The sequence below is a fragment of the Pelodiscus sinensis genome, chromosome 1 (genome assembly GCF_049634645.1).
Source record: "Pelodiscus sinensis isolate JC-2024 chromosome 1, ASM4963464v1, whole genome shotgun sequence".
In the NCBI taxonomy this organism is placed as follows: Eukaryota; Metazoa; Chordata; order Testudines; family Trionychidae; genus Pelodiscus; species Pelodiscus sinensis.
In genome coordinates this window covers 335,186,196-335,256,923 of record NC_134711.1, presented here as the reverse complement: position 1 = coordinate 335,256,923, position 70,728 = coordinate 335,186,196, and the positions used below count along the sequence as shown (strand labels likewise).

The following is a 70,728-nucleotide window of genomic DNA, read 5'->3' as shown; positions in this document are numbered from 1 at the left end:
GACCTCTCGAGGGAGGGAAAGGGCCTGTTTGGAAGCAGACTGGCCCACCTCGTGAGGAGGGCTCTAAACTACGTTCGGCGAGGACAGGTGATGACAGCCCCCATGAAAGACAAAAACAAAGAGGCGGGAGAAGGGTGAGAAATTGGGAGGAGCATGGACTGTAATAGCAGAGATAAAGATGAGACAAGATAGAAGTGGGGGAGAGGGAGGGATCAAGCCAGGATCTTGGAGGTCTGGGTACAAATGGGAGACGTTGGATGAATACAGTTGAAGAACTGATATTGCTAGTAAATAAGTATTGTGCTCAGCGGTCACGAATGTGCTGTGCTAACGGGCATCTCGCCCTGTGCAATGATGATACCCATTTGGCTGCATACATGGGCTCCCCTGTGTACAATGTTCCCACTGAGGTGCGCACCTGCATGGCTGTGCGCAGAGTTTTCCCCCCGTCCACCACCTCAGGAGAACCGCTGGGGCAGAGGGTCAGGACCTGCCACAGACACATGCCACAGACAGATGGCCTCTTCTGATGGCCAGGGCTTCCACATGGTGCAGGTGGTGGGGAGGGCAAGGCCTGTTCTGGTGGCCGGGGCCAGGAACAGGACCTGCCGCATGCGGTGGGGGAGGGCATCTGCTCCGGTGGCCAGGAACTTGTGTGTGAATAAATTGGGTGCCATGGTGGCACCCATCCAAACCAGCACACGCAACCTCAATATTGGTGCACAAGCCAAAACTCACTCTGCTCACTGTTGGAAAACCTTAGCGGGAACCCTGCCTGTATATCGGGCTGGCTCTGCACAGGGAGCCAGCAAAATAGACTTCAAGAGAGCCCCCCAAGACCACAAAATCAGATAAGGATCAAAGGCACCAGGCCACCCATATTATCAAATGAAATACTGGAACTGTTGTCAGCAGACCCTAGCGACCCACTCCTCCTGAGTACTCCCTGCCATGGACACAATGCAGTCAATGGTAGATTCTTGGCCAAAGACAGCCTCTAAAAGAAACATCTTTTACTCCAATGCAAACATCGTACACATCACTCCTGGTGTCTCACGTTGCTACCCGATGACGTTGCCTCGATACCATCCATTTCAGTGCACTTGGTGGTTCAATCAAAACCATCGCCATCCGTCATGCTGCCATGTTACACCCTGTCCTGAACTTGGGCCCGTGTGTCCCTGTTTCTGTGCGGAGAGGGTTGGTACCAAGATGCTTCATAACGAAGGGTTGTTACCATCCCTCTGGGATGTGCGGGCAGCCTGTGCCTGGTACCAGTTAGAGTGTCTACAACATCTGCCCTGTCTGTGCCATGTTCTGTGAGCTGGGCCTGCCTCTTGCTCGCAGCTTGAATTGCTCTGCGTTTGCAAAGTCTTGACCGTTGATACATGGGCTTACATGTCAGGCCTCCGTCTTGCTACAAACACAACTGGGCTCCATCAAAGAGACTGGGTAGGAAAATACCCATAACTGGAATATTGGTCTTGCTTAGGAAGCAGAAGCAAGGACAAAAGGCAGGAGATGTTGCCTGTACAAATATACATTGTACAGAGGCTGAGATGAATGTATTACACAGACCTGCTGAGAATCTCTGGGAGAGGAAACCAGTGGTAAGAAACAAGGGTGATATCATGATAGAGGGTCTACAAGGGTATGTCTACACAGCAAAGTTATTTCGAAATAACTATCGTAGGGTATGTCTACACTACCACCCTAGTAGATGCCTCTTCCTGGAATGAGGTGTACAGGTAGTTCGGAATAGGAAGCCTCATCCGAACTACCTAGTCCGAACTAGCTGGCATTTAAAAATGGCGGCGCCCGGCAACACGCAAATGAAGCCCGGGAAATTCAAATCCCGGGCTTCATTTGCAACTCCAGTTGCCTACATTAACCACCCTAGTTCGAACCAGGGTGGTAGTGTAGACATACCCTTAGAGTCTACACAGCCATCCTGTTATTTCAAAATTAATTCGAAATGGCAGAGGGCTTATTTCAAAATTGGTAAACCTCATTCCACGAGGAATGGTGCCAATTTTGAAATTGCTATTTCGAAATAAGCACTGCGTACACACTTATTTCAAAACATGGGACCTCCAGCCCTGCTGGCCGCCCTGGCCACAAGGTACCTTCTGACTTGATGCCCTGCTGGAACTGGTTCCAACCAGCCTTAAATGTGATTCAACATCCTCTCAGTGTGGACACACTATTTTGAAATAGAAAAAGGCTATTTCGAAATGCATTTTGTGTATAGACACGTTATTTCAAAATAAGCTATGTTGAATTAGCTATTTCAAAATTAGATATTTTGAAATAACGCTGTAGTGTAGACATACCTTAACAGACCACCTCGCTAGTAAGAAGAAGTGGATGAGTCGAAATTAGCTTCAACTAGTCAGGAAATAGATCTTGGAATCAGCGTGGAGAGTTCTCTGAAGACGTCCACGCAGTGTGCAGCGGCAGTCAAAAAACCAAACAGGATGTAAGGAATCATTAAAAAAGAGACAGAGAATAAGACGGAGAATATCTTATTGCCTTTATATAATCCATGGGATGCCCACATCTGGAATACTGCGTACAGATGTGGTCTCCTTATCTCAGAAAAGATATACTGGCATTAGAAAAGGTTCAGAAAGAGCCATTCTTATGTTCTTATGTACTTCTGGCATCCCGGAAACATTCTGCAGTGTAGACATGCCTATGCTGCAGAGTTTTTCTGGTAAAAAGGCAATATACAAAAAAGGCAGAAAAACGATACTTATGTCCACACTGTAACTGCGTTCTTTCAATAGAAAGTCAAACGAATGCAGGGTTTATTTTCCAACAGCAGTAAACCACATTTTGAAAAAGTAGATCTTTTTTTCATTGTGCTTTTGCTGAGTCGACACTCTCTTTCTAAATACATTTTTCTAGCTGAAAGAAGCCTGCAGTCTAGACACAGCTCAGTGTCTTCTCTGCCTACCGTGGCCAATGCCAGTAGCCCCAGAGGAAGGGAACACAACATGTAATCCTCCCATGATCCTTCCCCTGTCACCTATCTCCAGACAAACAGAGGGTAGGCAGAAGCCCAGCAGCAGAGTGGGGGCTATCCTGTTTATTGTGTTGAGTGTAACACATATGATTACCTGCCCTGTAGGCAGTCTGCCCTGTAGGCAGGTGGCGTATGCGTGTACCTGGTGCAAGGAGCTCCTGACGCTGAGAGACCAAGTTCGGGCTATGGAGGCCAGGGTGGCTGAACTGGAGGAGCTGAGGGAGGCCGAGAGCTACGTAGATGAGGCTTTCCGGGACACTGTAGAATTGCCCCACCTCTGGTCAGACAGCCCCACAGCTGTTGAGGAGGATGAAAGACTCAGGAGAAGAGAGCAGTCAATGGGAGCAGAGGGAAACCATCCCGTAGTTGGAACCCTCCTTCCGACAGATGTTGTGGTATCCTCTCGCACTGAGGAGACCTCTCCAGGGGAGGGAACGCCAGTGGTTAGGAAGAGGCAGGTGTTAGTAATGGGTGCTTCGATCATTAGAAACATACAGAGCTTGGTTTGTGATGATTGTGAGAACCGTATGGTCACTTGCCTGCCTGGTGCGAAGGTTGCGGATCTCTTGAGTCATCTAGATAGACTTATGTGTAGTGCTGGGGAGGAGCCGGTGGTCGTGGTACATGTAGGTGCCAATGATGTAGGGAAGGGTAGGAGAGACGTCCTAGAGGCCAAATTTAGGCTGCTAGGAAAGAGACTGAAATCCAGGACCTCTACGGTGGCGTTCTCTGAAATACTTCCAGTTCCACGCGCAGGGCCAGGTAGGCAGGCGGAGCTTCAGAGTCTCAATGCGTGGATGAGACGATGGTGTAGGGAAGAGGGGTTTGGATTTATTAGGAACTGGGGACACTTTTGGGAGAGGGGGAGCCTATACAGGAAGGATGGGCTCCACCTAAACCAGGGTGGAACCAGACTGCTGGCACTAAACATTAAAAAGGCCTTAGAGCAGTTTTTAAACTAAGAGATGGGGGAAAGCCGATTGGTGCGGAGGAGCACGTGGATCGGATGGAGACATCTCTTAGAGGAGAATCCATTGATAGAGATTCTCTAGGTTTTAGTCAGAAAGAGAGGAAGGGAGATTATAAGGAACGGGCCAGATCAGACAAGAAATAGTCACATATACAAGAGTCTAACACATCAGGAAAGGAAAGACAAATAAACAGAGGCAATTTTAAATAGTGCTTCTACACAAATGCTAGAAGTCTAAATAATAAGATGGGTAAACTAGAGTACTTCGTATTAAAGGAGGAGATTGACATAATAGGGATCACAGAAACCTGGTGGAATGAGGACAATCAGAGGGACACAACCATACCGGGATATAAAATAAAAAAATAGACAGAATAGGACAGAATAGGCCATGTGGGTGGTGGAGTGGCACTGTATGTGAAAGATAACAGAATCAGATGAAGTAAAAATCTTAAATGAATCAACATGTTCAATAGAATCGCTATGGATAGTAATTTCATGCTCCAATAATAAGAATTTAGCCGTAGGGATATATTACCGACCACCTGACCAGAACAGTGACAGTGACATTGAAATGCTGAGGGAGATTAGAGAGGCTATCAAAATAAAAAACTCTATAATAATGGGGGATTTCAACTATCCCCATATTGACTGGATACACGTCACCTCAGGACTAGATGCAGAGATAAAAATTCTCGATGCCTTAAATGACTGCTTCTTGGAGCGGCTGGTGCAGGAACCCACAAGGGCAGAGGCAATTCTCAATTTAGTCCTGAGCGGAGCGCGGGATCAGGTCCAGGAGGTAACTATTACAGGACCGCTTGGAAATAGTGACCATAATATAATAACGTTTAACATTCCTGTGGTGGGAAGAACACCTCAGCAGTCCAGCACCCTGGCATTTAATTTCAAAAAGGGCAACTATGCAAAAATGAGGAGGCTAGTTAAACAGAATTTAAAAGGCACAGTGACTAGAGTAAAATCCCTGCAAGCTGCATGGAAACTTTTTAAAGACACCATAATAGAGGCCCAACTGAAATGTATACCCCAAATTAAAAAAAATAGCAAGAGACCTAAAAAAGAGTCACTGTGGTTAAGGAATGGTGCCCTGGTCTCTGTTTGTCAGCAGCTGGAGAGGGATGGCAGGAGACAAATCGCTTGATCATTGTCTTCGGTCCACCCTCTCTGGGGCACCTGGTGTTGGCCACTGTCGGCAGACAGGCTACTGAGCTAGACGGACCTTCGGTCTGACCCAGTACGGCCGTTCTTATGTTCTAGGGACACTGTTCCTACCCATCCTGGCTAGTAGCCATTGATGGACCTAACCTCCATGAATCTAGCTAGCTCTTTTTTGAACCCTGTTAAAGTCCTAAAATCTCCCTACAACAACGCACCTCAAAGTTCCAGAGGGAAAAGTCTGAACTGGGGAGAACTTCTGGTCCCAGGCAGGAATGACAGAAGCCTGCCTGAAAAAACCTAACCTGCTTGTACTTACTAACTAGGTGGGCCACTGCTTGAACGAAATCCTGACTAGTACATGAGGCTTAGACAATAGTTTTCTTTTATTTCTTATTGTTAATCTACTTAGATCTGTTTGCTATCGTCTATTGTCCTTTTAAACCTCTCTTTCTATTGCTTTCCTTTGTGGAAGTGGAGCCCGGGGTAACAAATGCATACTGGTTGTGTTTTCACCAGGACAGCACCGTGCAGCTCAGGGGTCTTTGGCTGGGCAGCTGGGAATATTTTGGCTGTAGCATCACTTTTGTGGGTCAATGAGCAGCTGGCCAAAGCATCCATGAAGACAGCTGGGTGTAGTCCCTCCCTGTGTTGGCGTGAGGCAAGCTTTGCAGCTTGTCACATCACGGTGCAAGTGGGAGCCAAGACTGGGGAGACCGAGGGCTCAGCTGTATCTCTGTTCCAGGTGATGCCCTGGGGAGGACCCATCACAGAGATGATCCACAAAATGAGGGGGGAAGGGGAGCAGTGAGCAACTGGCGTGGGGTTTGGAGGGATGATGTGGCTCGGGGCAGGGCCTGGGAGCAGGGGGTGGGTCTATAGGGTGGCAACCAGATGTGTCGTACACATACCTATTCCCTAGTGTGTCATGCTGAGTACCAGAGTCAGGTCACGACAGGAATTAATCTCTCTTTGATTGGCCAGCCTGTGATACAGGGAAGAAGGCCCAGCACCCTCTCGCCTGCCAGTGCTGCTCAGAGCTCAGTGGAAGAGCTAGAGCACCAGCAGAAAACCTTACTCTCTTTTTGAGCAAAGAGTCAGAAGAGCCTGTCTCGGATCTGCTTGGTCCTCACCCCATAGATGATGGGGTTCAGCATGGGGGGCACCAGGAGGTACACGTTGGCAAGGAGAACATGAAAAGAGAGGGGCAAATTGTGACCAAACCGCTGCGAGAGGGAGGAGAAGTAAGTTGGGATGTAGAAAGCTAAGATGGCACAGAGGTGGGAGACACAAGTGCCAAAAGTCTTGAGCCGGGCGTCCTTTGTGGGGAGGCGGAAGATGGCCCTGAGGATCTGGGTGTAGGACACAGCGATCAAAATCACATACAGACCATTTATACAGAGTAGCACCGAGAGGCCGTAGTAACTACTGATGCGGATGTCGGCACAGGCCAGTTTCACCACATCTATGTGCTCACAGTGCGTGTAGGGGATGATGTTGGTTCTGCAATATGGCCACTGCCTCGCCAGGAAGGGGTAGGGTAATGCAAGTACGCCACCACTCAGAAGCACGGCCAAACCGATTTTGGCCACCACAGGGTTTGTCAGGATGGTGGAATGTCTCAGGGGATTACAGATGGCCACGTAGCGATCTAAGGCCATGGCCACGAAGATCCCAGACTCAATCGCAGAGAAGCAGTGAACAAAGTACAGCTGGGTGAGGCAGGCACTGAAACCGATCTCCCTGTCATTGAACCAGAAGTTGCTCAGCATTGTGGGCAGGGTGGATGTGGACAGGACCAGGTCGGTGATGGCCAGCATGCAGAGGAAATAGTACATGGGCTCATGGAGGCTCGGCTCTGTCTTCACAATGTATAGGATGGTGAAATTTGCCAAGATGGTTATGACGTAAATGGCACAGAAGGGGATGGAGACCCAGATATGAGCTGCCTCCAGGCCAGGGATGCCCTGCAGGATGAAGGTGGAGGGGTTGGTGAAGATGGTTCTGTTGGAACTGGACATAGAGTAGCAGAGAAGGAGTCCAATACAGAGACCGAACAGTCTTTCCTGAATGTATTCTGTCTTCTCCCGACTTTGGGCATGTGCCCCGGGTCTCGCGTGATGTCACAGTACAAATGCCTGGAGGGAGAGACAATGTTAGTATGAGATGTGACATTCAGCGCTGGAGACTTCTCCTGGGTGAAGCAGACTGGTCGCTCTTCACACAAGTAATAACATTTTCCTTATGCAGAGAAATGAAATACAAAAACTGATCCTACACATTCAAATTCCTTATTTTATATTTTATATTTGTATATGTTTGTCTGGAGGTAGATGGCAGGGGAAGGATCATGTCAGGATTACCGGCTGTGGTCCCTCCCTCTGTGGTACCTGGCATTGGCCACTGTCAGCAGACAGGATACTGGGATAGATGGACCTTTAGTTTGACCCAGTCTGGCCATTTTTATGGTATGTTCTTGTGTTATGTAGAAATAGTTCTGTTCTGCAGTTGGAGAGAAGTAAGACAAAGCACTGCGCCTGCATTTGTGGGGAGGGATAGCTCAGTGGTTTGAGCATTAGCCTGCTAAACCCCGGGCGGTGAGTTCAATTCTTGCAGAGGCCATTTAGGAATTTCGGGCAAAAATTCATCAGGAATGATACTTGGTCCTGCTGTGAAGGCAGGGGACTGGACTCAATGACCTTTCAAGGTCCCTTCTAGTTCTAGGAGATAGGCAGTCTCTATTATTATTATTAGATGAGAAAGCACTTTGCAGTCCATCGGCAGTCAAGGAGGGTGACAAACACCCTCAACACTAGAATCGTAACTTTAGGATCACCAGAGTTAAGAACTGACTGATCAACCAGACAGCTGATTCAGAAACACATGTTTGCAGTCCACCAGCAGCAGAGCCAAAGAAAAACACAAACAAAAAAGGCAAATGCCAGAAAGTTCTCTGTTAAATGTCAACTATTAAAAATAAAGACAAGGTTTGAAAATATAGACATGACAGAGAATACAACATCAATCACCTGCACACACACAAAATGGATAATTCCTACCTACGGAGCAGTACCGCAGAAAGGGATTTGGGGCAGCTGAATAGGAGTGAAGAGAGGTGGAGAGGTAAGTCGATGAAGCCTTCCAGGACACCATAGAATAGTCCCCTCACCAATCAGACAGCCCCTGCACTGTTAAGGAGGATGAAAGGCTCAGGGAAGGAGAACAGTCAACTGGTGCAGAGGAAAATGAACCCGTAGTCGGGACTCTCCTTCCAGAGGATGTTGTGGGATCCTCTCGCACTGAGGCTACGTCTCCGGGGAAAGGAACTCCAGTCAATAGGAAAAGGCAGGTGTTAGTAGTGGGGGATTCGATCGTTAGAAACATAGATAGCTGGGTTTGTGATGACCGGGAGAATCGTATGGTCACTTGCCTGCCTGGTGCGAAGGTTGAGGATCTCTCAAGGCATCTAGACAGACTTATGTGTAGTACTGGGGAGGAGCAGGTGGCCGTGGTACATGTAGCTACCAGTGACATAGGGTAGGGTAGGAGAGATGTCTTAGAGGCCAAATTTAGGCTGCTAGGAAAGAGACTGAAATCCAGGACCTCTATGGTGGCGTTCTCTGAAATGCTTCCAGTTCCACGCACAGGGCCAGGTAGACAGGCAGAGCTTCAGAAGCTCAATGCGTGGATGAGATGATGGTGTAGGGAAGAGGGGTTTAGATTTACTAAGAACTGGGGACACTTTTGGGATAGAGGAAACCTACACAGGAAGGACGGGCTCCACCTAAACCAAAGTGGAACCAGACTGCTGGCACTGAACATTAAAAAGGTCGTAGAGCAGGTTTTAAACTAAGGGCTGGGGGAAAGCTGACGGGTGCAGAAGAGCACATGGATCGGACTCTTGGGGGAAGAGTCTTTTAATAGAGATTCTCTGTGTTCATAGTCATAGAGCTATGGCGGCCTCATACAAAAGAAGATCTCTTGGCATTCGTGAAGCTTCAGAAAAGGGCAACAAAAATGATGAGGAGTTTGGAATGGGACCAATATGAAGAGCGATTAAGAAAACTGGGACTTTCATCTTAGAAAAGAGGAGACTAAGGGGGGATATGAGAGAGGTCTATAAAATCATGACTGGTGTGGAGAAAGTGACAAAGGAAAAGTTATTAACTTGTTCCCATAATATAAGAACTAGGGGTCACCAAATGAAATGAATAAGGAGCAGGTTTCAAACAAATAAAAGGAAGTTTTTCTTCATGCAATGCACAGTCAACCTGTGGAACTCCTTGCCAGAGGACGTAGTGAAGACCAGGACTTTAACAGGGTTCAGAAAAGAGCTAGATCAATTCATGGAGCTTAGGTCCAGCAATGGCTATCAGGATGGGCAGGATGGTGTCAGGGGTTGGAAATGGATCACTTGATCATTCCGTTTTGTTCACCTTCTCAAGGACACCAGGCATAGGCCGCTGACAGCAGACAGGCTACTGGGGATACCAAAAACTCCCCTGCGTCTAGGGATCACGTCTGCTCTTCTGCTTTTTTTGGTGGCAAAGCAGACGTGCTCTTATGGAAACCCCGTCTTCTTCCTTTGACGAAGGAGAAGGGTTCTTCTAAAAGAGGTTTTTCTGAAATTTGGCCCAGTGCAGACAGGCCACATTTCAGAAAAGCCTCTTCTGAAAAAGCTACTGGAAAAAGGTCTGCCAATTGTGGAGCAGTCTTTACGTAGCCTGGACTAGATTGGCCATTGGTCTGACCCAGGAAGGCTGTTCTTATGTTCTCTACGGCTCTCTTGAAGTCTATTATGCTAGCTACCTGTGCAGAGCTGGCACCATATCCCAAGGGAGTATACGAAAACGCACACAGCCAAACATTTGTCATTGCTGATGGAGCTGGAGACCTGTCAGGATGCCACACCAGTGAATCCTGAATTTCCTGTCTCACTGTACTGTCCTACGACAAGGGACATTTTGACTCATGATAATGGAGAAAACTAATCCTCTATAGCAAAGCCCAGGGATGTTTACATTCGGTGCAAAGCAGAAAGAACCCCAGACTGTCCCATCTTGCCCATGATGCACTGGGTTTGGTGAGCAGGGGAGCCCCTCAGCAAGAGCTGGTACCTGTGATTAATGACCCAAGTGTCTTCTCTGGTACGCCCTCTCATGCACCGCGTCCCGCACCTCTCTCAGCCCGGCGTCGGCAGCAGCGTCCCGCACCGAGAGCCGGCACAGGGCTGGGCACTGGTTATAACCCAGCTCTGCGCCGTCCCAGGGGGGTTTGCTCGGCCCGTAGGGGACAACCAACATCTAAATCTAAACAGCCAGGAGTCTCTCTAAATCACGTCTCTCTCCGTGTCGCCATAGCATGCTGTTTCTCCAGCTCTAGGAGTAAACAGCAATTAAGGCCCTTCCCAAAGGGAGAGGAGAACTCCTGGGCTCTGGGCCAGGTCACAGAGGACCTGGCTGCTCTGGGCAGTTGCACGTATTTTATCCAACGATCTAGTTAGCATATCACAGAAAGCTATCAAATGAGTTTAACTCGCTTTATGCTGACTGCTACTTATCAGTGTATTATGTTCCAGATGTTTGCCGATGGATTTCGTAATTCCTTGCTCCATTATCGTCCCTGGCACAGAAGTTAAAAGGACTGGTCTGTGGTTTCCTGGCTTGTTCTTATTCCCCTTTTATAGACGGGCCCTAGATTTGCCCTTTTCTAGACTTCTGCAACATACCCCGACCTCCATGACTTTTCAAAGATGACAGCCAATGGCTCGGCCATCTCCTCGCTCAGCCCCTGAGTGTTCTAGGCTGCATTTCCGAGTCCCTCGGTCAGCCCCTGAGAGTCTGTCTACACTACAAAGTTAATTCGAATTAACTGATGTTAGTTCGAATTAACTTTGCTAGGCGCTACACATACAAACCGCTAGTTCAAACTTAATTCAAACTAGGTAAACCTCATTCCACGAGGACTAAGCCTAGTTCGAATTAAGTAGTTCGAATTAAGGGCTGTGTAGCCCCTTAATTCGAACTAGTGGGAGGCTAGCCCTTCCCAGCTTTCCCTGGTGGCCACTCTGGGCACCACCAGGGAAACTCTATTGCTCCTCTCCCGGCCACGGAGCCCTTAAAGGGGCACGGGCTGGCTACGGTGCCCTTGCCACGTGCAAGCCTGCCAGCACCCAGCCAGCAGACCCTGCACCTGGTACAGCATGAGCCAGCCACCCGCTGCCACCCAGACCTCCCCCTCTTCCCGGGACCAGGTTGGCGGCTCCCAGGAGCCTGCCCAGGGCCGCAAGAGGCAGACGCTCGCATGGTCTAGTGCGGAGATCGTGGACCTCATCGAGGTTTGGGGGGAAGACTCCAACGTCCACAACCTCCGCACTAGGCACAGGAAAGTGGCCGTCTAGGGCAGGAGAGCTGCCAGCCTGGCTACCCAGGAGCTGGTTTGCATGAAAATCAAGGTGGTCGAGTGAGACCCCCGACCCTGAGCCCTGAGCTTAGAACATAAAAACATAAGAACGGCCGTACTGGGTCAGACCAAAGGTCCGTCTAGCCCAGTAGCCTGTCTGCCGAGAAGAAACATTAGTTTGGACTAAGGGCCTTAGTCCGAACTAACGTGTCCCGGCGTGCACTTCCTGGTTCGAATCAGCTGTGATTCGAACTAGCGCGCCGGCGAAATCATGTTAATGGAGCGCGGGATATTTAAATCCCTGCTTCATTAACTACTTCGGTTGTCTCCATTTGCATCCCTAGTTCGAACTAGGGATGCAGTGTAGACGTACCCTTATAGTTCTAGCCTTCACAGCCTCCTGCAGCAAGGAGTTCCACAGGTTGACTATTTGCTTTGTGAAGAAGAACTTTCTGTTATTAGTTTGAAGCCTGCTACCTATTCATTTCATTTGGTGTCCTCTAGTCCTTCTATTATGGGAACTAATGAAGAACTTTTCTGTATGCACCCTCTCCATGCCACTCATGCTTTTATAGACCTCTATCATATCCACCCTCAGTTTCCTCTTTTCTAAGCTGAAAAGTCCCAGTCTCGTTAGCCTCTCTTCATATGGGACCCGTTCCCAACCCCTGATCATTTTAGTTGCCCTCCCCTCTCCCACCCTCTCTCTTCCCCCTCTCCCACCTCCTTTTCCCAGTCTCCCCGAGTTTTGTTCAATAAAGAGAGTTTCTATTTTTGAACACTCGTGTCCTTTATTTTGTACATCAGGAAGGGGGGCTAGGGAGGGGTAAGTGGAAGGAGGTGAGGGATGAATGGGGTACGAGCCCCCGAGGGGGAGGACTGGGCTGGCTCTGCGGACTTCTGGGGGTGGAAGCTCTCCTGCAGCCCCCCGATTGACCCTCTCCCCAGATGGCAACCTGCGGCAAGTGCAGCCGGGCTGATGGCCGAGTGCTGTGATGTGCCGAGTGTGGGCAGTCAGGACACTCCAAGCCAGGACTGCTTTGCTGTCCCTCATGGCGTTAGACAAGCGAGCGGGGAACCCTGAGAACTGTCTGTCCGGGGTGGGGGTCGGGACACTTTAAGCACAGCCCTCGGCTAGCCTGAGGCAGCAGCTCCACGCTCTAAGTCCTACTCTGATGCCCTGCAGGCACTGCTTCTGGCCATCCTTAACCTCGGTTCAGGGTCCACTTAATGTGGACATGCTATTTTGAATTAGCAAAACGCTAATTTGAATTAGTTTTTAGGTCTAGATGCACTAATTCGAATTAGCTTAGTTCAAATTAACTAATTCAAATTAAGTTAGTTCGAATTAGTGCTGTAGTGTAGACATACCCTGAGGCTGTGTCTACACTGGCATGAATTTCCGGAACTGCTTAAAACGGAATATTATTCTGTTTTTAGTTTTTCCGGAAAAGGAGCATCTACATTGGCAGGCTGCTTTTCTGGAAAAGCCCTTTTTCTGGAAAAGCATTTGTGGCCAAAGTAGACGCGCTTTTCCAGAAAAGACTACGGGGCTGTCTACACTGGCCCTTTTCCGGAACAGTGTTCCGGAATAAGGACTTATGCCCGAGCGGGAGCAGAATAGTTTTTCCAGAATAGCAGCTGATTTTGTACAGTAGAGCGTCGTTGCTTTTCCGGAAATTCAAGGGCCAGTGTAGACAGCTCGCAGCTTATTCCGAAAAAGCGGCTGATTATCCGGAATAAGTGGCCCAGTGTAGACACAGCCTGAGTGTTCTAGGCTGCATTTCCGAGTCCCTGGTGACTTGAGGACTTTCAGACAGATCTGAATCATTGTTCTTGTCTCAGTAGCTTGTTTCCCCATGTTAGCCTCTGATTTCTCATTTTCCCTGGTCTCCATTATATAAGGTGTCTAATCACCACCAACCATCATGAACATGGCCCAGTGCTTGCATGGAACAGCTGGCTTCAAGTACAAGAATGATACAGACAAATGTAGTATAAACGGAACCAGTGAGTTGTACGTTTTCTATGGACACCGGACACCGCACTTGGCCCACTTTGTCCAAGATTTTCTGAAAGCATAGAGCAGTGGTTGCAATCACAACTGGTACGTTCACACCCCGATAACGTCCCCCCTGGCCAGAGCGGGGGCTGTGCTCCCAGGCTGATGGGGTTTCTAGCCTGCGTAGGGAAGGTTGGTGAGTTGTTTCTACCATCGAGGTGAGACACAGCTGGATGCAAACCCTGCTACGGTGCAGTGTTTGGACAGGTTTCTGTTGAACTTTTTAGTTAACTGACTGATATGGACGCTAGTCCTCGTAATCACGTCAAATCTGCCCTTCCATGCTTCTTGCATCTGGTTTATATGTTTTCCTAAAATGGACCAACAGATTCTCAAGGCCCCCTGGGACCAGAGGGGTGAGCAGAGGTGAGGCCAGAGAAAAGGGGGCCGAGGGGAAGGGATGAAGGAACAGGTCGAATCTCCAGGGGGTTGCAGCAGACTCCAGAGAGAGATGCAGACACAGCGCTCTCTCTCTCTGGGTGTGTCTAGACTACTGAGTTTTGTCGACAAAAGTGGACTTGTATCGACAAAACTATACCAGCGTCTACACTACCGCTGAGTTCTGTCGACATAACGTCAACAGAACTCAGCAGTTTTGTCGACGCTGGTAAACCTCATTTTATGAGGCATAACACCTTCTGTCGACAGAGTTCTGTCGACAGAAGGTGTTATTGCCTGTAGGGTTGCGTCTAGACTACAGGGTTCTGTCGAAAAAGCAGCTTGCTTTGTCGACAGAACTCAATGTGTCTGGATGCTCTTTGTCGACAGAAGTTTTGTCGACAGATACTGTCGACAAAACTTCTGTCGACAAAACCCGGTAGTCTAGACGTACCCTCTGTGTTTGTCCGTCTGTCTGTGCCTCTGTTTGTCCATTTGTCCTACGCTCTCGTAACCCATAAGCGCTAGGACCCCCACGTTCGTCGTGCAGCCTCCTCTGACCATCGGGGTTGGGTGGCGGCAGGAACGCAGGAGGTGCCTGGAATCGGATGGTGTTCCTCCCCACAGCAGAGCACAGGGAAGAGCCATGCTGCAGAGAGACCCCAGCGGGCCGCCACGGCAGCCGCCTTTGGATGGGGCTGCACATCTGCCACCCAGCGCACCAGGGCCAGGCCCCCTACCCAGCCCTGGTCCCCACCAGTTGGGGGTTCGGGAGCCGTGGCCCAGCCGTACCCCAACACTATGAACCATGCTGCCCCCCATATGCCCAGCTGACTCGTGGGGAGCCAGGAAGGGGAAGGGCTGGGGTTCAGGAGCCATGGACTGGCTTAGCTCTGCCCCCTGTACCCCATAGAGCATCCCAGGGTATGTCTACACTACCCTCCTAATTCGAACTAGGAGGGTAATGTAGGCATACCGCACTTGCAAATGAAGCTCGGGATTTGAATTTTTAAATCCCGGCTACACACGACACAGAGTAGCTAGTTCGGATTAGGCTTCAATTTGTGTAGCGAAATGGCGTATCTGATTTCGAGTTGCGGGGGCAGTGTAAACACACCCTGACTGAAAAGGGAGGACTCGCTTGATGATCCCCTTTTCTGTTCGTTGCTTCTGGGCACCTGGCATTGGCGACAGCCGGAAGACAGGACCCTGTCGAACTCTAGATGGACTTTTGGTCTGACCCAGTACGGCCGTTCTTAAGTTCTTAACCAGCCAGTGACTGTACAGACTGGCAGAAAAGCGGGGCCCATAAAGACATTAAACAAAATGCGGGGTTCACACCCCCGGCGATGGATAATTCAGTTCTTGCCAGAGCGAGCGGCCAGTCTAAGTTTTCTTTAATCCTTCTGGGATCGTTCCCAGCTGCAGCACTATGGGTACGTCTGCACATCTACATATCGAAATCCCCCAGTCCGTGTCTACGCAGCAGGCAGGGATTTCGAGAGAATGTCGAAATCCTGTCCAGCTGGAGGACGGCTCACTCCGGCTGGCCGAGGGGCAAGGGGAGTTGGAGGAAGAGGGCTGTCTGGAGCAATGAGTGCTGTGTAGACGCTCCCAAGTTTGAAAGAAGCGAGTTCGAAAAAAGCGACGCAATGGACGTAGCGCAATTTGCGTCGTTTATTTCGAGTTAAACCTTGTGCGGTAGACGCCCCCTGGGAGAGTAGCCGGCCGGGCTGGAGCTCCACCACCACGCCTGCCAGCACACCAGTAAGGAGCCCCCACACCCCAAACCTGGAGTCTGCCCCTATATGGAGAGTCTGCAGGCCTTGGGGGGCCATTGGAGGGAGAGCCAGGCAGGATATGGGGGGGGTGTTGGGCAGCCCCTGGAGCCTGCCCTCCCAGACAGCCTGCAAGAGGTGAGGGGGCCCACAAGGGGGAGTAGCCTCTAGAGTCTCCCCCCCCCCATACAGCCTGTAGTCTGTGGGGGAGGGGTGATGCTGCAGGCCAGGTCAGCCCCAGGAATCCACCCCCCAAGAGAGGTTGCAGGGGTTGCCGATGGAGGGGAGGCAGCCCCTGGATCCTGCCCCCCTGGAAAATCTGCAGGGGCAGCCCCCAGATCCTCCCCCCCACCCGAGAGCCTACACACCCTGGAAGGAGGTCGCTGGAAGGGGCAGCATCCCCAAAGCCTGAGCCCCCCTCAGCCAGCCTGCAAACCAGCAGGGGCAAGCGTGTGGGGGGCGCTGGCCGGTGAGCGGTGCCCCGACCCGCTGGGATGAGTTGCCACCAGAGCAGCGTCACCCTCGCCACCGTGAATGGCCCCTGTGAGCCTTCACCCCTCAGCCCTCTGCCCTGAGTCTTGCACCTCCCAGCTGCCTTGACTTCTGCACCCCTCCCCCAAACCTCAGCCTCTCCCCTCTGCCCTGAGCCCCTCGCTCCCTTCCTTGAGCCCCCTTGGGTCCCTCCACAGCTCCCGACACCCTGCCCTAAGCCGCCCACCCATCCCCCTCCACAACCCTGAACTCTCACGCCAGCCTCTGTTGTCCTTTGAGAAAAACAGTGGCTACGTCTAGACTGGCATGATTTTCCGGAAATGCTTTTAATAGAAAAGTTTTCTGTTAAAAGCATTTTTGGAAAAATTGCGTCTAGATTGCCAGGACGCTTTTCTGCAAAAGCCATTTTTTGTGGAAAACAAATCTGTGCTGTCTACACTGGCCCTCTTGCGCAAATCATTTGCGCAAGAGGGCTTTTGCCCAAACGGGAGCAGCATAGTATTTCTGCAAGAACACTGATAATCTAGGGAATAGGGAATAGCAAGCATGGGTTTGTGAAGAACAAGTCATGCCAAACTAATCTGATAGCTTTCTTTGATAGGATAACGAGCCTTGTGGATAAGGGAGAAGCGGTGGATGTCATATACCTAGACTTTAGTAAGGCATTTGATACGGTCTCGCATGATATTCTTATTGATAAACTAGGCAAATATAACTTAGATAGGGCCACGATAAGGTGGGTGCATAATTGGCTGGATAACCGTAGTCAGAGAGTTGTTGTTAACGGTGCTAAATCCTGCTGGCAAGGGATAACAAGTGGAGTTCCTCAAGGGTCTGTTTTGGGACCCGTACTGTTCAATATCTTCATCAACGATGTAGATATTGGGATAGAGAGTACGCTTATTAAGTTTGCAGATGATACCAAACTGGGTGGGGTTGCGACTTCTTTGGAGGATAGGGACATAATTCAAAATGACCTTAGCAAGTTAGAGAAATGGTCAGAGGTAAACAGGAGGAAGTTTAATAAAGAGAAATGCAAAGTGCTCCACTTAGGAAGGAACAATCAGTTCCATACATACAAGATGGGAAGCGACTGTCTAGGAAGGAGCATGGCGGAAAGGGATCTAGGGGTCATAGTGGACCACAAGTTGAATATGAGTCAACAGTGTGATGCTGTTGCAAAAAAAGCAAATATGATTCTAGGTTGTATCAACAGGTGTGTTGTAAGCAAAACTCGTGAAGTCATTCTGCCGCTCTACTCTGCACTAGTTAGGCCTCAGCCGGAGTACTGTGTCCAGTTCTGGGCGCCACATTTCAAGAAAGATGTGGAGAAATTGGAAAGGTACAGAGAAGAGCGACAAGAATGATTAAAGGTTTAGAGAACATGACCTATGAAGCCAGGCTTCATGAACTGGGCTTGTTTAGTTTGGAAAAAAGAAGATTAAGGGGGGACATGATAGCGGTTTTCAAATATCTAAGAGGGTGTCACAAGGAGGAAGGAGAAAATTTGTTCCTCTTGGTTTCTGAGGACAGGACAAGGAGTAATGGGCTTAAAGTGCAGCAGGGGAGGTTTAGATTGGACATTAGGAAAAAATTCCTAACTGTCAGGGTGGTCAAATATTGGAAAAAATTGCCAAGGGAGGTGGTGGAATCTTCCTCTCTGGAGATATTTCAGAACAGGTTGGATAGACATCTGTCAGGGATGGTGTAGACGGAGCTTGGTCCTGCCTTGAGGGCAGGGGGCTGGACTCGATGACCTCTCGAGGTCCCTTCTAGTCCTATGATTCTATGATTCTATGAAAAGGAATCAGGGTCAGTTTTCAGAATGGAGAGAGGTAACTAGTGACGTCCCGCCGTGGTCTTGACTGGGACCCATCCTATCCTCCGTATTCATAAGAAAGGGTAAAGCGTGAGGTGGCAAAGTATGCAGATGATACTGAAGGGCTCAAGATAGCTAAGTCCAAAGCAGACAACAGAACCCCATCCAGGGAATGAGGGTGTGTCTCTGTGGAGGTGCTATCCATGACGTCCAGCTCTCCTCCCGGAGGTGTGTTCTAGTTTGACGGGTTCCCCCTGGAATGTGTCTTGGCAAAGGTTTGGTTTCTTCCATTCTGAAATTTCGAGCTACCAGGTGAATGAGGAAATCCCTCCAGCATGGACTCTCCAGCCTGGGTTTTCATTGCAATCTGGAGCAAGGAAGGATAACTGGTACCAACATTCAGGTGTCCGGGTGGTGCCAACTATGGTTTCACGCACAATGACGTGTACCAATTACTGACACCGGGCGCACCATTGAGTATGGAATAGGCCTGAGTAGGGTCAACTGTTGATAATTCATTTATCTGATTAATGAAAATGTGATTTTCAGCGTGTGGAGAGTGACACATCGCTCCATCCATGGAACAGCCCCTGGCAGGGCATGTGGAGTCTGACATTCACTTTGTCTCTCCATCCAGGCATTTGGGCTCTGACCATCACCTAACACCCTGGGCACCTACAGGAAGTTGGAAAAATGTGAGTTTTGAATAGGAGACACTGTTCGGCATCAGGGTCGGTCACCTCCTCCCCGATTCAATGTCAGATTCCAACACCACTGACTTCACCAACCCCTCCACCTTCATCCTGCTGGGCATCCCTGGCCTGGAGGCGGCCTATGGCTGGCTCGCCATCCCCGCCTGCATCATGTACGTCATAGTTCTCTTGGGCAACCTCAGCATCCTCTCCATTGTGAAGGTTGAACTAATCCTCCATGAGCCCATGTACTATTTCCTCTGCATGCTGGCTGTCACCGACCTGGTCTTGTCTACGTCCACTCTGCCCAAATTGTTGAGCATCTTCTGGTTCAATGCCCGGGAGATCAGTTTCAATGCCTGCCTTGCCCAGTTGTACTTCCTTCACTTCTTTGCAGTGATGGAGTCTGGGATCTTCATGGTCATGGCGTTTGATCGCTACGTGGCCATCTGCCATCCCCTGAGACATTCCACCATCCTGAGAAACTCTGTAGTAGTCAAGATTGGCCTGGCCGTGGTTCTGCGAGGCAGCATTATCGTACTGCCCTATCCTTGTCTGGTGAGGAGGTGGCAATACTGCAGAACCAACATCATCCCCCACACGCACTGTTCACATATCCAGCTAGTGAACCAGGCCTGCGGTGACATCAGCATCAGCAGTAACTACGGCCTCTTCGTGCTATTCTGTGGGAAATGTCTGGACATGGTTCTTATCGCCATGTCCTATTTCGAGATCCTCAGGGCCATCTTCAAGCTTCCCACCAACGACGCCCGGCTCAAGACTTTCGGGACCTGCGGCTCCCACCTCTGCGCCATCTTATCCTTTTACACCCCTAGTTTCTTCTCCTCCTTCACACAGCGGTTTGGCCAGAAACTACCCCTGCATTTCCATGTTCTCATTGTTGACATGTACCTAATGATACCCCCCATGCTCAACCCCATCATCTACGGAGTGAGGACCAAACAGATCCAGCAGAGGCTGCTCCGGCTCTTTGTTTGTGGAAGCAAGATCTGAAGGAACGCTTCCCTGGCAGCTCACTGGAAGGAAGGAAGGAAGGAAGGAAGACAGGCAGGCCCCTGATGTATCTTTGTAATTACTGTTTGTTCCTGTTTTACGTAGATGGGTTGGATAGTCAGCAGATGGAGTGGTGTTTGGCACATTGTAATCCTCGTAGTTCCTGACCCACACAGCCCAGGAGAGCAGTGGTGGAAAGCAGGGAGCTGGCAGGTGGCAAGTGACCAGCGGAATGAGCATGATGTCTCTTTTTGTCGTCCCCCCACCACAATGGGAGATGAGCTCAGTGGAAGGACTTATGAACGCCGGGTCTGCCCTGACCAAGGCCAGCAGCTTTGAGTGGGGTGGAGAGAAGGGTTGGGCCTGTGAGCAGGACCTTGAGATTTCCAGACTGAACAACCTGAGAGAAAAGGGACATTGTCCAGCCTACGTGGGATGGGATTTTTCCTCTTGGTCTATGTTTGTGACCCTGTTTGCGGTGTTCTCCCAATTCAATGCCATGCTGCTTCCCTCCCTCTCATTAATAGTGTCTTTTCCACATTCATACTCTGAGCATGCGGGGGGGGGGGGGGCAGCAAAGGTGGGGAGTGAATTTCCAGGGTTACAGTGTGAGAGCTTGAGCTGGTTCTGTGTCAGGCTGAGGGAGAGGAATCTCTAGATACTGAACTTGGCCCTGGCTACCACTGGCTCCGTTAGGAAAAGTCCCATCTAAAGTAGATTGGGCAGGGTCCTTGTCGTAACAGGTTCTGAACTTGCTCCACTGGTCACTCGCCATCTGCCTGCTCGCTGCTCAACTGCTGCCCCACTGGCTGCTCACTGCACCGCTCCACAGCTGCCTTGCTACCTGCTCACTGCACCGCTCCACAGCCACCCTGCTAGCTGCTCACTGCACCAGTCCACTGCCACTCCACCGCCACCCTGATGGCCGCTCACTGCACCAGTACACTACCACTCCATCACCGCCTTGCCGGCTGCTCACTGCACCACTGCACCACCACCTTTCTAGCTGCTCACTGCACCACTCCACTGCTGCTCCACTGCCTCCCTGATGGATGCTCACTGCACTGCTCCACTGCCACCCTGCTGGCCACTCACTGACCCAGTACACCGCCTTGCTGGCTGCTCACTGCCCTGCTTCACCACCATCTTACTAGCCGCTCACTGCACTGCTCCACTGCAGCTCCACTGCCACCCTGCTGGCTGATCACTGCACCACTCCACTGCTGCTCCACTGCCTCCCTGATGGATGCTCACTGCACTGCTCCACTGCCACCCTGCTGGCCACTCACTGACTCAGTACACTGCCTTGCTGAGTGCTCACTGCCCTGCTTCACCACCATCTTACTAGCCGCTCACTGCACTGCTCTACTGCTGCTCCACAGCCTCTCTGCTGGCCGCTCAGATCACTGCACCACTCCACCACCACCCTGCTGGCCATTCTCTGCACTACTCCACTGCTGCGCCACTGCCTGGCTGGCTGCTCATCACATCTCTCCTCTGTCACCCTCTTTGGTGTCCATCACCATTTTTCTGCCATCCCCCTCTTAACTGTGACTCCTGCCCACCAGCCTCCAGTGATTTCAGTGCCCAGTGAGTTCAATTCTTCGCAAGCAGGATAGAAGGCATTTCCCTGCTACACAATTGACATAAGAAAGGGTCTCTGAATGATTCCTATTTAACTCTGTTGTTTGAACAGTGAGTGTGTGTGTGGGCGGGGGAAGGGATAGGTCAAACAAGCAGGTCCTGGTAGGGGAGGGTCTGTGTCTTTTTGACCAGAATAACCTTCCATTAACCCATCTCCTCTCACAGAGCCCCTGTTGGGCAAGGTTCTTTCTGCTAACCTCTTTGGAACAATTTAGTACTGTCCTGCTAGTCTGTATTCCCACAACATTACAAATCTTGGCTACCATATTTTAGCTATCCCTGAATTTCATACACATATCACCGGTGTTGGGTCCAACATTAAACGGGTAACACTGAGCAAACTACCCCTCCATCTGCTAAGTAGCTAACACGTCAAAGTAAAGCAGGAGCAAACTGTGGTTATATAGACGCACCCAGAATCTTTCCCCCTTCCCAGCTAGCTGTGAGGGAATTGTTCCTTCCAATCCTGGTTACACTCATAAAGGGACCTAAAGTTTTGTCTTGGTGCTCTGAGTCTCAGAGCTTCATTCAGAGTTGATAGTTGACATGCTGACATGTCTTCCTTTAATCACTGAAGGTACGTCTACACAGCAGGGCTAAAGTGGAATTAAGCTATGCAAATTCAGCTACGTCAGTTGAGAAGCTGAAGTCAAAATAGCATAATTCAGCTCTTGGCGCTGTCTACACAGCAGGAAGTCGAAGGAAGAGCACTCTTTTTTTGACTTCCCTTACTCCTCGGGAAATGACTGGGCAGTGGAGACACTTTCCTGGCCTTACTGTGCTGTCTCAGCAAAACACACTGGGAAATGGGTCTGTATACATCTCACTGACTCCTGGGGGGGGGGGGGTGCACTTTTCTAACTGCAGTTCTACCTGGAACTTTGCCCTGTCCCACCTTTTTCCTAAGCAGTGTGATGCTGTTTCAAAGAAAGCAAACATGATTCTGGGATGAATTAACAGGTGTGTTGTGAGCAAGACACGAGAAGTCATTCTTCCGCTCTACTCTGCACTGGTTAGGTGTCAGTTGGAGTATGTTGTCCAGTTCTGGGCACCACATTTCAAGAAAGATGTGGAGAAGTTGGAGAGGGTCCAGAGAAGAGCAATGAGAATGATTAAAGGTCTAGAGAACATGACCTATGTAGGAAGACTGAAAGAACTGGGCTTGTTTAGTTTGGAGAAGACTGAGGGGGGACATGATAGCCGTTTTCAGGTATCTAAAAGGGTGTCATAAGGAGGAGGGAGAAAACTTGTTCATCTTGGCCTCTGAGGATAGAACAAGAAGCAATGGGCTTAAACTGCAGCAAGGGAGGTTTAGGTTGGACATTAGGAAAAAGTTCCTACCTGTCAGGGTGGTCAAATACTGGCATAAATTGCCCAGGGAGGTTGTGGAATCTCCATCTCTGGAGATATTTAAGAGCAGGTTAGATAAATGTCTATCAGGGATGGTCTAGACAGTATTGGTCCTGCTTTGGGGGCAGGGGACTGGACTCGATGACCTCTCAAGATCCCTTCCAGTCCTAGTATTCTATGATTCTATGATTCAGGGTCCCACCTCTGTTCCACATCTCACCTATAGTCCCCAAGCACTTCTGCAAAGGCCTTTCCCTTCTTGCTACTTCTCCTCCTCCTAATGTCACTCCCTGGATCATCTCTGTGATGGGTCGTCCCTGGGTTGCACCTGGAACTGAGGTCCAGCTGAGACATTTTTTCCCCCAATCTAGATACCCTCTTGTACTGCAACGTGACGTGCTGCAAAGCCCTCTGAGCTTCCCTCTAACTTACACCCTCAGGCAGGAACCACACCCATGAATGCTCTGGTCACCAATTCTTGAAGAGTCAAAATACGCCCAGCCGAAAACACCAGAGCTGCAATTTCCTGCCCTGGTCAAAAGCCGACCAGTCTGACTTACACACCCAGGGCACCACTTCTGCAAAGGAAAATGGACATGCACCAACCTTGGGCTTGTGTGTATTTCCTCAAAGAGCCACCAGCTCTCTGTGGCCTTTATATTGTTATACCTGAAAGGTGTAATGAGAGGGTTCTTGGGGTCACACTTATCTCTGGAGCCAGACTCCATCACTGCACATACACTGATGGCACAGGCTGCTGCACATCATGTTGGTGTTCCACAGAGCCTGACTTCAGGTAGGGCACCTCACGAGTCGCAAATTGTTTTATAAGAATTGGCTCTGTACTGATATTTGAAATATTTGCCTTGGAGAGACACCAACCGGCTTGGCCAACCTATCCTGAAAGGAAGGCAAGTCAAGTGGTTAGCAGCACTTGACTGACAATGCTCCTCCAGTGGTGCCAATCCACATCTGAGAAGCTTTCCTGTGAATGTTCCAACCAGCATGTGACTGACAGCTGCTGACTAAAACAGACTGAATCACTCATGGGCAGGTGACTTTCTCGGGTGCCTTCCTCAGGTGACAATCTCCATCGTGAGACACACTTTCCCAGAAGGAGAACAACAGGAGACCCTCCGCATGGGCACGTTATATAGAGAGGGCCTTGTGGGCCCTAACATTTTGTCTCCCTAAGAGAGTGTGTGTCCCAGAGACTTGTTTTCAGACAGCAGCTTATCCCATCTCTGCTACAAGCCTGCACCAAGAACTTTGCAATTGGTGCATGACTCTGATTCCTTTACCAATTTTAATTCTGACCCTTTTCTTCTTTCCTTGTATTAATAAACCTTTGGATTCTAGACAAAAACAAAGGCCTGGCCCAGCGTGCTCTTTTGGGTGCGATCTGAGGTAACAATTGACCTGGGAACGTGGCCATTCCTTTGCGATTGGAAGAACCAGTTTGGATTTGGCGAGATGGTTTTCATAGCCTCTCGCCTGTGGAAGGAGCGGTGCAGGTGGTGGGACAGGAAAACCAGAGTGTCTAAGGATATGGCTTGTGTGGTTTCTGATTAGCCAGTGCAGCAAACGGAAGTGCCCTTTGTGACTGGACTGATGCCTCATAATGGAGGGCCCTTGGGCTGTTAGTAGGCCTGTCTCTAAGCAGTTCACCTTGATGGATCCTCTCAATGGTGCCCCAGAACCCTCCTGTACTGCAGCCCAAGTGGCCAAGCCAAGGCCCTGGAGCAATCTGTCCTGCCTGCTGGGGGGAAGGACGGTGTGCAATGGTGTGGGCAGTCTCCTGGCAGAAGAGGACATCGGCTGGGAGAGCCGAGTGCCTGGGTTATTTCAGCTATTTCAGTGACTGGGGCAATTGGGATTGTGTGTCTGGGGACTGGTGGAGCCTTTGTTCCTTTCAGCGCATTTGATCAGCTTTGATCAGCCTCAATCAGCCTTGTGATCCCTTTCCCGCTGGGTGGTTAACCAGGAGGAGTGGCTGACCTAGGAGAGAAAGCCTTAACAGCTACAGGCTCAGGGATCAGGGGGTGCTAATGACCAAGGGACTGCAAACAGGGGAGTTTCGGGGTGGAGTTTGTATCAGGGAGTCTTAATACAGCCACAAGGCCAGTGGCAAAACTGCTCCTCTCTCCTCCACTTGTGCTTGTATCCACACAGAGAAAATCATAGAACCATAAAATCCTAGAAATGGAAGGGACCTCGAGAGGCCATCAAGTCCAGGCCCCTGCCCTCATGACAGAACCAAGCAACATCTAGAAAATCCCTGACAGGCGTCTGTCCAACCTACTCTTAAATATCTCCAGAGATGGGGATTCCACAACCTCCCTGGGCAATTGATTCCAGTGTTTGACCACCCTGACAGTTAGGAACTTTTTCCTAATATCCAACCTAAACCTCCCTTGCTGCAGTTTAAGCCCATTGCTTCTTGTCCGCAGGGGTGGCCCATGGATGTAGGCAACCTCGGCAGTTGCCCAGGGAGCCGCGTTTAACGTGGCGCCCAATGATGACGTCACGCCGTTGAGGGCTATGGAGGCGGGGGTGCCGATCGCGCATTCCGCCTAGGCGCCAGTTGTCGGCAGCTCTCCTCGAGCCGCTGCTGCTTATCCTACCCTCAGAGGCCAAGGAGAACACGTTTTTCAAGGATTGCTGCATGCCAGAGTGGGAGCGGGGAAGGTCAGTGTCTCCGAGAGCTGCGAAGAACCTTGTGTCTTGGTTGCACCCCATGGAAATCAATCACACTCTCCAAGGGACAGGCTCGGCTAGCCCATTAGTCCAGCACCTTCTTGTCGTGGGTTCAGTCACTCAGGGTTACAGCAGGGAAGTCAGAACTCTGGTGTTCAGCGGTGAGGGGCTGATCCGCCCCCACACCTGTGTGTGCCCCTTGCCATTCTGGAGGAGGCTGCAGAGCTCTGGGACTATGTGGGGGTTCCAAGTGGTGGTGGAGTCTCTGGATCTGGCCATGGGGACAGCAGGCAGAGCGACCTTGGAGGGTGCCTTGGATTCTGGGATCAGGGACTGGTGGAGCTGACAGTGGGTGGATAGCGGGGCTGGCCCCTTGGTATCGCCTGGGGGTGCGGCACCTATATCCTATCCCTCTGCCATCATTCTGTCTGTCATTCTCTCTGTGACCTTGGCTAATCACGTCAACTCCTGCCTCAGGTTACCAAGCTGTATAATGGGGATATGGTCATCATTTTCCTTTACTGTGCGTTTCCAAGATTCTCCAGTGAAAAGTGCTGCACTGGATCATGCTAGGGAATCAGGCCTGGACACCTAGCCATTATCCCTGGTTTTCTTACTAATCAACCTTAATTTTTAAACATAAACAAATGCACAGAGCAGCCAATTCCTTCCTGACTCAGCCCAGAGCCCAGGAGTTCTCCTCTCCCTCGGGAAGGGCCCTTAATTGCTGTTAACCACCACAACTGGGAGATTGGCACAGACATGGGAGGGCAGACACAGGTGCTAGTATTCCTTTTCTCCATGCTCTTTGCGGCCAGATGCCTCTTCTCTCCTACACTCTAAGCAACTCCCCTGGGGCTGCCCAGAGCTGTGTTATAAGCAGTGCACATCCCTGGGCCGGTTCTTGGTGTAGGACGCTGCTGCAGACGCTGGGCTGAGAGAGGTGGGGACGCGGCTGCCTGAGGGGGTTCCAGGGAAGACACGTCCCTCTCAGCACTCACAGGTACCAGCTCTGGCTGACGGGGTCCCCGGCTCCACAGACCTGCTGTAGTGTGGGGATGATGGGAGAGAGAGTCAGTCTGGGGTCTTTGCTGCTCTTCACAGCCACTGAACATCCCAGGGCCCTTGCAAAAGGGATGGGTTTGCTCTAGGATCATGGACCAAAACGTCTTTTTCTATCCCCCCAGCTGGTGTCCTCTAGCTCAGAGCTGGCTGCATTTCAGGGGCACAGGGAATGTTTCTTGTTGAAAGGCTCGCTGCAAATGCCTCGTCCAGATATAAATAAAAATATAGTAAGAGAAACAATAAAGCATCACTGTGTCTGAAGAACCAAGGAAAAGGAAAAGACGTAGTGAGAGAGAAAAGGGCCTCTTTTAAACACTGGGCCTACGTCTACACTCGCATGATTTTCCGAAATTGCTTTTAACGGAAAAGTTTTCCGTTAAAAGCATTTTCGGAAAAGCACGTCTAGATTGGCAGAATGCTTTTCCGCAAAAGCACTTTTTCCAGAAAAGCGTCCATGGCCAATCTAGACGTGCTTTTCTGCAAAAAAGCCCTGATCACCATTTTCTCGATCGGGGCTTTTTTGCGGAAAACAAATCTGAGCTGTCTACACTGGCCCTTTTGTGCAAAAGTTTTTCAGAAAAAGACTTTTGCCCAAATGGAAGCAGCATAGTATTTCCGCAAAAGCACTGACAATCTTACATGAGATCGTCAGTGCTTTTGCGGAAATTCAAGCGGCCAGTGTAGACAGCTGGCAAGTTTTTCTGGAAAATCAGATGATTTTCCGGAAAAAGTGGCCAGTCTAGACACAGCCTGGATGTCAAATCCTAGCGAGGAAAAGGGACAGGAGCATCCACTCTGTCAGACAGAGTGTCAAATGTACTTGAGAAGATACAGGAAACAAATGCTTAGTTTTCAGACTGGAGAGCGGTAACCAGCGGTGTCCCCCAAGTGGTCTTTACTGGGATCCACACTATTCAAAATATTCAGAAATGGTCTTGAAAAAGGGGTAAACAGTGAAATGGAAAATATGCAGATCATACAAAGCTGCTCAAGGTAGTTATGTCCAAAGCAGACCACAGAATCCCAGCTATACATACAAAATGATGGGGGATATATTAGCTGTTACCTCTTAAGAGAGAGATCTTGGAGTCATTGCGGATAATTCTTTGAAAACAGCCGCTCAGTGCGCAGCAGCAGAGAGAAAAGCAAACAGAATGTTTGGAATCATTAAGAAAGGGATAGAGAATAAGACAGAGAATATCTTCTTGCCTCTATATAAATCCATGGTACGCCCACATCTTGAATCCTGTGTACAGATGCGGTCACCTCATCTCAAAAAAGACATACTGGCATTAGAAAAGGTTCAGAGAAGGGCAACTAAAATGATGAGGGGTTTGGAACAGGTCCCATATCAGGAGAGGTTAAAGTGACTGGGACTTTTCAGTTTAGAGACTTTTCAGAGGAGACTGAGGGGGGATATGATAGAGGTCTATAAAATCATGAGTGGTGTGGAGAGGGCCGATAAAGAAAAGTTATTTATTAGTTCCCTAAATAGAAGAACTAGAGGACACCAAATGAAATTAATGGGGAGCAAGTTTAAAAGTAATAAAAGAAAGTTCTTCTTCACACTGCGTGTAGTCAACCTGTGGAACTCCTTGCCAGAGGAGGCTGTGAAGGCTAGGACTATAATAGAGTGTAAAGAGAAGCTGGATAAATTCATGGAGGTTATGTCCATAAAAGGCTATTAGCCAGGGGATAAAATGGTGTCCTTGGCCTCTGTCCTTGGCTGGAGAGGGATGGCAGGAGACAAATCGCTTGATCATTGTCTTCGGTCCAGCCTCTCCGGGGCACCTGGTGTTGGCCACTGTCGGCAGACAGGATACTGGACTAGATGGACCTTTGGTCTGACCCAGTACGGCCGTTCTTATGTTCTTATGTTCTTATGGAATGGGTCCCATATGAAGGTTCAGAAAAGGGCAACAAAAATGATTAGAGATATGGAACGGGTTCCATATGGAGAAAGACTAATAAGACTAGGACTTTTCAACTAAAGAGATGACTAAGGGGGGATATGGTCTATAAAGTCATGGCAGGCGTAGGAAACGTGAATAAAGCAGAGTTATTTACTCCTACCCATTACACAAGAAGGAGTAAATCTGGTAGAATTCTGTGTCAGGGCCCACAGGCATGTGGGCCAGAGAGATCCCATGGCTATGCCAGGCTAAGAATTTTAGAAAGTGTTTTACAAGGTCCCCCACCAAAGTTCTTTAAGCCGAGTCAGCTGCCGGAGGCCAAAGAGGAAGGATCTCATGGATCGGGAACTGGTTACAAGACAGGAAACAAAGGGGTGAGAAGAAATAGTCAGGTTTTAGAATGGAGGGTGGTAAATAGTGCTGCACTGGGAACAGGGCTTTATACAGCATCTGGAGAAAGGTGATAAGGTGATAAAATCTGCAGATGTTAAAAAACTGTTCAGGATAATGAATCCAAAGCCAACAGCGAAGAGCTACAAAGGGACCTCGCAAAACTAGCTGATTGCGCAAGAAAGTGGGCGATGTTCATAAATGCAAAGTAACGCACGTTCACAATCATAGTCCCAGACACACAGACAAAAGATTGGGGCTTAACATTGCTCTTACCATTCTGAGAGAGAAATCTTGGAATATTGCACACAGATGTGGTCTCCCCATCTCAGAAATGATCTATTTCTAATTAGAAAATGTCCCAGAAAGGCAACAAGAATGTGTCTGGAGCAGCTTTCATATGAGGTAAGATTAAAAACCCTGGGACTTTCCAGCACAGACAACTTGTGGAACTCCTTGCCAGAGGATGCTGCTTTTACACAAAGCCTGTTCTTCATAAGTCATGTTGCTGACTGGCATTAACGACATTCTTAGATTTTTTCAACTAACTTCAACTCAGATATCCCATTGCATCATGAACAAGTGAAAACTGCTTTTATATTTACCTTTTATTTTCAATAATTTATATTTAACACAGAACTGGTCTCTAGCTCCCTTTTACTTTGTTTTCTTGAGTTATTTGTTTGGTTGTTTGTTTTTGTTTGTTTGTTTGTTTTTAGGCTCTGCTGCTGTCCATTTGCGCATTTCTGGTTCAGAATCACATGCGTGGCCTATTTGTTACTCTCAAGTTCATAACTTTAAGGTTCTACTGTAGATGGTGTTTACCATCCTCGTTCACTCTTATGGGATTGGAACGTACTTCGATACCTTAAGTAACAAGAGAACATCACGTTGCTTTTTCCTGAATGCACAACAATAACATTTCTTGAACATCGCATCCAGGGCTTTGTCAAGTCCAAATCCCTCAGCCTTTCCTCATAGCTCATGTGCTCCAGCACCCTCATCATTTTGGTTGCCCTCTGCTGGACCCTCTCCAATGTGTCCACGTCCTTTCTATAGTGGAGGGCCCAGAACTGGATGCGATATTCCAGATGTGGCCTCACCAGAGCCGAATGAAGGGGAATAATCACTTCTCTACATTTGCTGGCAATGATCCTCCTAATGCACCCTAATATGCCATTAGCCTTCTTGGCTACAAGGGCGCCCTCTTGACTCATATCCAGCTTCTCATCCACTGTAACCCCCAGGTCCTTTTCTGCAGAACTGCTACTTAGCCAGTCGGTCCCCATCCTGTAACAATGTTTGGGATTCTTCCGTCCCCACTGCAAGACTCTATACTTGTCCTGATTGAACCTCATCAGATTTCTTTTGGCCCAATACTCTAATCAGTCTAGGTAGCTTAACCTTCCAGCATATCTCCCTCTCCTCCTAGCTTAGTGTCATCTGCAAACTTGCTGAGGGTGCAATCCATCCCCTCTTCCAGGTCATTAATAACAAAGGGCTGGTCCTAGAACAGATCCTTGGGGCACTGCACTTGAAACTGACCACGAGCCAGACATCGAGCTGTTGATGACTATCCGTTGAGCCCGACAATCCCCTCCATGATTTTTCCCGGTACTGAGGAGAGGCTGACTGGTCTGTAGTTCCCTGGATTGTTTTTCTTCCCTTTTTTAAAGATAGACATTACCATTTGCCTTTTTCCGATCATCTGGGACTTCTCCCGGTCTCCACAAATTAAGTATTTTATAGGATTTCTTTTATTCTTAATATAGTTTATAAATTCCCTTTTTTTATCCTTAGCCTTGCAAAGGATGGATTTTCCCCTAATATCTTTAGTGTAACATACAATTCCTGTTATTTGCTATCTATTTTCCCTTTTCCATTTGTTTTATATTGCCTTTCCCCCAGTAATAGCTGCCTTCACTTTGCCAATGAAACAGATCTCTAGCTAAATTCATCCGCGGTTTTGACTATCTAATAATCCCTTCTTTAAAATTCCCAAGTTTCATTCATATTTTTCTTCTAATTTTGTCCTCACAGTTTTGCTGAGAAATTGTCTCAGCTGTAGTTAATGTGCCCTTTTGAACCACTAGGGGTCTGTCTATACAGCAATAGTATTTCAGAATACCTCACGATATTCTGAAATAACATAGTGCGCGTCTACACGAGCTTGAGTGGAGCAGGGCATGTGGTGTGTGACATTCACTTTGTCTCTCCGTCCAGGCATGTGGGCTGTGACCATCACCCTGGGCACCTACAGCAAGTTGGGGGAATGTGCGTTTTGAATAGGAGACGTTGTTCTGCATCAGGATCGGACACCTTCTCTCTGACTCCATGTCAGATTCCAACACCACCGACTTCACCAACCCCTCCACCTTCATCCTGCTGGGCATCCCTGGCCTGGAGGCGGCCCATGTCTGGCTCTCCATCCCCGCCTGCATCATGTACATCATAGTGCTCTTGGGCAACCTCAGCATCCTCTCCATTGTGAAGTTTGAACCAAGCCTCCATGTTCCCATGTACTATTTCCTCTGCATGCTGGCCGTCACCGACCTGGTCCTGTCTACGTCCACCCTGCCCAAAATGCTGAGCCTCTTCTGGTTCAATTCCAGGGAGATCAAATTCAGTGCCTGCCTCGCCCAGATATTCTTTGTTCACTGCTTCTCCGTGATTGAGTCAGGGATCTTCGTGGCCATGGCGTTGGATCGCTATGTGGCCATCTGCCACCCCCTGAGACATTCCACCATCCTCACAAACCCAGTAGTGGCCAAGATCGGCCTGGCTGTGTTGCTGCGGGGTGTCATGCTCACGTTGCCCTATCCCTTCCTGGTGAGACGGTGGCCATATTGCAGAACCAACATCATCCCCCACACGCACTGCGAGAACATCCATGTGGTGAAGCTGGCTTGTGCCGACATCAGCCTCAGTAGTTCCTACGGCCTCTTTGAGCTACTTTGTGGGGAAGGTCTGGACACATTTTTTATCGCCATGTCCTATTTCCTGATCCTCCGGGCCATCTTCAACCTCCCCACGAAAGACTCCCGGCTCAAAGCTTTTGGGACCTGTGGCTCCCACGTATGTGCCATCTTAGCTTTTTACGTCCCTGGTTTTTTCTCCTCCTTCACACAGCGCTTTGGCCAGAATCTGGCATTGTATTTCCATGCTCTCATTGGCAACGTGTACCTCCTGGTGCCCCCCATGCTAAGCCCCATCATCTATGGGCTGAGGACCAAACAGATCCGGGAGAAGCTGTGTCTGCTCTTTACTCGTAAAAGGACCTGACGTTTTGTGCTGGTGCTCTGGGTCTCACACAGAACTCCCTTCAGAGTCGACTGTTGACAGGCTGGTTTCATCACTGACTGGGCTGTGTGTGCGACATTAAACTCTTTCCTGGCCTTAGTGTGATGTGTCTGTGTGACAACCTGGGGATGGGTCTGTGCACATTCATTGACTCCTGGGGTTGCTGCCTCTAACTCTAATTCTGGTTGTACATGGGCCTGTGAATACTTGCCCCCTCCTACCTTTTTCCTCAGGCTCTCACCTCTGCTCCACTTCTGCATTTCAGCCCTTCAGCTGCTTCCCAATATTTACTGCCAACCCTCCTCCTCTCCTCCCAATGTCACTCTCCGGATCATTTCTGTGGTGGGTCCCACCCAGGGTGGCACCAGGAATGGAGGCAGAGCTCAGGCCTCTGTCTCACCAGTCCACGTTCCCTCTTGCCTTGGGGTGTGACAAGCTGCAAACCTCCGACATCCACGGATAGGTACACGACCTCTCGAGGGAGGGAAAGGGCCTGTTTGGAAGCAGACTGGCCCACCTCGTGAGGAGGGCTCTAAACTACGTTCGGCGAGGACAGGTGATGACAGCCCCCATGAAAGGCAAAAACAAAGAGGCGGGAGAAGGGTGAGAAATTGGGAGGAGCATGAACTGTAATAGCAGAGATAAAGATGAGACAAGATAGAAGTGGGGGAGAGGGAGGGATCAAGCCAGGATCTTGGAGGTCTGGGTACAAATGGGAGACGTTGGATGAATACAGTTGAAGAACTGATATTGCTAGTAAATAAGTATTGTGCTCAGCGGTCACGGATGTGCTGTGCTAACGGGCATCTCGCCCTGTGCAATGATGATACCCATTTGGCTGCATACATGGGCTCCCCTGTGTACAATGTTCCCACTGAGGTGCGCACCTGCATGGCTGTGTGCAGAGTTCTCCCCCCGCCCACCACCTCAGGAGAACCGCTGGGGCAGAGGGTCAGGACCTGCCACAGACACATGCCACAGACAGATGGCCTCTTCTGATGGCCAGGGCTTCCACATGGTGCAGGTGGTGGGGAGGGCAAGGCCTGTTCTGGTGGCCGGGGCCAGGAACAGGACCTGCCGCATGCGGTGGGGGAGGGCATCTGCTCCGGTGGCCAGGAACTTGTGTGTGAATAAATTGGGTGCCATGGTGGCACCCATCCAAACCAGCACACGCAACCTCAATATTGGTGCACAAGCCAAAACTCACTCTGCTCACTGTTGGAAAACCTTAGTGCGTACCCTGCCTGTATATCGGGCTGGCTCTGCACAGGGAGCCAGCAAAATAGACTTCAAGAGAGCCCCCCAAGACCACAAAATCAGATAAGGATCAAAGGCACCAGGCCACCCATATTATCAAATGAAATACAGGAACTGTTGTCAGCAGACCCTAGCGACCCACTCCTCCTGAGTACTCCCTGCCATGGACACAATGCAGTCAATGGTAGATTCTCGGTCAAAGACAGCCTCTCCAAGAAACTTCTTTTACTCCAATGCAAACATCGTACACATCACTCCTGGTGTCTCACGTTGCTACCCGATGACGTTGCCTCGATACCATCCATTTCAGTGCACTTGGTGGTTCAATCAAAACCATCACCATCCGTCATGCTGCCATGTTATACCCTGTCCTGAACTTGGGCCCGTGTGTCCCTGTTTCTGTGCGGAGAGGGTTGGTACCAAGATTCTTCATAACGAAGAGTTGTTACCATCCCTCTGGGATGTGCGGGCAGCCTGTGCCTGGTACCAGTTAGAGTGTCTACAACATCTGCCCTGTCTGTGCCATGTTCTGTGAGCTGGGCCTGCCTCTTGCTCGCAGCTTGAATTGCTCTGTGTTTGCAAAGTCTTGACCGTTGATACATGGGCTTACATTTCAGGCCTCTGTCTTGCTACAAACACAACTGGGCTCCATCAAAGAGACTGGGTAGGAAAATACCCATAACTGGAATATTGGTCTTGCTTAGGAAGCAGAAGCAAGGACAAAAGGCAGGAGATGTTGCCTGTACAAATATACATTGTACAGAGGCTGAGATGAATGTATTACACAGACCTGCTGAGAATCTCTGGGAGAGGAAACCAGTGGTAAGAAACAAGGGTGATATCATGATAGAGGGTCTACAAGGGTATGTCTACACAGCAAAGTTATTTCGAAATAACTATCGTAGGGTATGTCTACACTACCACCCTAGTAGATGCCTCTTCCTGGAATGAGGTGTACAGGTAGTTCGGAATAGGAAGCCTCATCCGAACTACCTAGTCCGAACTAGCTGGCATTTAAAAATGGCGGCGCCCGGCAACACGCAAATGAAGCCCGGGAAATTCAAATCCCGGGCTTCATTTGCAACTCCAGTTGCCTACATTAACCACCCTAGTTCGAACCAGGGTGGTAGTGTAGCCATACCCTTAGAGTCTACACAGCCATCCTGTTATTTCAAAATTAATTTGAAATGGCAGAGGGCTTATTTCAAAATTGATAAACCTCATTCCACGAGGAATGGTGCCAATTTTGAAATTGCTATTTCGAAATAAGCACTGCGTACACACTTATTTCAAAACATGGGACCTCCAGCCCTGCTGGCCGCCCTGGCCACAAGGTACCTTCTGACTTGATGCCCTGCTGGAACTGGTTCCAACCAGCCTTAAATGTGATTCAACATCCTCTCAGTGTGGACACACTATTTTGAAATAGAAAAAGGCTATTTCGAAATGCATTTTGTGTATAGACACGTTATTTCAAAATAAGCTATGTTGAATTAACTATTTCAAAATTAGATATTTTGAAATAACGCTGTAGTGTAGACATACCTTAACAGACCACCTCGCTAGTAAGAAGAAGTGGATGAGTCGAAATTAGCTTCAACTAGTCAGGAAATAGATCTTGGAATCAGCGTGGATAGTTCTCTGAAGACGTCCACGCAGTGTGCAGCGGCAGTCAAAAAACCAAACAGGATGTAAGGAATCATTAAAAAAGAGACAGAGAATAAGACGGAGAATATCTTATTGCCTTTATATAATCCATGGGATGCCCACATCTGGAATACTGCGTACAGATGTGGTCTCCTTATCTCAGAAAAGATATACTGGCATTAGAAAAGGTTCAGAAAGAGCCATTCTTATGTTCTTATGTACTTCTGGCATCCCGGAAACATTCTGCAGTGTAGACATGCCTATGCTGCAGAGTTTTTCTGGTAAAAAGGCAATATACAAAAAAGGCAGAAAAACGACACTTATGTCCACACTGTAACTGCGTTCTTTCAATAGAAAGTCAAACGAATGCAGGGTTTATTTTCCAACAGCAGTAAACCACATTTTGAAAAAGTAGATCTTTTTTTCATTGTGCTTTTGCTGAGTCGACACTCTCTTTCTAAATACATTTTTCTAGCTGAAAGAAGCCTGCAGTCTAGACACAGCTCAGTGTCTTCTCTGCCTACCGTGGCCAATGCCAGTAGCCCCAGAGGAAGGGAACACAACATGTAATCCTCCCATGAGCCTTCCCCTGTCACCTATCTCCAGACAAACAGAGGGTAGGCAGAAGCCCAGCAGCAGAGTGGGGGCTATCCTGTTTATTGTGTTGAGTGTAACACATATGATTACCTGCCCTGTAGGCAGTCTGCCCTGTAGGCAGGTGGCGTATGCGTGTACCTGGTGCAAGGAGCTCCTGACGCTGAGAGACCAAGTTTGGGCTATGGAGGCCAGGGTGGCTGAACTGGAGGAGCTGAGGGAGGCCGAGAGCTACGTAGATGAGGCTTTCCGGGACACTGTAGAATTGCCCCACCTCTGGTCAGACAGCCCCACAGCTGTTGAGGAGGATGAAAGACTCAGGAGAAGAGAGCAGTCAATGGGAGCAGAGGGAAACCATCCCGTAGTTGAAACCCTCCTTCCGACAGATGTTGTGGTATCCTCTCGCACTGAGGAGACCTCTCCAGGGGAGGGAACGCCAGTGGTTAGGAAGAGGCAGGTGTTAGTAATGGGTGATTCGATCATTAGAAACATACAGAGCTTGGTTTGTGATGACTGTGAGAACCGTATGGTCACTTGCCTGCCTGGTGCGAAGGTTGCGGATCTCTTGAGTCATCTAGATAGACTTATGTGTAGTGCTGGGGAGGAGCCGGTGGTCGTGGTACATGTAGGTGCCAATGATGTAGGGAAGGGTAGGAGAGACGTCCTAGAGGCCAAATTTAGGCTGCTAGGAAAGAGACTGAAATCCAGGACCTCTCTGGTGGCATTCTCTGAAATACTTCCAGTTCCATGCGCAGGGCCAGGTAGGCAGGCAGAGCTTCAGAAGCTCAATGCGTGGATGAGACGATGGTGTAGGGAAGAGGGGTTTGGATTTATTAGGAACTGGGGACACTTTTGGGAGAGGGGGAGCCTATACAGGAAGGATGGGCTCCACCTAAACCAGGGTGGAACCAGACTGCTGGCACTAAACATTAAAAAGGCCTTCGAGCAGTTTTTAAACTAAGAGATGGGGGAAAGCCGATTGGTGCGGAGGAGCACGTGGATCGGAGGGAGACTTCTCTTAGAGGAGAATCCATTGATAGAGATTCTCTAGGTTTTAGTCAGAAAGAGAGGAAGGGAGATTATAAGGAACGGGCCAGATCAGACAAGAAACAGTCACATATACAAGAGTCTAACACATCAGGGAAGGAAAGACAAATAAACAGAGGCAATTTTAAATAGTGCTTCTACACAAATGCTAGAAGTCTAAATAATAAGATGGGTGAACTAGAGTACTTCGTATTAAAGGAGGAGATTGACATAATAGGGATCACAGAAACCTGGTGGAATGAGGACAATCAGAGGGACACAACCATACCGGGATATAAAATAAAAAAATAGACAGAATAGGACAGAATAGGCCATGTGGGTGGCGGAGTGGCACTGTATGTGAAAGATAACATAGAATCAAATGAAGTAAAAATCTTAAATGAATCAACATGTTCAATAGAATCGCTATGGATAGTAATTTCATGCTCCAATAATAAGAATTTAGCCGTAGGGATATATTATCGACCACCTGACCAGGACAGTGACAGTGACATTGAAATGCTGAGGGAGATTAGAGAGGCTACCAAAATAAAAAACTCTATAATAATGGGGGATTTCAACTATCCCCATATTGACTGGATACATGTCACTTCAGGACTAGATGCAGAGATAAAAATTCTCGATGCCTTAAATGACTGCTTCTTGGAGCGGCTGGTGCAGAAACCCACAAGGGCAGAGGCAATTCTCAATTTAGTCCTGAGCGGAGCGCGGGATCAGGTCCAGGAGGTAACTATTACAGGACCGCTTGGGAATAGTGACCATAATATAATAACATTTAACATTCCTGTGGTGGGAAAAACACCTCAGCAGTCCAGCACCCTGGTATTTAATTTCAAAAAGGGAACTATGCAAAAATGAGGAGGCTAGTTAAACAGAATTTAAAAGGCACAGAGACTAGAGTAAAATCCTTGCAAGCTGCAAGGAAACTTTTTAAAGACACCATAATAGAGGCCCAACTGAAATGTATACCCCAAATTAAAAAACATAGCAAGAGACCTAAAAAAGAGTCACTGTGGTTAAGGAATGGTGCCCTGGTCTCTGTTTGTCAGAGGCTGGAGAGGGATGGCAGGAGACAAATTGCTTGACAACACCCTCTCTGGGACACCTGGTGTTGGCCACTGTCGGCAGACAGGCTACTGGGCTAGACGGACCTTCGGTCTGACCCAGTACGGCCGTTCTTATGTTCTAGGGACACCGTTCCTACCCCTCCTGGCTAGTAGCCATTGATGGACCTAACCTCCATGAATCTAGCTAGCTCTTTTTTGAACCCTGTTAAAGTCCTAAAATCTCCCTACAACAACGCACCTCAAAGTTCCAGAGGGAAAAGTCTGAACTGGGGAGAACTTCTGGTCCCAGGCAGGAATGACAGAAGCCTGCCTGAAAAAACCTAACCTGCTTGTACTTACAAACTAGGTGGGCCACTGCTTGAACGAAATCCTGACTAGTACATGAGGCTTAGACAATAGTTTTCTTTTATTTCTTATTGTTAATCTACTTAGATCTGTTTGCTATCGTCTATTGTCCTTTAAAACCTCTCTTTCTATTGCTTTCCTTTGTGGAAGTGGAGCCCGGGGTAACAAATATATACTGGTTGTGTTTTCACCAGGACAACACCGTGCAGCTCAGGGGTCTTTGGCTGGGCAGCTGGGAATAGAGGGGGAGGAGAAGTAAGTTGGCTGTAGCATCACTTTTGTGGGTCAATGAGCAGCTGGCAAAAGCATCCATGAAGACAGCTGGGTGTAGTCCCTCCCTGTCTTGGCGTGAGGCGAGCTTTGCAGCTTGTCACATCACGGTGCAAGTGGGAGCCAAAACTGGGGAGACCGAGGGCTCAGCTGTATCTCTGTTCCAGGTGATGCCCTGGGGAGGACCCATCACAGAGATGATCCACAAAATGAGGGGGGAAGGGGAGCAGTGAGCAACTGGCGTGGGGCTTGGAGGGATGATGTGGCTCGGGGCAGGTCCTGGGAGCAGGGGGTGGGTCTATAGGGTGGCAACCAGATGTGTCGTACACATACCTATTCCCTAGTGTGTCATGCTGAGTACCAGAGTCAGGTCACGACAGGAATTAATCTCTCTTTGATTGGCCAGCCTGTGATACAGGGAAGAAGGCCCAGCACCCTCTCGCCTGCCAGTGCTGCTCAGAGCTCAGTGGAAGAGCTAGAGCACCAGCAGAAAACCTTACTCTCTTTTTGAGCAAAGAGTCAGAAGAGCCTGTCTCGGATCTGCTTGGTCCTCACCCCATAGATGATGGGGTTCAGCATGGGGGGCACCAGGAGGTACACGTTGGCAAGGAGAACATGAAAAGAGAGGGGCAAATTGTGACCAAACCGCTGCGAGAGGGAGGAGAAGTAAGTTGGGATGTAGAAAGCTAAGATGGCACAGAGGTGGGAGACACAAGTGCCAAAAGTCTTGAGCCGGGCGTCCTTTGTGGGGAGGCGGAAGATGGCCCTGAGGATCTGGGTGTAGGACACAGCGATCAAAATCACATACAGGCCATTTATACAGAGTAGCACCGAGAGGCCGTAGTAACTACTGATGCGGATGTCGGCACAGGCCAGTTTCACCACATCTATGTGCTCGCAGTGCGTGTAGGGGATGATGTTGGTTCTGCAATATGGCCACTGCCTCGCCAGGAAGGGGTAGGGTAATGCAAGTACGCCACCACTCAGTAGCACGGCCAAACCGATTTTCGCCACCACAGGGTTTGTCAGGATGGTGGAATGTCTCAGGGGATTACAGATGGCCACGTAGCGATCTAAGGCCATGGCCACGAAGATCCCGGACTCAATCGCAGAGAAGCAGTGAACAAAGTACAGCTGGGTGAGGCAGGCACTGAAACCGATCTCCCTGTCATTGAACCAGAAGTTGCTCAGCATTGTGGGCAGGGTGGATGTGGACAGGACCAGGTCGGTGATGGCCAGCATGCAGAGGAAATAATACATGGGCTCATGGAGGCTCGGCTCTGTCTTCACAATGTATAGGATGGTGAAATTTGCCAAGATGGTTATGACGTAAATGGCACAGAAGGGGATGGAGACCCAGATATGAGCTGCCTCCAGGCCAGGGATGCCCATCAGGATGAAGGTGGAGGGGTTGGTGAAGATGGTTCTGTTGGAACTGGACATAGAGTAGCAGAGAAGGAGTCCAATACAGAGACCGAACAGTCTTTCCTGAATGTATTCTGTCTTCTCCCGACTTTGGGCATGTGCCCCGGGTCTCGCGTGATGTCACAGTACAAATGCCTGGAGGGAGAGACAATGTTAGTATGAGATGTGACATTCAGCGCTGGAGACTTCTCCTGGGTGAAGCAGACTGGTCGCTCTTCACACAAGTAATAACATTTTCCTTATGCAGAGAAATGAAATACAAAAACTGATCCTACACATTCAAATTCCTTATTTTATATTTTATATTTGTATATGTTTGTCTGGAGGTAGATGGCAGGGGAAGGATCATGTCAGGATTACCGGCTGTGGTCCCTCCCTCTGTGGTACCTGGCATTGGCCACTGTCAGCAGACAGGATACTGGGATAGATGGACCTTTAGTTTGACCCAGTCTGGCCATTTTTATGGTATGTTCTTGTGTTATGTAGAAATAGTTCTGTTCTGCAGTTGGAGAGAAGTAAGACAAAGCACTGCGCCTGCATTTGTGGGGAGGGATAGCTCAGTGGATTGAGCATTAGCCTGCTACACCCAGGGTGGTGAGTTCAATTCTTGCAGAGGCCATTTAGGAATTTCAGGCAAAAATTCATCAGGAATGATACTTGGTCCTGCTGAGAAGGCAGGGGACTGGACTCAATGACCTTTCAAGGTCCCTTCCAGTTCTAGGAGATAGGCAATCTCTATTATTATTATTAGATGAGAAAGCACTTTGCAGTCCATCGGCAGACAAGGAGGGTGACAAACACCCACAACAGTAGAATCGTAACGTTAGGATCACCAGAGTTAAGAACTGACTGATCAACCAGACAGCTGATTCAGAAACACATGTTTGCAGTCCACCAGCAGCAGAGCCAAAGAAAAACACAAACAAAAAAGGCAAATGCCAGAAAGTTCTCTGTTAAATGTCAACTATTAAAAATAAAGACAAGGTTTGAAAATATAGACATGACAGAGAATACAACATCAATCACCTGCACACACACAAAATGGATAATTCCTACCTACGGAGCAGTACCGCAGAAAGGGATTTGGGGCAGCTGAATAGGAGTGAAGGGAGGTGGAGAGGTAAGTCGATGAAGCCTTCCAGGACACCATAGAATAGTCCCCTCACCAATCAGACAGCCCCTGCACTGTTAAGGAGGATGAAAGGCTCAGGGAAGGAGAACAGTCAACTGGTGCAGAGGAAAATGAACCCGTAGTCAGGACTCTCCTTCCAGAGGATGTTGTGGGATCCTCTCGCACTGAGGCTATGTCTCCGGGGGAAGGAACTCCAGTCAATAGGAAAAGGCAGGTGTTAGTAGTGGGGGATTCAATCGTTAGAAACATAGATAGTTGGGTTTGTGATGACCGGGAGAACCGTATGGTCACTTGCCTGCCTGGTGCGAAGGTTGCGGATCTCTCGAGGCATCTAGATAGACTTATGTGTAGTGCTGGGGAGGAGCCGGTGGCCGTGGTACATGTAGGTACCAATGACGTAGGGAAGGGTAGGAGAGATGTCTTAGAGGCCAAATTTAGGCTGCTAGGAAAGAGACTGAAATCCAGGACCTCTACGGTGGCGTTCTCTGAAATGCTTCCAGTTCCACGCACAGGGCCAGGTAGGCAGGCAGAGCTTCAGAAGCTCAATGCGTGGATGAGACGATGGTGTAGGGAAGAGGGGTTTAGATTTACTAAGAACTGGGGACACTTTTGGGATAGAGGAAACCTACACAGGAAGGACGGGCTCCACCTAACCCAAAGTGGAACCAGACTGCTGGCACTGAACATTAAAAAGGTCGTAGAGCAGGTTTTAAACTAAGGGCTGGGGGAAAGCTGACGGGTGCAGAAGAGCACATGGATCGGACTCTTGGGGGAAGAGTCTTTTAATAGAGAGTCTCTGTGTTCATAGTCATAGAGCTATGGCGGCCTCATACAAAAGAAGATCTCTTGGCATTCGTGAAGCTTCAGAAAAGGGCAACAAAAATGATGAGGAGTTTGGAATGGGACCAATATGAAGATAGATTAAGAAAACTGGGACTTTCATCTTAGAAAAGAGGAGACTAAGGGGGGATATGAGAGAGGCCTATAAAATCATGACTGGTGTGGAGAAAGTGACAAAGGAAAAGTTATTAACTTGTTCCCATAATATAAGAACTAGGGGTCACCAAATGAAACGAATAGGGAGCAGGTTTCAGACAAACAAAAGGAAGTTTTTCTTTATGCAGCGGACAGTCAACCTGCGGAACTCCTTGCCAGAGGACGTAGTGAAGACCAGGACTTTAACAGGGTTCAGAAAAGAGCTAGATCAATTCATGGAGCTTAGGTCCAGCAATGGCTATCAGGATGGGCAGGATGGTGTCAGGGGTTGGAAATGGATCACTTGATCATTCCGTTTTGTTCACCTTCTCAAGGACACCAGGCATAGGCCGCTGACAGCAGACAGGCTACTGGGGATACCAAAAACTCCCCTGCGTCTAGGGATCACGTCTGCTCTTCTGCTTTTTTTGGTGGCAAAGCAGACGTGCTCTTATGGAAACCCCGTCTTCTTCCTTTGACGAAGGAGAAGGACTCTTCTAAAAGAGGTTTTTCTGAAATTTGGCCCAGTGCAGACAGGCCACATTTCAGAAAAGCCTCTTCTGAAAAAACTACTGGAAAAAGGTCTGCCAATTGTGGAGCAGTCTTTACGTAGCCTGGACTAGATTGGCCATTGGTCTGACCCAGGAAGGCTGTGTTCTTATGTTCTCTATGGCTCTCTTGAAGTCTATTATGCTAGCTACCTGTGCAGAGCTGGCACCATATCCCAAGGGAGTATACGAAAACGCACACAGCCAAACATTTGTCATTGCTGATGGAGCTGGAGACCTGTCAGGATGCCACACCAGTGAATCCTGAATTTCCTGTCTCACTGTACTGTCCTACGACAAGGGACATTTTGACTCATGATAATGGAGAAAACTAATCCTCTATAGCAAAGCCCAGGGATGTTTACTTTCGGTGCAAAGCAGAAAGAACCCCAGACTGTCCCATCTTGCCCATGATGCACTGGGTTTGGTGAGCAGGGGAGCCCCTCAGCAAGAGCTGGTACCTGTGATTAATGACCCAAGTGTCTTCTCTGGTACTCCCTCTCATGCACCGCGTCCCGTACCTCTCTCAGCCCGGCGTCAGCAGTAGCGTCCCGCACCGAGAGCCGGCACAGGGCTGGGCACTGGTTATAACCCAGCTCTGGGCCGTCCCAGGGGGGTTCGCTCGGCCCGTAGGGGACAACCAACATCTAAATCTAAACAGCCAGGAGTCTCTCTAAATCACGTCTCTCTCCGTGTCGCCATAGCATGCTGTTTCTCCAGCTCTAGGAGTAAACAGCAATTAAGGCCCTTCCCAAAGGGAGAGGAGAACTCCTGGGCTCTGGGCCAGGTCACAGAGGACCTGGCTGCTCTGGGCAGTTGCGTGTATTTTATCCAACGATCTCGTTAGCATATCACAGAAAGCTATCAAATGAGTTTAACTCGCTTTATGCTGACTGCTACTTATCAGTGTATTATGTTCCAGATGTTTGCCGATGGATTTCGTAATTCCTTGCTCCATTATCGTCCCTGGCACAGAAGTTAAAAGGACTGGTCTGTAGTTTCCTGGCTTGTTCTTATTCCCCTTTTATAGACGGGCCCTAGATTTGCCCTTTTCTAGACTTCTGCAACATACCCCGACCTCCATGACTTTTCAAAGATGACAGCCAATGGCTCGGCCATCTCCTCGCTCAGCCCCTGAGTGTTCTAGGCTGCATTTCCGAGTCCCTCGGTCAGCCCCTGAGAGTCTGTCTACACTACAAAGTTAATTCGAATTAACTGATGTTAGTTCGAATTAACTTTGCTAGGCGCTACACATACAAACCACTAGTTCAAACTTAATTCAAACTAGGTAAACCTCATTCCACGAGGACTAAGCCTAGTTCGAATTAAGTAGTTCGAATTAAGGGCTGTGTAGCCCCTTAATTCGAACTAGTGGGACGCTAGCCCTCCCCAGCTTTCCCTGGTGGCCACTCTGGGCACCACCAGGGAAACTCTATTGCTCCTCTCCCGGCCCTGGAGCCCTTAAAGGGGCACGGGCTGGCTACGGTGCCCTTGCCACGTGCAAGCCTGCCAGCACCCAGCCAGCAGACCCTGCACCTGGTACAGCATGAGCCAGCCACCCGCTGCCACCCAGCCCTCCCCCTCTTCCCGGGACCAGGCTGGCGGCTCCCAGGAGCCTGCCCAGGGCCGCAAGAGGCAGACGCTCGCATGGTCTAGTGCGGAGATCGTGGACCTCATCGAGGTTTGGGGGGAAGACTCCAACGTCCACAACCTCCGCACTAGGCACAGGAAAGTGGCCGTCTAGGGCAGGAGAGCTGCCAGCCTGGCTACCCAGGAGCAGGTTTGCATGAAAATCAAGGTGGTCGAGTGAGACCCCCGACCCTGAGCCCTGAGCTTAGAGCATAAAAACATAATAACGGCCGTACTGGGTCAGACCAAAGGTCCGTCTAGCCCAGTAGCCTGTCTGCCGAGGAGAAACATTAGTTTGGACTAAGGGCCTTAGTCCGAACTAACGTGTCCCGGCGTGCACTTCCTGGTTCGAATCAGCTGTGATTCGAACTAGCGCGCCGGCGAAATCATGTTAATGGAGCGCGGGATATTTAAATCCCTGCTTCATTAACTACTTCGGTTGTCTCCATTTGCATCCCTAGTTCGAACTAGGGATGCAGTGTAGACGTACCCTTATAGTTCTAGCCTTCACAGCCTCCTGCAGCAAGGAGTTCCACAGATTGACTATTTGCTTTGTGAAGAAGAACTTTCTGTTATTAGTTTGAAGCCTGCTACCCATTCCTTTCCTTTGGTGTCCTCTAGTCCTTCTATTATGGGAACTAATGAAGAACTTTTCTGTATGCACCCTCTCCATGACACTCATGCTTTTATAGACCTCTATCATATCCACCCTCAGTTTCCTCTTTTCTAAGCTGAAAAGTCCCAGTCTCGTTAGCCTCTCTTCATATGGGACCCGTTCCCAACCCCTGATCATTTTAGTTGCCCTCCCCTCTCCCACCCTCTCTCTTCCCCTCTCCCACCTCCTTTTCCCAGTCTCCCCGAGTTTTGTTCAATAAAGAGAGTTTCTATTTTTGAACACACATGTCCTTTATTTTGTACATCAGGAAGGGGGGCTAGGGAGGGGTAAGTGGAAGGAGGTGAGGGATGAATGGGGTACGAGCCCCCGAGGGGGAGGACTGGGCTGGCTCTGCGGACTTCTGGGGGTGGAAGCTCTCCTGCAGCCCCCCGATTGACCCCCTCCCCAGATGGCAACCTGCGGCAAGTGCAGCCGGGCTGATGGCCGAGTGCTGTGATGTGCCGAGTGTGGGCACTCAGGACACTCCAAGCCAGGACTGCTTTGCTGTCCCTCATGGCGTTAGACAAGCGAGCGGGGAACCCTGAGAACTGTCTGTCCGGGGTGGGGGTCGGGACCCTTTAAGCACAGCCCTCGGCTAGCCTGAGGCAGCAGCTCCACGCTCTAAGTCCTACTCTGATGCCCTGCTGGCACTGCTTCCGGCCAGCCTTAACCCCGGTTCAGGGTCCACTTAATGTGGACATGCTATTTTGAATTAGCAAAACGCTAATTTGAATTAGTTTTTAGGTCTAGATGCACTAATTCGAATTAGCTTAGTTCAAATTAACTAATTCAAATTAAGTTAGTTCGAATTAGTGCTGTAGTGTAGACATACCCTGAGGCTGTGTCTACACTGGCATGAATTTCCGGAACTGCTTAAAACGGAATATTATTCTGTTTTTAGTTTTTCCGGAAAAGGAGCATCTACATTGGCAGGCTGCTTTTCTGGAAAAGCCCTTTTTCTGGAAAAGCATTTGTGGCCAAAGTAGACGCGCTTTTCCAGAAAAGACTACGGGGCTGTCTACACTGGCCCTTTTCCGGAACAGTGTTCCGGAATAAGGACTTATGCCCGAGCGGGAGCAGAATAGTTTTTCCAGAATAGCAGCTGATTTTGTACAGTAGAGCGTCGTTGCCTTTCCGGAAATTCAAGGGCCAGTGTAGACAGCTCGCAGCTTATTCCGGAAAAGCGGCTGATTATCCGGAATAAGTGGCCCAGTGTAGACACAGCCTGAGTGTTCTAGGCTGCATTTCCGAGTCCCTGGTGACTTGAGGACTTTCAGACAGATCTGAATCATTGTTCTTGTCTCAGTAGCTTGTTTCCCCATGTTAGCCTCTGATTTCTCATTTTCCCTGGTCTCCATTATATAAGGTGTCTAATCACCACCAACCATCATGAATATGGCCCAGCGCTTGCATGGAACAGCTGGCTTCAAGTACAAGAATGATACAGCCCAATGTAGTATAAACGGAACCAGTGAGTTGTACGTTTTCTATGGACACCGGACACCGCACTTGGCCCACTTTGTCCAAGATTTTCTGAAAGCATAGAGCAGTGGTTGCAATCACAATTGGTACGTTCACACCCCGATAACGTCCCCCCTGGCCAGAGCGGGGGCTGTGCTCCCAGGCTGATGGGGTTTCTAGCCTGCGTAGGGAAGGTTGGTGAGTTGTTTCTACCATCGAGGTGAGACACAGCTGGATGCAAACCCTGCTACGGTACAGTGTTTGGACAGGTTTCTGTTGAACTTTTTAGTTAACTGACTGATCTGGACGCTAGTCCTCGTAATCACTTCAAATCTGCCCTTCCATGCTTCTTGCATCTGGTTTATATGTTTTCCTAAAATGGACCAACAGATTCTCAAGGCCCCCTGGGACCAGAGGGGTGAGCAGAGGTGAGGCCAGAGAAAAGGGGGCCGAGGGAAAGGGATGAAGGAACAGGTCGAATCTCCAGGGGGTTGCAGCAGACTCCAGAGAGAGATGCAGACACAGCGCTCTCTCTCTCTGGGTGTGTCTAGACTACTGAGTTTTGTCGACAAAAGTGGACTTGTATCGACAAAACTATACCAGCGTCTACACTACCGCTGAGTTCTGTCGACATAACGTCAACAGAACTCAGCAGTTTTGTCGACGCTGGTAAACCTCATTTTATGAGGCATAACGCCTTCTGTCGACAGAGTTCTGTGGACAGAAGGTGTTATTGCCTGTAGGGTTGCGTCTAGACTACAGGGTTCTGTCGAAAAAGCAGCTTGCTTTGTCGACAGAACTCAATGTGTCTGGATGCTCTTTGTCGACAGAAGTTTTGTCGACAGATACTGTCGACAAAACTTCTGTCGACAAAACCCGGTAGTCTAGACGTACCCTCTGTGTTTGTCCGTCTGTCTGTGCCTCTGTTTGTCCATTTGTCCTACGCTCTCGTAAGCCATAAGCGCTAGGACCCCCACGTTCGTCGTGCAGCCTCCTCTGACCATCGGGGTTGGGTGGCGGCAGGAACGCAGGAGGTGCCTGGAATCGGATGGTGTTCCTCCCCACAGCAGAGCACAGGGAAGAGCCATGCTGCAGAGAGACCCCAGCGGGCCGCCACGGCAGCCGCCTTTGGATGGGGCTGCACATCTGCCACCCAGCGCACCAGGGCCAGGCCCCCTACCCAGCCCTGGTCCCCACCAGTTGGGGGTTCGGGAGCCGTGGCCCAGCCGTACCCCAACACTATGAACCATGCTGCCCCCCATATGCCCAGCTGACTCGTGGGGAGCCAGGAAGGGGAAGGGCTGGGGTTCAGGAGCCATGGACTGGCTTAGCTCTGCCCCCTGTACCCCATAGAGCATCCCAGGGTATGTCTACACTACCCTCCTAATTCGAACTAGGAGGGTAATGTAGGCATACCGCACTTGCAAATGAAGCTCGGGATTTGAATTTTTAAATCCCGGCTACACACGACACAGAGTAGCTAGTTCGGATTAGGCTTCAATTTGTGTAGCGAAATGGCGTATCTGATTTCGAGTTGCGGGGGCAGTGTAAACGCACCCTGACTGAAAAGGGAGGACTCACTTGATGATCCCCTTTTCTGTTCGTTGCTTCTGGGCACCTGGCATTGGCGACAGCCGGAAGACAGGACCCTGTCGAACTCTAGATGGACTTTTGGTCTGACCCAGTACGGCCGTTCTTAAGTTCTTAACCAGCCAGCGACTGTACAGACTGGCAGAAAAGCGGGGCCCATAAAGACATTAAACAAAATGCGGGGTTCACACCCCCGGCGATGGATAATTCAGTTCTTGCCAGAGCGAGCGGCCAGTCTAAGTTTTCTTTAATCCTTCTGGGATCGTTCCCAGATGGGTACGTCTGCACATCTACATATCGAAATCCCCCAGTCCGTGTCTACGCAGCAGGCAGGGATTTCGAGAGAATGTCGAAATCCTGTCCAGCTGGAGGACGGCTCACTCCGGCTGGCCGAGGGGCAAGGGGAGTTGGAGGAAGAGGGCTGTCTGGAGCAATGAGTGCTGTGTAGACGCTCCCAAGTTTGAAAGAAGCGAGTTCGAAAAAAGCGACGCAATGGACGTAGCGCAATTTGCGTCGTTTATTTCGAGTTAAACCTTGTGCGGTAGACGCCCCCTGGGAGAGTAGCCGGCCGGGCTGGAGCTCCACCACCACGCCTGCCAGCACACCAGTAAGGAGCCCCCACACCCCAAACCTGGAGTCTGCCCCTATATGGAGAGTCTGCAGGCCTTGGGGGGCCATTGGAGGGAGAGCCAGGCAGGATATGGGGGGGGTGTTGGGCAGCCCCTGGAGCCTGCCCTCCCAGACAGCCTGCAAGAGGTGAGGGGGCCCACAAGGGGGAGTAGCCTTTAGAGTCTCCCCCCCCATACAGCCTGTAGTCAGTGGGGGAGGGGTGATGCTGCAGGCCAGGTCAGCCCCAGGAATCCACCCCCCAAGAGAGGTTGCAGGGGAGGCAGCCCCTGGATCCTGCCCCCCTGGAAAATCTGCAGGGGCAGCCCCCAGATCCTCCCCCCCACCCGAGAGCCTACACACCCTGGAAGGAGGTCGCTGGAAGGGGCAGCATCCCCAAAGCCTGAGCCCCCCTCAGCCAGCCTGCAAACCGGCAGGGGCAAGCGTGTGGGGGGCGCTGGCAGGTGAGCGGTGCCCCGACCCGCTGGGATGAGTTGCCACCAGAGCAGCGTCACCCTCGCCACCGTGAATGGCCCCTGTGAGCCTTCACCCCTCAGCCCTCTGCCCTGAGTCTTGCACCTCCCAGCGGCCTTGACTTCTGCACCCCTCCCCCAAACCTGAGCCTCTCCCCTCTGCCCTGAGCCCCTCGCTCCCTTCCTTGAGCCCCCTTGAGTCCCTCCACAGCTCCCGACACCCTGCCCTAAGCCGCCCACCCATCCCCCTCCACCACCCTGAACTCTCGCGCCAGCCTCTGTTGTCCTTTGAGAAAAACAGTGGCTACGTCTAGACTGGCATGATTTTCCGGAAATGCTTTTAATGGAAAAGTTTTCTGTTAAAAGCATTTTTGGAAAAATTGCGTCTAGATTGCCAGGATGCTTTTCTGCAAAAGCACTCTTTGCAGAAAAGCGTCCGTGGCCAATCTAGACGCAGTTTTCTGCAAAAAAGCCCCGATCGCCATTTTTTGTGGAAAACAAATCTGTGCTGTCTACACTGGCCCTCTTGCACAAATCATTTGCGCAAGAGGGCTTTTGCCCAAACGGGAGCAGAATAGTATTTCTGCAAGAACACTGATAAACTAGGGAATAGGGAATAGCCAGCATGGGTTTGTGAAGAACAAGTCATGCCAAACTAATCTGATAGCTTTCTTTGATAGGATAACAAGCCTTGTGGATAAGGGAGAAGCGGTGGATGTCATATACCTAGACTTTAGTAAGGCATTTGAGACGGTCTCGCATGATATTCTTATTGATAAACTAGGCAAATATAACTTAGATAGGGCCACAATAAGGTGGGTGCATAATTGGCTGGATAACCGTAGTCAGAGAGTTGTTGTTAACGGTTCTATATCCTGCTGGAAAGGGATAACAAGTGGAGCTCCTCAAGGGTCTGTTTTGGGACCCGTACTGTTCAATATCTTCATCAATGATGTAGATATTGGGATAGAGAGTACGCTTATTAAGTTTGCAGATGATACCAAACTGGGTGGGGTTGCAACTTCTTTGGAGGATAGGGACATAATTCAAAATGACCTTAGCAAGTTAGAGAAATGGTCAGAGGTAAACAGGATGAGGTTTAATAAAGAGAAATGCAAAGTGCTCCACTTAGGCAGGAACAATCAGTTCCATACATACAAGATGGGAAGCGACTGTCTAGGAAGGAGCATGGTGGAAAGGGATCTAGGGGTCATAGTGGACCACAAGTTGAATATGAGTCAACAGTGTGATGCTGTTGCAAAAAAAGCAAATATGATTCTAGGTTGTATCAACAGGTGTGTTGTAAGCAAAACTCATGAAGTCATTCTGCCGCTCTACTCTGCACTAGTTAGGCCTCAGCTGGAGTACTGTGTCCAGTTCTGGGCGCCACATTTCAAGAAAGATGTGGAGAAATTGGAAAGGGTCCAGAGAAGAGCGACAAGAATGATTAAAGGTCTAGAGAACATGACCTATGAAGCCAGGCTTCATGAACTGGGCTTGTTTAGTTTGGAAAAAAGAAGATTAAGGGGGGACATGATAGCGGTTTTCAAATATCTAAAAGGGTGTCACAAGGAGGAAGGAGGAAATTTGTTCCTCTTGGTTTCTGAGGACAGGACAAGGAGTAATGGGCTTAAAGTGCAGCAGGGGAGGTTTAGATTGGACATTAGGAAAAAATTCCTAACTGTCAGGGTGGTCAAATATTGGAATAAATTGCCAAGGGAGGTGGTGGAATCTCCCTCTCTGGAGATATTTAAGAACAGGTTAGATAGACATCTGTCAGGGATGGTGTAGATGGAGCTTGGTCCTGCCTTGAGGGCGGGGGGCTGGACTCAATGACCTCTCGAGGTCCCTTCCAGTCCTATGATTCTATGAATCTTACATGAGATCGTCAGTGTTCTTGCGGAAATTCAAGCGGCCAGTGTACAGAGCTGGCAAGGTTTTGCACAAAAGGAGATGATTTTGCAGAAAAACTTGCTAGTCTAGACACAGCCTTTGGTTATGGGCCTGAGCAACCCCAGGCGCATCTGCTAGTGGTTACACAAACCCTTCCCTTAACACGCCCATTTCCCTTTACCGACAACGTTGTGTGTTAGGAAACGGGACCGGGACTGGGAATCATGCTCCGTGACAGGGGTCGATGCTTGTCCTCCCCACGCTAAGGGAGGGAAGATTATTGAAGCCGTCCAGGTGGTTTAGGCTTCTGAGCAGAGCGAGATGGGGCAGGGGAGCCGGAGGGAATTGGACGCCGCCTCTCTCCTGTGGGTTCCGGAGAGGCTGGCGAGAACATCTCTGTACTCTGGGTGGGTGTGAACTTGTGGGTGTCTGGCTGTGTATGTGAGAGGACCTGGGCTTGTCCCAGCCTCGGAGTGTGAGAAGGGGGCAGGCTGGGATGTCAGAGAGCTCAGGAGAACCCCACTGCAAGGTTGCACCCCAAGGAAGTCCCTCCCATGGGCCATAAGTCCAGTTCCCTCTTGTCATGGGTTCAGCCCCTGAGAGAGAGACCACGGTCCTGGCAGGGAAGTCAGGACTCCCGTGAGCAGTGGCGCTGGAGCTACTTGTAGGGTGAGGGGGCGAGCTGCACCCACACCTGTTTGTGTGTCTCCCCACCGTTGGCTGGGGGCACACCAAGGCTGTGTCCAGACTCAGGGGTTTTTTCGGGAAAAGTAGCCTTTTCCCGAAAAAACTTCCCCTGCGTCCAGACTCAAGCCGCGTTCTTTCGAAATTAATTCGAAAGAACGCGGCTTTTCTTTCGATGGCGGTAAACCTCAATTTACGAGGAAGAACGCCTTCTTTCAAAAGTTCCTCTTTCGAAAGAAGGCGTTCTTCAATGTAAATAGGGCTTCTTCAAAAGAGAGCATCCAGACTCACTAGATGCTTTCTTTCGAAAAAGCAAGCCACTTTTTCGAAATTTCTCCGTGCAGTCTAGACGCTCTCTTTTGAAAGAGGCTCTTTCGAAAGATGCTTTCGAAAGAGCAAGCCACTTTTTCGAAATTTCTCCGTGCAGTCTAGATGCTCTCTTTCGAAAGAGGCTCTTTCGAAAGAAGCCTGCAGTCTAGACATAGCCCAAAGGTGCCATCTCTCCCGGAGCAGGTGGCTTGGATGCCAAGGCAGCACATGGCATCTTGGACCTCTGGCTGGGAAAGTTGGCCACCTAAGCACAGCTGGAGGGCCCTGGATCAACTGTGGGATCCCGAGGGCCAGTGGAGCCTTCAGGGCTGGTGGCCTGGATCCCAGGCGACGGAGCCCAGAGGGACAGAAGGCAGAGGGGCCCCGAATGGAGCTGAATCTGGGAGGTCCTCAGAGCGGCTGCTCAAATCTGGAGCTCAGGGCTGGTGGAGCTGCCAATGGGGCGGTAATAGGGACAGCTGCTTGGCATGGGGAAACCAGGTGCCAAGTATGTGGGTGCTGCAGCAGCCCCCGCAGCCCTACAACCTGCACCTCTTCCTGGATTCTCCCTGTGTGACCTTGGCCAAGTCATGTCTCCCCTTGCCTCAGTTTACCTGTCTGTATAATGGGGTCATGGCTTTCCTTTGCTGGGTGTTTTCAAGATTGCTCAGTGAAAAGTGCTGCGGAGTAGTGTGCTAGTCGCTGCTGAGAATGGCTGATATCTTAGCAACCGTCCTGTGCTGTGCTTCTGTCTCCCCTCCACCATCCTTCTCACGATGGCTCTGTCTGCAGTCCTCCCGTATGCCCTGGGCAGTTGGGGGGAACCAGACAGAGGCCTTCCCCCGGGTTTTCTTACTAATTAACTGTCATTTTTCAATATAAATAAATGTGCAGAGCAGCCAGTTCCCCCGACTCAGCCCAGAGCCCAGGAGTTCCCCTCTCCCAGGGTGGGTGGTTCCCCACTCCCCAAGCAACTCAAGCCCTTAATTAGTTTACTCCTAAAGCTGATCATATTGCACAGCCAGGGGAAATCAGACGTTGGCCAGAGTATTTTTGGTCTCCACGCTGCTTGTATCCAGATGCCACGTCTCCCCAGGCCACAGAGGGAACCCCCCTGGGACGGCCCAGAGCTGTTATAACCAGTGCCCGGCCCGGTGCCGGCTCTCGGCGTGGGACGCTGCTGCCGACTGGGCTGAGAGAGGTGGGGACGCGGCTGCCTGAGGGTGTTCCCAGGGAAGACACGTCCCTCTCAGCACTCACAGGTACTGTCTCTTATGCGCTTGCAAAGGGGTGAGTTTGCTCAGTATCATGGAACAGCATGTCCCTCTTCTCTATCCCTCTCCTCCAGCTGACGGCCCAAACGCTGCACATCCTGGGGCCCTTGCGAAAGGGAGGGGTTCGCTGTGGTATCATGGACCAAAATGTCCCGCTTTATCCCCCCTGCGGAGGGCCTGTAGCCCAGAGCTGGCTGCATTTCAGTGGCACAGGGGAGGTTGCATGATGAAAGGCCCAACTTAAATGTATACCCCAAATTAAACACTGTGGCTGCGTCTAGACTGGCAAAAGCAGCTGCTTTTGCAGAAAAACTTGCCGGCTGTCTACACCGGCTGCTTGAATTTCTGCAAGAACACTGACGCTCTCATTTAAGAAATCAGTGCTTCTTGCGGAAATACCGTGCTGCTCCCGTTCGGTCAAAAGCCCTCTTGCGCAAATGGCGATCGGGGCTTTCTTGCGCAAAACCACGTCTAGATTGGCACGGACGCTTTTCTGCAAAAAGTGCTTTTGCGCAAAAGCGTCTGTGCCAATCTAGACGCTCTGTTCCCCAAACGCTTTTAACGGAAAAACATTTCCATTAAAAGCATTTGTGGAAAATCATGGCAGTCTAGACGTAGCCTGTGGCTAAAAAGCCAAGTAAAAGCAGACGTGAGAGATAAAAGGGCGTCATTTAAAAAGTGGAAGTTAAATCCTAGCTAGGAAAACCGAAAGGAGCATAGACTCTGTGAAACGTAGTGTAAATACAATTTGGAAGGCCAAAATGGAATTTGAAGAGCTAGCCAAAACCTCCGAAAGTAATACCATTTTATTTACATCAGAAGCAGGAAGCTTGTGAGGCAACCAGGGGGTCCACTGGATGATGGAGATGCTAGAGGAGCATCGCGGACAATAAGGTCATTGCAGAGAAACTAAATTCTTTGCATCGGTTTTCACGGCTGAGAATGTTGGGGAGATTCCCAAATCTGAGCCATTTTTTAGGTGAGAAATCTGAGGAACTGTCCTAGATTGAGATGTCATTACAGGCGGTTTTGGATCAAATTGATAAATTAAGCAGTAACAAGTCATGTGGACCAGATGGCATTCACCCAAGGGTTCTGAAAGAACCTGTCCTTTAAAAATCATCTCCTGTACAAAATGACTGGAAGATGCTAATGTGATGTCACTTTAAAAAAATAGCTCTAGAATGTTCCCTGGCTATTATAGGCCAGTAAGTCTAACTTCAGTACCAGTCAAATCAGTTGAAACTATAGTAAAGAACAGAATTGTCAGACACACAGATGAACAGAATTTGCTGGGGGAAAAGTCAACAGGGTTTCTCCCGCAGGAAGTCATGCCTGGCTAGTTTAGTAAAATTCTCTGGGGGGTTAAACAAGCACGTGGACAAGGGGGATCCAGTGGATATAGTGGACTTAGATTTCCAGGAGTCTTTTGACCAAGTCCCTCACCGAAGGCAAAAGGAAAGGAAGCTGTCATGGGATCCGAGGGAAGGTCCTCTCATGGACTGAGAACTGGTTAAGACGTAGGAAAGACGTAGGCCTCAGCTGGAGTACTGTGTCCAGTTCTGGGCGCCACATTTCAAGAAAGATGTGGAGAAATTGGAAAGGGTACAGAGAAGAGCGACAAGAATGATTAAAGGTTTAGAGAACATGACCTATGAAGCCAGGCTTCATGAACTGGGCTTGTTTAGTTTGGAAAAAAGAAGATTAAGGGGGGACATGATAGCGGCTTTCAAATATCTAAAAGGGTGTCACAAGGAGGAGAAAATTTGTTCCTCTTGGTTACTGAGGACAGGACAAGGAGTAATGGGCTTAAAGTGCAGCAGGGGAGGTTTAGATTGGACATTAGGAAAAAATTCCTAACTGTCAGGGTGGTCAAATATTGGAAAAAATTGCCAAGGGAGGTGGTGAAATCTCCCTCTCTGGAGATATTTAAGAACAGGTTAGATAGACATCTGTCAGGGATGGTGTAGGTGGAGCTTGGTCCTGCCTTGAGGGCGGGGGACTGGACTCGATGACCTCTCGATATCCCTTCCAGTCCTATTATTCTATGATTCTATGAAAAGGAATCAGGGTCAGTTTTCAGAATGGAGAGAGGTAACTAGTGACGTCCCGCCGTGGTCTTGACTGGGACCCATCCTATCCTCCGTATTCAAAAGAAAGGGTAAAGCGTGAGGTGGCAAAGTATGCAGATGATACCGAAGGGCTCAAGATTGCTAAGTCCAAAGCAGACAACAGAACCCCATCCAGGGAATGAGGGGGTATCTCTGTGGAGGTGCTATCCATGACGCCCAGCTCTCCTCCCGGAGGTGTGTTCTAGTTTGACGGGTTCCCCCTGGAATGTGTCTTGGCAAAGGTTTGGTTTCTTCCATTCTGAAATTTCGAGCTACCAGGTGAATGAGGAAATCCCTCCAGCATGGACTCTCCAGCCTGGGTTTTCATTGCAATACGGAGCAAGGAAGGATAACTGGTACCAACATTCAGGTGTCCGGGTGGTGCCAAGTATGGTTTCACGCACAATGACGTGTACCAATTACTGACACCGGGCGCGCCATTGAGTATGGAATAGGCCTGAGTAGGGTCAACTGTTGATAATTCATTTATCTGATTAATGGAACAGCCCCCGGCAGGGCATGTGGAGTCTGACATTCACTTTGTCTCTCCATCCAGGCATTTGGGCTCTGACCATCACCTAACACCCTGGGCACCTACAGGAAGTTGGAAAAATGTGAGTTTTGAATAGGAGACACTGTTCGGCATGAGGGTCAGTCACCTCCTCCCCGATTCAATGTCAGATTCCAACACCACCGACTTCACCAACCCCTCCACCTTCATCCTGCTGGGCATCCCTGGCCTGGAGGCGGCCTATGGCTGGCTCGCCATCCCTGCCTGCATCATGTACATCATAGTGCTCTTGGGCAACCTCAGCATCCTCTTCATTGTGAAGTTTGAGCCAAGCCTCCATGAGCCCATGTACTATTTCCTCTGCATGCTGGCTGTCACTGACCTGGTCCTGTCCACATCCACCCTACCCAAAATGCTGAGCATCTTCTGGTTCAATTCCAGGGAGATCACATTCACTGCCTGCCTCACCCAGCTATTTTTTGTTCACTGCTTCTCAGTGATGGAGTCTGGGATCTTCATGGCCATGGCTTATGATCGCTACGTGGCCATCTGCCATCCCCTGAGACATTCCACCATCCTGAGAAACACCGTGGTGGCCAAGATCGGCCTGGCTGCAGTGCTGCGGGCTGCCATGCTCTCACTGCCCTATCCCTTCCTGGTGAGACAGTGGCCATATTGCAGAACCAACATCATCCCCCACACGCACTGCGAGCACTTGGCCGTGGTGAAGCTGGCCTGCGCCGACATCCGCATCAGTAATTACTACGGCCTCTTTGAGCTATTCAGTGGGAAAGGTCTGGACTTGCTTTTTATTGTCATGTCTTATATCCAGATCCTCAGGGCCATCTTCAGACTCCCCACAAAGGAAACCCGGCTCAAGGCTTTTGGGACCTGCGGCTCCCACCTCTGCGCCATCTTGGCCTTTTACTTCCCTGGTTTTTTCTCCTCCTTCACACAGCGCTTTGGCCAGAATCTGGCATTGGATTTCCCTGGTCTCATTGGCAACGTGTACCTCCTGGTTCCCCCCATGCTAAGCCCCATCATCTACGGGGTGAGGACCAAACAGATCCGGAAGAGGCTGCTCCGGCTCTTTTCTCATAAACTGACCTGAAGTTTTGTGCTGGTGCTCTGGCTCTCCAACAGACGTCCGTTCAGAGTGGACTGTTGACATGCTGGTGGGCATTCCTGTAATCACTGCTAGGCAGCGCAGGAGACAATAAACCCCTTCCAGGCCTTAGTGTGATGTGTCCATGTGACAGCCTGGGGAATGGGTCTGTTCACATCTCGTTAATTCCTGGCATTGCCTCCTCTCTAGCTCTGATTGTAAATGCACATCTAAGTACGGCCCCACCGCTTCGTTTTCCTCGTGCCTGGCCCTGGCTCCATTTCAATGGCTGACCCGGGTCTCCCAGCAAGCCGGCTCCACATCTCCACTTCTGCTCTTCAGCCCCTTCTGTGTGTTTTCTGCCAACAACTCTGCCTCACCTCTCTCTAGGGGCCACGTCTGTGATGGGACCCGCCTGCAACAGAGGTACAGCTGGGGCCTCGGTCTCTCCAGGCTGGGTTCCCTCTTGCGCTGTCATGTGACGAGCTGCCAAGTCCTCCACGCGGCCTCACCCCAACATCCACAGACAGGGGCTGCGCCATGTGTGCTCCTGGGGGCTCTGCCAGCCAGTGCCTGAACCCCCAGTAGAGAGGCGACTGCCAAAGACCTGCCAGGCCCTAGTCCAGGCCCCCGGAGCGGCGTTGTTCAGCCATTGTCAGAACTCTGAGGAGAATGTGTTCCTACCCCCTATGCCACTTCCACAATGGACAGTGGACGTGCACCTACCTTGGGCTTGGGTGTGTTCACCCACTCAGCCGTCAATAGCCTTTGGCCTTCTGACGATTGTACCTGGAAGGGGGAGCGAGGGTTTCTCCGTGTCACCCTTGTTTCTGCAGCTTGGATGGAGCCAGACTCCACAACTTTCCCTGAGGGCACAGGCCGCTTCCCAGCCTGCTGGCGTTCCACTCAGTCAGACGTTGAGAAGAGCAGCTCATGAGGCAGCCATTGCTCACACTGCACCGTAACCTTGGGCCAGTGGTGAATAGGGGGTGCCAACGTGTCACAATCTCCACCTCCTTCCCCCCTCATCTCATCCCCTCTGCACCACAGCTAGGACCGCAAGGACTCTGCTGCGAGGACTCACACCTCGGGCCAGTGCAAGGCACAGAAGGAGAGAGGGCAGCCGGGACATCGTCTAAAAGCTGCTGAGGATGGGGAGCAGGGTTTTGCAGCAGGTGGGAGAGATTGTGCATCATACGGCCTGTGGGCCCCATAGCTCATCTGAAAAATCCTGAGTGCAGAGTGTCCCCAGTAACATTCATCCTTTGGCTTTCAGTTCCCTTTCCTTGTCAGCTACAGCCTGTAGCACACAGGGGTTCCAGCAATGGGTACGGACTGAAAACCCATCTGGAGGCCACATCTGGAGTACTCCATCCAACACTCGGACCCCCACTAGAGAAAGGATGTGGACGCATTGGAGAGGGTCCAGAGGAGGGCGACCAAAATGATTCGGGGGCTGGAGCACAGGACCGATGAGGAGAGGCTGAGGGATTTGGGTTTGTTTAGTCTGCAGAAGAGAAGAGTGAGGGGGGATTTGAGAGCAGCCTGCAACTTCCTGAAGGGAGTTCCAAGGAGTATGAAGAGAAGCTGATCTTCATGGTGACAAAGATAGAACAAGGAGCAATGGTCACAAGTTGCAGTGGGGGAGGTCTAGGTTGGATAGTGGGAAAAGCTGTATCCCTAGACGGGTGGTGAAGCGCTGGGATGGGTTCTCTAGGGAGGGGGTGGAATCTCCATCCTTAGAGGTTTCAAGGTCACGCATGGCAAACCCCTGACTAAGATGGTTTGGTCCTGCTTTTGGACTAGATGACCTGCTGAGGTCTCTTCCAGCCCTATGATTCTATGATGTCTTCAAGACACTAGAGCTTCATGAAATTCATCCCAGGGTACTTAAGGAGCATTCCTTAAGTATGCTGGGAATCCTGAACCTGGGAGAAGTTCCAAAATAGAGGGAAAGGGCAAATATACTGCCCATCTAAAACAGGGAAACAAGCACAACCCGAGTCTACAGACCAGTCAGCTTAACTTCTGTGTGAGGAAAGATAATGGGACAAATAATTAAGGATTTCATCTGAAAACATATAAGCTGTGTCTAGACTGGCCAGTTTTTCCGGAAAAACTTGCCAGCTGTTTACATTGGCCACTTGAATTTCCTCAAAAGCACTGACCTCCTACTGTAAGAAATCAGTGCTTCTTGCAGAAATACTATTCTGCTCCCATTCAGGCAAAAGTCCCTTTTGCAAAAAGCTTTTGCGCAAAAGGGCCACTGTAGACAGCTCAGATTTGTTTTGCGCAAAAAAGCCCCGATGGCGAAAATGGCGATCGGGGCTTTTTTGTGGAAAAGCGCGTCGAGATTGGCCATGGATGCTTTTCTGCGGAAAAGTGTCCGCGCCAATCCAGATGCTCTGGTCCAAAAATGCTTTTAACGGAAAACTTTTCCATTAAAAGCATTTCCGGAAAATCATGCCAATCTAGACGCAGCCATAGGGTGCATCTACACAGCAACATCCATTATTCCAAAATTTCAAAATAATGGGTGGCTTAGTTTGGTGCTTTTAAACCTGATTCCACACGGAATAACACCTCTTCCAGCATAGCTATTTCGAAGTAGTGCCTGTAAGGACAGTGGCTGCAGTTCTTTCAAAATAATTTGAGCAAATTACTTCATGTAACCTACCAGACTTCATGCCTCGGTCCGCTGGGTCTGTCTATCTGATTTTGGTGTGTGAATCATTCTTGTGTGTAAAATTAGACATATAGGCTACGTCTACACTGGCCCCTTTTCCGGAAGGGGCATGTTAATTTCAGAGACCGTAATAGGGAAATCCACGGGGGATTTAAATATCCCCCGCGGCATTTAAATAAAAATATCCGCCGCTTTTTTCCGGCTTTTAGAAAAGCCGGAAAAGAGCGTCTACACTGGCCCCGATCCTCCGGAAAAAGCGCCCTTTTCCGGAGGATCTTATTCCTACTTCCTACTTCCGGAAAAGGGGCCAATGTAGACGAGCCCATAGAGTGGGGAATGCTTTATGGGTTTTAAATGGGTGAAGGAAAGTCATCAAGGGAGGCCTCAGTGTCTGGGCAGTCATATGCAAATCACCTTTTTTCCGTTAAGTCATGGCAGTGATTGGTCTGAGGAAGTAACGTGTCCACCCATGGGTGACTTCCCATGCAAAAGGGGATTCTTTAAAAATAATAGGAAAGGAGGGGTGTGGGTCTTTGGCTGGCCCACCCAAGGGAAGGACCCCAAGACCCCAAGGTGACGGAGTGCCGTGGTTTGGAGGCTTTGCTGGAAAGAGACAGCATTAGGGAGAGTTTGTTCTGAGGTTTCAGTGCAGAATTAGCCAAGCATTTCCTGTTATTTTGAGTCTGTACTCTTCTCTGCTTGGCCTGTTCTCACTTATCACCACTTCAGTCCTACGGCTTGTACTGAATAAAATCCCTTTTATTTCCTATCGAGCCGAGGGAGCAACCAGGGGGCACGTTCCCCTTTCTTTGCTAAGGGGGGACTCACCAAAGTAATTCACTGGGGGATTTGATCCCATTTGGGGAGGGGTATCCCAGGGAGCTGGGCCCCAAACTGCCCTCCCTTTGGACCTGAAGATGTTCAGTGTCTGTGCTGCTTCTTGGGGGGAAGATGTCTCAGCTCGGGGCCTTGGCTGGGGGAGACCAGGGAGCTGGCCCAGCAGGACCGGGCGGGGAGAAGCCCCAGTGAGCAGGAAGTCGAGTGGCAGTGGCCTTGTCAGCACCCCAAAAATCACCCCAAGGGGTCTTCTGTTACCTGATCCCGTCACACTCGGGGGAAGGGCTCGTGTCAGACAGCAGCCCCGACAGCCCTGAGCCACCCAGAAGCTTCCCCGGCTTGTAGTTAGCTTGAAATGAGAGCCTGCTGCTCCCACCCAGCCCGGCCCTGCTCCCAGGAACCTGCCCAGGGACGGAAGAGATGCGCTCCTTCCTTGTCCGGTGCGGAGATCCCGGCCCTTGCTGATGTCTGGGGCAACGAGACCAACCTCCAGGATCTCCGCATCAGATTCCGGAACGCTGATGTCTGCGACCACATGGCCTGGCTGCCAAGAGGCACATCCGCACCCAGGTGCAGGTGTGGATGAAAGTTAAGGAGCTCTGGCAGGCCTATGCCAAGGTGCAGGAGCAGAGCTCCCACTCTGGGGCAGAACCCCACACCTGCCCCAGCTATGAGGGCCTACACCACATCCTAGGCTGTGAGGCCATCCCTCTGCCCGTCGTCATCCTCCCAGGGCACAGAGACACGGGGGAAGAGGAGGAAGCCTAGAATCCTAGAGCTGGAAGAAACCTCAGGAGTCATCAAGTCCAGCCCCCTGCCCAAAGCAGGACCAATCCCAACTCAATCAACCCAGCCAGGGCTTTGTCAAGCTGAGACTTAGAAACCTCTAGGGATGGAAATTCCACCTCTCCCTAGGGAACCCATCCCAGAGCTTCCCCATCCTCCTAGGGAAATAGTTTTTCCTAACGTCCAACCTAGACCTCCCCCACTGCAACTTGAGCCCATTGCTCCTTGTTCTGCATCTGCCACTACTGAGAACAGCCTCTCTCCAGCCTCTATGGAACCTCCCTTCAGGAAGTTGCAGGCTGCTATCAAATCCCCCCTCACTCTTCTGTTCATTAAACAAGCCCAAATCCCTCAGCCTCTCCTCATAGATCATGTGACCCAGCTCCCTCATCATTTTGGTTGCCCTTCGCTGGACCCTCTCCAATGCATCCACATCCTTTCTCTAGTGGGGGGGGGGGGGGGGGCAGAACTGGACACAATACTCCAGATGTGGGCTCACCAGAGCCCAATAAAGGGGAATAATCACTTCTCTGGATCTCCTGGCAATGCCCCTCCTAATGCACCCTAATATGCCATTAGCCTTCTTGGCTACAAGGGCGCCCTGTTATCTCATATCCAGCTTCTCATCCACTGGAATCCCCAGGTCCTTTTCTGCAGAACTGCTCCTTAGCCCGTCGGTCCCCAGCCTGTAACAATGTTTGGGATTCTTCCGTCCCAAGTGCAAGACTCTACATTTGTCCTTATTGAACCTCATCAGATTTCTTTTGGCCCAATCCTCTAGTCCAGGTCACTCTGGATCCTATCCCTGCCCTCCAGTGTATCTACCTCTCCCCCTAACTTAGTGCCATCCACAAACTTACTGAGGGTGCAATTCATCCCCTCATCCAGGTCATTAATAAAGATATTGAACAAAATCCGCCCTAGAACCGAATCTTGGGACACTCCGCTGGAAACCGACCGCCATCCTGACATCAAGATGTAGATCACTACCCGCTGGGCCCGACAGCTTAGCCAGCTTTCTATCCCTCTAACAGTCTGTTTATCCAGAGAAGCCAGACAAGCGAGCACAGTCACCCTCCTGACTCTGGCACTGGTGCCCTGTGCTCTGGACGTGTCCCAGGCATTGTCTGAGGCCAGGGAAGACACCTAAGCTGAGTGCCATCACGTTTCCTGTGCACACAGGGTGGAGGGGGCAGGCAGCTGAGCGCTCCTCACTCGGCCTGGGGATCACGCAGCAGCCTGTACATGTGGGAGCACTCCGTGGCACATGGCCCCAGCAGGCTGCACCAGAGGGCCCCTGTGCTATTGGCCACGGGGTGTCTGGAGAGGTCGGCCATTCTCTTGACACCCTCCCTCCACAAGTCAGCTCTAGAAGGAGGCTGTGGACATGGACACACACACACACACACACACACACACACGCATAGCAGTGCCGCACATGGCACACGGGCATGCGCACACTCTTCGGGCAGCATCCACTCCTGGGGACAGCGCAGTGGGAGGAAGGAGCATCGGCCATTTACACACATCTGCCCCCAACACCCTCTCCACTCTCTCCTAGCGGGCAGGGATACAAGTGCTCTCCCTGCAGGACGCCGCCACTGCTGGGCACAGCGTGTGCATGACACAGAGGGAAGCCCAGTCACCCTGTGGTCCCCTCTCACCCACAGGATGCCGGTCTGGCCAGCACTTTCCCATGCCTACTTGTCCCCAGGATGCTGGGTCTCCCCAGAAGCTGTCTCAGTTAAATGGTGACCAGCCAGAGCCTGCTTCCTGAACCCCTGTCCCAGCTCTGAGTCTCCTCCTGCACCTAACCGCCTGCCCCAGAAGTGAGCCCCTCTGCACCTGACCTCCTTCCCAGAGCTCGCCCCCTGAAAAGCCTCCTGGACCCCAATCCTGCCCAGAGCCCCTCCCACACCCCAAACCCTTTGTCCCAAGACCAGAGCCTTCACCCCAAACCTCTACCCCAGCCTGGTGGAAGCGAGTGAGGATGGGGGAGGAAGGGGGATAGAGTGAGCAGCGTGAGTCGTTGGAGAAGGGGTGGAGCAGGGGCAGGGCCTCAAAGAAGGGACGGGAAGTCGGCGGGGCAAGAGTGTTTGGGTTTCTGGCAGATCTTAGGGTACGTCTAGACGACAGGCTTTTGTTGACAGAGGCTTTGATGACAGATACGGCCGACAAAGCTTCTGTCGACAAAGAGCGTCTAGACGACATCCAGTTCTGTTGACAAAGCAAGCCGCTTTGTTGACATGAGAGTGTAGCTGCAAAGGACATTGTAGGTGCAATAACGCCTTCGGTCGACGGAACTCTGTCGATAAAAGGCGTTATTCCTCGTAGGAGTTCCTTGAAGGCGTTAAGCCTTCAACAAAACTGCCACGTTCTGTCAACGTTATGTCGATAGAACTCGGTGGTAGTGTAGATGCAGGTATAGTTTGGTCAACAAAACTCTGTAGTCTCGACACACCCTTACATTGCACTTACACTGAAAAGATGATCTTGTGGTTAAAAAGATCGGAGATCCCTGTCTTAAGGGACTGCGGCATGCCCCCAGCCTCAGAGTGTGAGGGGGTAGGTTGGTGAGTCAGCGAATTCCGAAGACCCCCACAAGTCTAGGCTGCACCCCGAGGAACGCACTCAGGGAACAGGCTCTCTCAGACGATTAATCAAGTTCTTCTTGACATGGGTTCTGTCCCTGGGAGAGAGACGATGGTTCTAGCAGGGAAGTCAGCACCCCTGTGTGGAGTGGTGCTGGGACTATTTGTGGGGGGTGCTGAGCTGCCCCCACACCTGCTTGTGCCCCTCACTGCCCCTGCTGGGGTCACACTGAGGGTTGCCAACTCTCCTGGGCTGGATGGACGCGATGCCATTGCTGCACATGGCATCTGGTAGGTCCTGTCTGGGAGAGCTGGCAACCTCACTCCAGCTGAGTCAGCAGCAGGACACCAAGTGGCAGCGGAGCCTACAGAGGGGGTAGCCTGGCATGCAGAGCCATGGGGGCGGTGGGTGGAGGAATCGTGGAGGGTCTTGTATCTGTCAGGCTCTGGGTGGGCGGCCCGGGTTCTGGAACCCAGGACTGATGGAGACAGCAGTGGGTGGATCGTTGGGCCAGCCCCTTGGCACAGAGAAACCAGGCTCGAAACCTGAGGGTGCTGCAGCACCCCTACGTGTGGCATCTCTGTCAGCATTCTGTTGTCCTCTGTGTGACCTTGGCCAAGTCATGTCGCCCCTTGCCTCCGGTTACCTATCTGTATAATGGGGATATGGTCATGCTTTTCCTTTTCTAGGTGTTTTCAAGATTCTCCAATGGAAGGTGCTGACCAATATGATAATTACTTCGGACAACTGCTGATCTGTGGTACCTGAGCAAGTGTCCTGCGTGCCTGCCTTGTGTGACTGTCTCCCCTCTGTCATCTGTTCCCATATGTCTCCCTACTATCTTCGCATCTCTCCTGGGCATTTACAGGGAATCAGACCTTGTGGAGACAGAGGCATTATCCCTGGTTTTCTTAAATATAAACCAATGCGCAGAACAACCAATTCCTCCCTGACTCAGCCCAGAGCCCGGGTGTTCTCCTCTCCCTTGGGGAAAAGTCCCTTAATTGCTGTTTACTCCTAACACTGAACAAATTCCACAGCCATGGGAAACCAGACATCGGCTGGAGCATTTCTGGGCTCCATGCTCTTTGCATCCAGATGCTGCTTCTCTCCTCGGTGGTGAGCAAACTCTCCTGGGATTGCCCAGAGCTGTGTTATAAATGGTGCGCACACCGGTGCCGGCTCTCGGCGCGGGACGCTGCTGCCGGTGCCAGGCTGAGAGAGGTGGGGACGCAGCTGCCTGAGGGGGGTTCCAGGGAAGACACGTCCCTCCCAGCACTCACAGGTACCGTTTCTTGCTGAGGGTCCCCCCTGCTCCACCAGACCTGCTGTAGTGTGGGGATGATGGGAGAGAGAGTCAGTCTGGGGTCCTTGATGCTCTTCACAGCCACTGAACATCCCAGGGCCCTTGCAAAAGGGCTGGGTTTGCTCTAGGATCATGGACCAAAATGTCCTTCTTTTCCATCCCCCCCGCTGGTGTCCTCTAGCCCAGAGCTGGCTGCATTTCAGGGGCACGGTGGAGGTTTCCTAATGAAAGGCCAAAACAAACAAACAAAAAAAGTAGCAAGAAAACCAGTGAAGTATCCCCGTGGCCAAAGAACCTAGTAAAAGAAGCAGAGAGAGATAAAAAGGCATCTTATAAAAAGAGGATAAATCCTAGCTAGGAAAATAGAAAGGACCATAAACTCCACCAAATGACGTGTAAGCATATCATGAGGAACGCCAACAAAGAATTTGAAGAGCAGCTAATCATAACCTCAAAAAGTAATAACATTTTATGGAGTACATCAGAAGCAGGACAGCCAATGGAGACAGTGGATAACTGAGATGCTAAGGGAGCCCTCGAAGGCTATGTCTAGACTACAGGGTTTTTCTGGGATACCGGAGATATCTCGGAAAAACTCCGTTGAGTCCAGGGAACGTGTCTGCTATTCCGCTTTTTTCCCCCAGAAGAGCAGATGTGCTCTTTCACAAGCCTTGTCTTCCTCCTTCCACGAGGAAGAAGGGCTCTTCCAAAAGAGGGTTTTTTTCTGAAATTCGGCCAAATTTCAGAAAAGCCTCTTCCAAAAAAACTAACGGAAAAAGGTACACAAATTCTGATAAAGCCCCATAGTCTAGACATAGCCAAAGGCAATAAGGTCACTGCTAACAAAGTAAATGGATTCTTTGTTTTGCTTTTCATGGCTGGGGACGTGAGGAAGATTTTCAAACTGGAGCCATTCTTTTTTGGTGACATATCTGAGGAATTCTCCCAGATTGAAGAGTCATTAGAGAAGGTTCTGGGGAAAAAATGATAAATTAAACAGTGACAAGTCCCCAGGACCAGATGGCATTCACCTAGGAGTTCTGAAAGAACTCGCATGGGAAATTGTGCGACTACTAACTGTGTTTTTTTACTTCTCGGCTGTGTCTAGACTGGCAAGTTTTTCCGTAAAATCGTCTGCTTTTGCGGAAAAACTTGCCAGCTGTCTACACTGGCCGCTTGAATTTCCGCAAAAGCACTGACAATCTCATGTAAGATTGTCAGTGTTTTTGCAGAAATACTATGCTGCTCCTGTTTGGGCAAAAGTCTTTTTCTGAAAAACGTTTGCGCAAAAGGGCCAGTGTAGACAGCACAGTCGTGTTTTCTGCAAAAAAGCCCCGATCGCGAAAATGGCAATCGGGGCTTTTTTGCAGAAAATCATGTCTAGATTGGCCACGGACGCTTTTCTGGAAAAAGTGCTTTTGCGGAAAAGCGTCCTGCCAATCTAGACACGCTTTTCCAAAAATACTTTTAACTGAAAACTTTTCCGTTAAAAGCATTTCCAAAAAATCATGCCAGTGTAGACATAGCCCTCTTGTAAAGCATCTTCTGCACCGAATGACTGGACAGTAGCTAACGTGACGCCAATTTTTGTTGAAAAGCTCTAGAATTGATCCTGGCAATTCCAGGCCAGTAAGTCTAACTTCAGTACCAAGCAAGTTGGTTAACACTACAGTTGAGAACCAAACTGTGAGACACATAGATGAAGGGAATTTGTTGGGGAAAATCAACATGGTTTCTGGAAAGGGAAACCATCCCTCACCAATCTCGGCGAATTCTCTGAATGGTTCAACAAGTATAAGGACAAGGGGGGTCCAGTGGATTTAGAGTACTTAGATTTCCAGAAACAAGGTCCCTCACCAAAGGCTCTCAGGAAAAGTACGTTGTCATGGGGTAAGAGGGAAGGTCCTCTCATGGACTGAGAACTGGTTAAGAAATAGGAAAATAGCTGGTGAACCTGGCAAAGTCCGATGAAAAACAAAACCAAGTATTTAAAACTGTTCCTCAGAGTGGTCCGTGGTCTGCAGCCACGGAACCTCGTGGTTCCCACTGGCTCCAGTTCACCGTTGCAACCAAGGGGAGCCACGGGACGCTTCGGTCCAGGTTATGCTACTTCCCATGTCTCCTGTTGGCTGCAAACGGTGAACCGCAGCCAATGGGAACCGCGAGGCTCTGTGGCTGCAGAACTGGGAAGCAAACAAACCGGTGCGGGCCAGGAGCAGCTTTCTCCGGATGGGTTCATGGACCCCTTTGAAAAACACTGATTTACACCTTTCACCCAGTGTATTCCGGTGTAAAGCAGCTCATTCAGCTACAGTAGAGTCCGGATTATCCGACGTTCGGTAATCCGACATTCCGCTTTATCCGACATAGCTGCCCTGTGCTGCTATGCCGCATGCAGCCTCCCCGGCTGAAGAGGCTCCCGCAGCCTCCTGCGGGCTGGAGCCTCCTGCCAGCGCCGCTTGGTCCCCATCCCTGCCTGGCCCTGGCCCCTTCCCTCCCTGCAGCTCTCAGGCACGGGCCAAGAGAATGGCGCCACTCGCTGCCCCATCGCTCTCCTGGCACTGCTGATGCCGCTCCTGCTGGCGCCGCTTCGTCCCTGGGAGCTGCAGGGAGGGAAGGGGCCGGGGCCAGGCAGGGATGGGGACCAAGTGGTGCCGGCTACAGTAGAGTCCTTATCATCCAACATTTTCGGTAATCCGGCCACCTGTCAGTCCCGTTTAGGTAGGATAATCGGGACTCTACTGTACTTTAGGGCTGTGTCTACACTGGGCCACTTATTCCGGAAAATCAGCCGCTTTTCCGGAATAAGCTGCGAGCTGTCTACACTGGCCCTTGAATTTCCAGAAAAGCAACGACGCTCTACTGTACAAAATCAGCCGCTATTCCAGAAAAACTATTCTGCTCCCGCTTGGGCATAAGTCCTTATTCCAGAACACTGTTCCAGAAAAGGGCCAGTGTAGACAGCCCAGTAGTCTTTTCCGGAAAAAAGCCCCAATCGCAAAAATGGAGATTGGGGCTCTTTTCCGGAAAAGCGCGTCTACATTGGCCACAGACACTTTTCCGGAAAAAGGGCTTTTCCGGAAAAGCAGCTTGCCAATGTAGATGCTCCTTTTCCGGAAAAACTGAAAACAGAATAGTATTCTGTTTTAAGCATTTCCAGAAATTCATGCCAGTGTAGACACAGCCTAGGTGGCAAAAATGTGTATCTTTAGGTAATCGGGGAGTATGACTTTATTTTGCGCAAACAAATCCACAAAGTCTTCAAAATATTTAGTAGATAAGGTGTAGGAATAAGTGTCCAGTTTTGAGAATGGAGAGGTAACTAGTGGTGTCCGCCAGTGGTCTTTACAGGGACCCATCCTATCCTACATGTGCATCAAAAATCTGGGGAAAAGGGTAAACAATTTGGTGTCAAAATATGCAGATGATACAAAACTGCTCAGGGTAGTTATGTCCAAAGCAAACAAGAGAATCCCAGCTATCAATACAGCTACTAAATAAAGGGGTTTAAATTAGCTCTTTCCTCTCAAGGGAGAGATCTTGGAGTCATTGTGCATAGATTTCTGAAAACAGCCACTCAGTGCGCAGCAGCCTATAGAAAAGCAAACAGAATGTTAGACCCTAAAAGGAGCCAGACTGGCCCAGTGGCCAAAGATCCATCTAGCCCAGCGTCCTGTCCTCTGACAGTGGCCAAAGCCAGACGCCCCAGAGGGAGTGGGGAGAACAGGGAATCATCCAGTGATCTGTGTCCTGTCATCCATTCCCAGCCTCTGACAACCAGAGACTAGGGACACTGTTCATTCCTACTCATCCTGGCTAATAAGTACCGATGGAACAAACCTTCATGAATTGATCTAGTTCTTTTTTGAACCCTGTCAAAGTCCTGGTCTTCATGACATCCTCTGGCAAGGAGTTCCACATGTCCAGAATCATTAAGAAAGGGATAGAAAATAGACAGAGAATATCTTATTGCCTCTATAAATCCGTGGTACGCCCACATCTTGAATACTGCAAGCAGATATGGTCACCTCATCTCAAAAATGTATATTGGCATTGGTGAAAATTCAGAATAGGGCAACAAAATTATTAAGGATGTGGAATAGCTATCGTATGAGGAGAGACTAAGAAGACTTGGACTTTTCAGCTAGGAAGAGATGACTAAGGATGGGGGGGAGGGGTATGACTGAGGTCAATAAAATCATGGATGGTGTAAAAAACATGAATAAAGCAGAGTTATTTACTCCTACCTAGAAGGATCTGATTTTTACAGTGTTTTACACTTTGTCCCCCACCAAAGTTCCTTAAGCAAAGCCAGATGCCAGAGGCCAAGGAGGAAGGATCTCATAGATTGGGAACCAGTTAAAAGACAAAACAAAGAGTCAGAAAAAATAGTCAGGTTTTGGAAAGGAGGGTAAATAGTGGTGCGCTGGGAACAGGGCTTTATACAGTATCGGGAGAAAGGTGATCATAATGTGATGAAATCTGCAGATGATAAAAAACTGCTCCGGATACTTAATCCGAAGCCGAAAGCAAAGTGCTACAAAGGGATTTCGCAAAACTAGGTGACTACACAGCAAAGTGTCCAATGAATTCCGATGCTCATGAGTGTGAAATAATGCACTTTCAAACTCATAATCCCAGATATACAGACAAGTGTTGGGGCTTAAAGTAGTTCTCACCACTCAAAAAGAGAGATCTGGGAGTCATTGTGGGTAGTTCTCATTGTGGGTGACTGCAGCAGCATTCAAAGAGAATACTGGGAATCATTAAGAAAAGGCTAAAGAATATTATTGCCTCTATACTATCAGTGCTATGGCCACTTCTCGAATATTACATGCAGATGGGGTTGCCTCATCTCAAAAGTGATGTCTTTGTAATTGGAAAATGTCCTAAGCTTCCATCTGAGGCGAGATTAAAAACACTGAGACTTTCCAGCATTGTTAACTTGCGGAACTCCTTCCAAGAGGAAGTTGTTTTTTTCAGAAAGTCTGTTTTACAAAATTCATGCTACTGACAAGCATGAACTACATTCCTGCATTTTTAAAACTAATTTCATTTCAGATTTCCCAGTGGTTCATAAACAAATTAAATCTTTTTTTATATATTTAATAATTTATACATGGATTAGAACTGTTCTCTATTTGCCCTTTACTTTTTTTTTGGTTGGTTTTACCTGTGAAACTCTCCATTTGCATATGGTTCAAAATCATATGAATGGCCGGTTTGTTACTCTTGTGTTCACAAATTTATGGTCCAGTTGTAGATGCTGTTTACCATCCTCATTCACTGCTAAGGGATTGGAACTCACTTCCTTGCCTTAAGTAAGGCAGTGCTTTCCAATGCAGAACAATAATATTTCTTGAACATATCTACTTTCTCTGCAATCTTACCTTGTTTCTCCCGCCCCCCCTTCCAGGAATTTACCTGAAGTTTTTCAAGGATTACTACAGTCAATAATATAGTTTATAAATTCCTTTTTTAATCCTTAGCCCTTCAAAGGATGGATTTTCCCCTAATGGCTTCAGTGTCCCTTGTAGATTTATAACTCGCAATTTCTGTTATTTGCTCTCTATTTTCCCTTCTCCCATCTGTTTTATACAGCCTTTCCCCCGGTAATAACTGCCTTCATTTTGCCATTCAAATGGACGTTTAGCCAAATTCATCCATGGTTTTGACTGTGGAATCATGATTTTCATTATCTAATAATCTCTCCATTAGAAACTGCGATATTTCATTCACAATT

At 49.8% G+C, this 70,728-nt stretch overlaps 4 protein-coding genes across 4 annotated transcripts; 2 read left to right on the top strand and 2 right to left on the bottom strand.

Moving 5' to 3' along the window:
• Positions 1 to 6,271: 6,271 nt before the first annotated feature.
• LOC142827768 (olfactory receptor 52N4-like) lies at positions 6,272 to 7,195 on the bottom strand. The gene has a single exon (XM_075923502.1). The coding sequence runs from the start codon at positions 7,193 to 7,195 to the stop codon at positions 6,272 to 6,274; it is 924 nt and encodes a 307-aa protein (XP_075779617.1).
• Positions 7,196 to 31,204: 24,009 nt separating this feature from the next.
• On the top strand, positions 31,205 to 32,152 carry LOC102459380 (olfactory receptor 52E4-like). Its single transcript, XM_014570513.3, has one exon. It carries the CDS (start codon positions 31,205 to 31,207, stop codon positions 32,150 to 32,152), a length of 948 nt encoding a protein of 315 aa, XP_014425999.3.
• A 6,764-nt stretch (positions 32,153 to 38,916) lies between these two features.
• Positions 38,917 to 39,840, bottom strand: LOC102459142 (olfactory receptor 52N4-like). The gene has a single exon (XM_006117175.2). It carries the CDS (start codon positions 39,838 to 39,840, stop codon positions 38,917 to 38,919), a length of 924 nt encoding a protein of 307 aa, XP_006117237.2.
• A 15,996-nt stretch (positions 39,841 to 55,836) lies between these two features.
• LOC102455220 (olfactory receptor 51E1-like) lies at positions 55,837 to 56,784 on the top strand. The gene has a single exon (XM_006117161.3). It carries the CDS (start codon positions 55,837 to 55,839, stop codon positions 56,782 to 56,784), a length of 948 nt encoding a protein of 315 aa, XP_006117223.3.
• Positions 56,785 to 70,728: the final 13,944 nt, after the last annotated feature.

Coding starts and splice junctions, on each gene's coding strand:
- LOC142827768 (XM_075923502.1), bottom strand. CDS start 7,195: ATGTCCAGTTCCAACAGAACCATCTTCACCAACCCCTCCACCTTCATC.
- LOC102459380 (XM_014570513.3), top strand. CDS start 31,205: ATGTCAGATTCCAACACCACCGACTTCACCAACCCCTCCACCTTCATC.
- LOC102459142 (XM_006117175.2), bottom strand. CDS start 39,840: ATGTCCAGTTCCAACAGAACCATCTTCACCAACCCCTCCACCTTCATC.
- LOC102455220 (XM_006117161.3), top strand. CDS start 55,837: ATGTCAGATTCCAACACCACCGACTTCACCAACCCCTCCACCTTCATC.